The sequence below is a fragment of the Natrix helvetica genome, assembly GCF_964273705.1.
Source record: "Natrix helvetica genome assembly, chromosome: 3".
Taxonomy (NCBI): Eukaryota; Metazoa; Chordata; class Lepidosauria; order Squamata; family Natricidae; genus Natrix; species Natrix helvetica.
In genome coordinates, this window is record NC_138549.1 from 129499747 (window position 1) to 129560694 (window position 60948).

General features: G+C 39.7%; 1 protein-coding gene across 5 annotated transcripts; it reads right to left on the minus strand.

The window, feature by feature from the left end:
• Nucleotides 1-31961: 31961 nt before the first annotated feature.
• KLHDC8A (kelch domain containing 8A) lies at nt 31962-58144 on the minus strand. 5 transcript variants are annotated; one of them, XM_081948690.1, is made up of 8 exons: nt 51150-51343; nt 47844-47885; nt 44875-44930; nt 43931-44346; nt 42410-42574; nt 37673-37888; nt 35144-35245; nt 31962-33666 (listed from the first exon to the last, which is right to left on the minus strand). In XM_081948690.1, the coding sequence occupies exons 4-8, from the start codon at nt 44304-44306 to the stop codon at nt 33473-33475; spliced, it is 1053 nt and encodes a 350-aa protein (XP_081804816.1). In that variant the 5' UTR covers nt 44307-44346; nt 44875-44930; nt 47844-47885; nt 51150-51343; the 3' UTR covers nt 31962-33472. The 5 variants fall into 5 exon arrangements, with proteins under 5 accessions (XP_081804816.1, XP_081804815.1, XP_081804814.1 ...); XM_081948689.1 differs by lacking the exons at nt 47844-47885; nt 51150-51343 and adding an exon at nt 57943-58144; XM_081948688.1 differs by lacking the exon at nt 47844-47885.
• Nucleotides 58145-60948: the final 2804 nt, after the last annotated feature.

Below are 60948 nucleotides of genomic sequence, written 5' to 3' on the forward strand. Positions count from 1 at the left end.
AAAAGTATTTTGTTTTGGCTACAGCACCCCAGCTATCTCCATTCCCCGCTGCTTATCCCTCAGCTCCACTATGTGTCAGCACTGAAGCGGAAAAATAAAAATGGCCTCAGTTCAGCCAACTTCAGGGTTGACAACAATACTACTTGGTTTATCCAAGCTGCATTCCAATCAGTGGAACCACTACATTTAGATCTCCACAGATATTCCAGGTGTAGTTAATGTAGTAGATGTGCTTCAACAACAGTTCCATGTTTTTTTATGTTTAAAATTAGTAAACTAAGTAAATTAGTTAAATTTAGTGTATATTCGTACACAAACACACACATATACACACACTAATTTGATTAATTTACTAAGTACATATACATATACATACAGACACACATATCAGTGGTGGGTTCCGGAACCCATTGCAACCGGTACACATGCATCTTACCATCCAGCGACGCCTCCGCAAACCTCCGCGATGCTCCAGCTGCCCGTGCGCAGAAGCACCAAATGGTTTAAAGACAGGTAAGGAGCTCGAGCGGGCGGGCCCTCCGGAGCCCGGTACCCGGTGCTCTGGGCACGCTCTGGTATGTCCATACTGGGGCGTACCACCTGCAACCCACTACTGACACATATACATACATACATACATACATACATACATACATACATACATACATACGTGTGTGTGTGTGTGTGTGTGTGTGTCTGTGTGAGTAACAGCCAAAAATCTTTAATATACACCCAAACGTTTTCAGGAAGGAAAATCTTAGTGTTCCCGTTTGAAGATATAAACCTTCAAGGTGAAGTATGGAAGAATCTAGTCCCCTGTAAATTATAGGGCAATGAAATTTAGGCAGCAAAACCTTGGGAATCACTAAATGGCAGCTAGAGGAGGAGGTGACAGGGTTTTTGTATCGCTGAGATAGGGTTAGGGTTCACCCAGATTTTTCCACCTAAGATCTGGTATCCTTAGTAATTTGAATACAGAGATACATTGAATACATAGAGACTGAGGGGTTTAAAAATAGTCGTGAGAGGATTGGAAGCTGACATGAAAAACTTAATGTAAAGGCTTCTACAGTAATTTTCCTATTGGACATCTGGTGCCCTCTGCTGTCCATGCTAGATAGAGCTTGCTATTCATTTAACCCATTTTATGCTGCTTCTGTTCAAGATGTTTCAAAACGTGCATCAGGGTTAGAAGGAACTCAAAGGTACAATTAGAAATGTTTTTTTTAAATCTTGTTAGTCTGATTTCTTTATGGTTTTGATTATAAATCCAAGCATCCTATCCAGGATGGCTAAGCCACTAATTCAGGAATGAATTCCAGAAGTGTCTGAGGAGATTCTCAGTTATCCAGATCAAAATTGTCTCAAAGGTGCTTTTTTTTCTTCTTCAGAAGGATACTGACCTGTTTTTCCTTGAGGAAGAAGAAAAAATAAGATAATCACCTATCAGTTGACAGCGCAGCCTTTGCAGTAGTTCCAAGAAGATTCCACAACTAATTGCACCCTGATTCAGGTGACTCCAAGTGCCCTCAACAACTCTCAGAGAATGCTAAGGACCAGATGAATTCCATCCTTCCCCCACCATACTATCAGAACCTATTCTTTCATCCCCCATCAGAACCTATCCTTCCATTCCCCTCCCCCACCCATCCAGTCTCAACTGCCAGATGAACCTATCCTTCCATTCCCACCCCTAATACCATCAGAACCGATGAAGCTTCTTGGATGAGAAGTGAAACATTTTCTTCCTCTTTCTCAAGGAAAAAACAATCCAGTTGCCTTTAGTGGGGGGTGGGGAAGCCCTCTTGAGAATTCCAGAGAGGATATTGTGTGAATTTTTCTTAGAATTTTGTGAATTACATATAACCACTTAAGCACACACACACACACACACACACAGGGACTTAACCACATATATCAAATATGGAAATTGTTGCTATCAGATATGATATAGCTGATGTAGCTACTATTTTAAAAGGAGACCAAAAGTTCACAAAGACTCAAACTATAAATGGCTGCTATTACAATGACATTTTCATCTAAGTTTTGCATGGCAAAATTGTAAATTAAACATATCAGTGTAATAATGATTGAAGAACCTCTGAATGTAGGTCACCTTATATTGCTCTCTATGGGATGCCTCACTAAACTGCATAATTTGTCTATCAAGAGCTTGTATAAAGAAGTGCCGATACAATTGAAATATACATTATTTGACCTGCTTTGCTGCTTTAGTCTTTAAGTTATGTTCATTTAGATGGAAACACTGGTTGCTTGTTTGAATAGTAATAAGGGTAGAACTTCAATTCATCTTCCTCAGCAGGAAGTCTATAATAGCTTTAACAGTTGATTGACATTTTCCTATCGTTGTCTCCCTGGTACCTTGTAAAAACTTACTGATTGCCACTTGTAACAAAACTGTGTGAAAGATGCCATACAAGACCTCTGATAAAGAAATTGACATTTATAAAACAGCCCATTCAAGTCAGTGAGAAACCCAATCCCACACAATAATTTTATTAGTATCAACAAAGAAAATGCATCCAATTTATGAATCCCCCCCCCCCCAGATATTCAGCTCTCTTTAACAACCACATTATTACAAACAAGACTGTAGAATAGAAAAAGTCAGAAAAAGATGGAAAGGCAACTTGCTATTAAGTTCATAAATTGCCAAAGGGAAATATTTGTAAAGGAAGGCAAATATTAGTATAGTATTACTTATGTGAGAGTCATTTTGGTGTAGTGGTTAAAACATTAGGCTAGAAATGGAGCCTGAGTTATAGGCTTGCCTTAGGCACAAAGTCAACTAGGTGACTTTAGATCATTCATTTTGTCTCAGCCCTAGAAAGGAGGCAATGCAAACCACTTCTGAAAAATCTTGCCAAGAAAACTGCAGGGACTTGTCCAGGAAATCTCAGAGAATTGGATATGACCAAACAGAAGGGGAAAAAATAGCTATATATGACTGCCTTAAGATTCAATACAATAATAATACAATACAATACAATACAATACAATAGTAGAGTTGGAAGGGACCTTGGAGGTCTTCTAGTCCAACCCCCTGCCTAGGCAGGAAACCCTATACCGTTTCAGACAAATAGCTATCCAACATCTTCTTAAAGACTTCCAGTGTTGGGGCATTCACAACTTCTGGAGGCAAGCTGTTCCACTGATTAATTGTTAATTAATTCTGAGGGTCGCAATGTCAAAAAGTTTAATTTAAAATCCGATGAAGGATATATACATTAAGAGAGATACCAAATGAAAATACTGTTAAGGAAAAGTCAGAGGGACATAAGATGAATAATGGAGAGGAAAATGCAAAAGGAGCAGTTCTATCACATCATTACATAATTATCACATATTTGGATATGCAGTTTGATTCCTATAAATGACCGTCATGCTATAAATGTGTATAAAAGAAGAGATGGACATGGGTGAAGGACAAAATGTTTGCAATCCACTCAAAATAGAAGGGTTCCTTCAAGAAGATTTTGGAATATGCTACATGTACCTGAATTAAATATCTGAATTATAATTTCAAAGAAGTTCTTAGAGGCAGCTCTCAAAATAAGCAATCACTTGGGATTCTGAACCAATTATTCTCTCTCAGCCCAACCTATCTCACAGAGCTATACAGAGAATATGGGAGGAGGAAGATTTTCATCTTGAGTTATTGAAGAAAAGGTGCAATGTGAATAGAATATGTAATCTGGATAAATAAGAACAAAGGACAACATTGGAACTGTTATAAACACCTCTTCTTTTGAACCTCCGCATGAAACCTCTGCTTCAGTAATTACAACAAAATGTTTAAGTATGTAGATCATGCATGATCTATATAGTCAAACATTTTGTTGTAATCAATGAAGCGGCATTTCAGAGGGTCAAAAGAAGAGGTTATGAGAATGGCATGGTTGGAAGAAATGATAGCTGGATTCAGAACTGGGGGTTGAAACACTAATAATGGGAGATATGGAGATGAAACTGTTGGCAGAAGTAAAAGGGACATGCAAGAGCTCATGAAAATAAAAAGGGAAAGAGAAAATATCAGATTAATGTTAACTATTAAACCAAAAGGAATGTCATGCTGCATGGTTGTTGAACTTACAATTGAAAGTGAAAAAGTGAATGTGATAGTTTTGTTTTCTTGGGCTCAAGAACATACGTTTTCTTGGGCTCATGATTGACAGTGTGCTGAAGAAATAGAGAGGGTATTAATCCTTGGAAAAGATAATGACAAATTTAGACATGGTCATGAAAGATGTGAATATTTCTATAACAACAAACATCAGAATAGTTAAAACAATATTTTGTCATATTAGTATAGTGTATCACACTGAGAGAGAACAAAAGAAAGCTGCCTTCCAATTATGGGACCAAGATAGTTGCCAGGAACACCAATGACTGCAATCTTCCACTGCCATGCTGGCAGTTCCACCCATCCAGTTCTGGGTTAGTGGGGAATTGGGAGGGGGAATAGTAAGGAGTAGAATGTGATGTTGTCAAAATAAAATTCCTTTCTAGAATCCAAGGTCATCCTTTGTCTCTGCACCTCTGCACCTGACCGTAACTGGATGGGTGGAACTGCCAGCATGGCAGTGGAAGATTGGACCATGTGATGGACTTGTGGGTGTGAGGGCAAGATCATGAACTTTCAACTGGGTGGGGAAAACTCAGGAATCTCAGATTCGGGTTTTCCCAGGTGTGACAACATGACTCTCTTAATAAATTGGAACTTTGAGCAATACTTTGCCTTGGACTCTGATTTAATTTTGGGTGTTATTTGGAACTCTGACACAGTCTTGGGTCAAGTAGAGACTTAAAGCTCCCTAATACTATGATCAATGCATACTGTATTTTGGGTACATGATGCAAGTGGGTGTTAGCTTAAAAACAATTATTACACTTGATAAGGATGAAGGGAGTAGCAAGTAAAGACCACAAGTAATGTGGAAGAACAGGATGAAATTTTTTAAAATACTGGAATTTGATCTACAACTACAACTTCTAGAGACAGATCCAGAAGTGAACCATCTCTATAAAATCATGAGAAATTAAACCTAACTATACAATGCCTATCTTTAAAAAAAAACTTAAAATATTAAAAGTACATGATGTTCCATCTTGTGTGTACATGTATGTGTGCATGCGCATCCATTTGCATGTTTGTGCCTTATTTTGTTTATACTATCATTTTTATTTTTTATTATGGATATATATCTCAAGAGTTAAAAGTAGTCTGCCTCCGACCTGAATGTTAACATCTATGTTGCATAGGGAGAAATGCGTTAGAATGGAACAGAATGCTCCACTGCCTGGCTCCTAGTCTGGAGTGCAGCCTTGGAGCCTCTGCAAGAATTTCATTCATTTCTGTTGATGCCAAGTACAGACTTTACCAATTGCAAAGAGCCACAATCAGCTCTTCTAAAACTGAACCACAAGAGGGGTAAAAGGTAATTCAAGTTTGGTTGATGAAAATGATAAGAACAAAGAAAACTAACACCACTTTGGATAATCAGGATACAAGTGGGAGGTCTTATCTGAAAAAGAGGCAGAAAGTGGATAGCAAAATTTTGTTCTTTATAATGTACCGAAGGTAAATGTTTATTCTTTCTCATTTAGGCTCCTTTTTTGCAGATAGGCAACAGATATTGCACAGGCATGGTTTGTTTTAAGGCCACCCACAGAGTTCAAGGGAATCTGAATTCCAAGTCCAACGCTATCTGCTAGACAACATACTTTCTCAGTGCTGGCCTGAGTATGGATTATCAGATTTATAGATGGAAGATCAAAGAACATTTAACTTTGAAGTTTGGCATGGCCCAGGTATTCTGTTTATAGGTCATAGGTCTTATACAGGTCGTAGACGTTCTCTCAAATAAACATAGAAATGTTGTAGGATTTGCAGAAAAAAACTCCCCAATTAACCTACATTGTGAAGGCATTCCAAAAACAGACATTGGTCTCATCATACCATTCAATATGACAATATGACCATATCACTAGAATTGTTTGTTAACTGCTGGAGATTATTTATTGCTGATATGTGATTTCTGCGTCAATCCTCTAAGAGGTTCCCATTGCTTAGATAACTTATCTCTGAAGAATGATTCTACTTTTCCACCGCTCCTATATTTCATATTCTAAACCACCATGCCAAGCAAGAATTGTTAGTACTGTAACACAGCTTTTTAAAAGACACTGGATCCTATCAAGAAGAGAATAAATCTCCACAGTCTAAAAAAACATCAGATTTTATGTGATAAAATTATCTTTATATGATATGTGGTGTAATGATAATATGGGTCCATAAAGCTCGGCAGTGCTAAAACATAATGTGATATAGTGGTGAAGATGCTGACCGAGTTGGGGAAGACCCAGATTCAAAACACTCCTGCCTGTAAGGTTTTTGGGAGATTTTGGGTCAATCATTCCTTTTTACCTCAGCCTATCTTTCAACATTATCATTGTGAGGAAAAGTTGAGATGAAAGTGCTATTCATACCACCTTGAGTTCCTGTAAAGAAGGTGAGATATGAACCTAATCAAAATAATATATCCTTACATTTGCTGCAAAAGTCTAACAGGACTAACCCTCGAGGCGAAGTGGATGAAAATCAACAGATGCAAAATGAGAATTAGTATCATGGATTTTGGTGCCTTAATTGAGTAAATATGTATGTATGTATGTATGTATGTATGTATGTATGTATGTATGTATGTATGTATGTATCAACCCCAGTTCTCTATCTGTGGAAAACAGGACTGTAAAGACTCTTAACCATGCAATCAGCAAGAGTCATTTGGTGAGGCCTATCCTGGGAATGAAATGAGGCTTGTCCAAGTTTTCTGAGAACTGGACACAGGGGTGGGGGGAACCCCTGATAATTCCAGGGCTAAGGCTACAAGGATTTAGAGCAGTGGTTCTCAACCTTCCCAATGCCATGACCCTTTAATACAGTTCCTCATGTTGTGGTGACCCCCAACCATAAAATTGGTGTCTTGGTTCCTAAGATCATCAAAAATACGTGTTTTCCGATGGATTTAGGCGACCCCTGTAAAAGGGTCGTTCGACCCCCAAAGGGGTCCTGACCCACAGGTTGAGAACCACTGATTTAGAGGGAGGGTGGATTTTAATCCATTTTCTATTTTGCAAGTTTTTCAATATTTCTACTGATTTTAAAACAATTTTGTACAAATGTAACATTGGATATGAAATAGTCATTTTTTAAAAAAGTAATGCTCCATTTCAGAGGTTAATTGCAATTCATGTAGACTAATTTGAGGTAGGTGTATATTAGTATGTATTATTTATACCTGGATTTTTAAATGTCATTTAAAATGAACAATGTAATAAAGCACCCATGGAATATATTATTTCTAAGAAATGATCTCTGCATATGATGCATAATAAACAAATAGTCACCAGGTGCTGTCTCAACTTACCACAACTGAGTCCAAAATTTCCTTTGCTAAATACAACAGTTATTGAGTTGCACCCCATTTTATGACTTTTTTGCCACCGTTATTAAGCAAATCAGTTCAGTTGTTAAGTGAGTCATGCAGTTATTCAATGATTCTGGCTTCCCCCATTGACTTTGCTTGTCGGAAGCTAGCTGGGAAGGTTAGGATAATAACATAAGACCAGTGCAAAGGTCATTAAAACATGCTAATTACAAAACTTCCAAATTTTTATCATGCAAGTATGGCGATACTGCAATGGTTGTAAATGTGAAAACTGTCGTAAGTCACTTTTTTCAGCACTTTTGTAGCTCTGGTCACTAAATGAATGGTTGTAAGTTGAGGACTAGCTATATATATGTGCACTTATCACCTACACTTGTGATATATTCTATTATAAATATTTATATTCTCCTCCCCTTCACAAATAAAAAAAAGTTGGAGAGAATCAAGAAAATCTAAAGTTTGGTGTTCATAAAAGAAAAGCATACCTTAAGTAAACACATATTTAATTACATGTGCAATTCCAGAAAATTGATGAATACTGAAAAAACTGCTAAAAGTATGAAACAGTGGATATACACTACTGGTCCTTTTTTAGTCCACACTTTTTATTTCAATTCCTTTTCCATATTTTACCAACATAAGCAGTAGTCTAATCAGATTTTTGAAATGTGTCTTTCTTAGGAGATGAATTCAGCACCCCGATAGAAAGTACAGTATTGGATGGGGATTATTATAATTATGATGCAGCTTTCCTGGTGGATTACAGATTAGGAGAATGGATTACATTCTTCTGATGTGTGCCTTGGCCTTAGATATCAACAGTTGTATTTCTTTGTTGACAAATGTGTATCAGCATCAGACAGTTTTCTTTTTTCCCCTTTCTCTCTCTCTCTCTCTCTCTCTCTCTCTCTCTCTCTCTCTCTCTCTCTCTCTCTCTCTCTCTCTCCCTCCCTCCCTCCCTCCCTCCCTCCCTCCCTCCCTCTCTCTCTCTCTCTCTCTCTCTCTCTCTCTCTCTCTCTCTCTTGGTATGTTTTACTGATAGGTCTCCTGCTGCTGAGCAAATTGGCCAGATTGTTGTGATAAGAAGAAGGGGCATAAGAAGGGGCAGGAGAAAGGATTTGGTTGCCTCTTGTCATTATGAATTGTTCTTTACCAAATATAATGTGGTAATTTCTTTCAGACCTTGACTTGTTTTGGGGAGACTGTTCAAAGACTTTTTGATCACTTAACCAATTTGCTGTTGATTTACTGTTGATTGCTTGCCCTTCACAAAGCTAATGGAAGGAAACATTTTGATACATCTCTTGATCTAGGAACATTCCTGTGGAGGGTTATTTTTTTAGCCTCTGATCTTTTATTTCTTTTCTCTCCTTTTTGATCCTTTCCTTTCATTCTTAAATTTCAAGGGATAATTTATTTGCCATCCATGGTGCTTGCTGAATTCATGTCTAGTAATGACACAAATCTCAGTCTTGCTTACTTCAGATTTTTATTGATAAAACTCATTTTTTTAAAATAGTGCTTTCATAATTTAAGTTTTGCTACATCAAATAAAAATCAGCGAAGTCTTGAAGCACCTTTTCTGGCTAACACATTTTATTAAAAAGGTATATGCTTTCGTGAGCCATAGTTTCAACAGATACATGGAGTGGCATCAGGGAAGACCAATTAAAACCACAAAAAATAGAATCAAAGACTTCATTGGCTGCAACTACAGCTTACAGATCAACCCATTAAAGTGCACCCTTAATAATTTATGGATCAGACTGGGCAGATGACACTTTCTAGGGCATCCAGTGATAGGTCCATACTTGTATACAGGCAACCACTGAACCACCCAACGACCATGAAGCAAGATATAGCAATGATACAAATGTGAAAAACAAACCTGGGTTTCTATTTTGACCCTGTGTTTGTACCCAACAACTTCACACAAAGAATCAAAGGTGTCTTCACATGTTCTTCCTCTAATGAAATATGACAGTACTGTCCCTCTGGATTCCATTTAAGATTCTGCTTAAGATATATGGGCCAATTTTTTGGGGGGCGGAAAGTAATGGACTGAAGTATAACTCAAAACAAGGACAAAATAATATCAGAGCATTTGAATTTCCTAGGACACTATATTGCACTATTTCACAGTAAACATTTTGGAAAAATTAGACTGTTAGAACCACTAACCATTCTCCAGTCACTTTGCCAAGAAAAGCAGTTATATAAATTGAAACTGAAACTGAGTGAGAGATTGTTGAATTCACATCCCTCAAAAGGTTTCAGGCTATCTAAAGAAACACAACAGGCTTTTAGCACATTACATTTGTTAATTGATAAAGTACTTGTAATCTGTCTCACATGTACTGTATCTAGTATCCACATCACCAAACTTCCCTTCCTCCCACTGTAAAACCCACATCAGTCAAGCTACTCTATGCAGCTGATGAAGTGAGCTACATCTCCTGAAAGCTTTTAAAAAGGTTAATCAAAAAAGATGCTACCAGTCTCCTGATTTACTATCATAGACGAATATGGTTCTCTTTCTACAATGCCTGTAGAAGTGAATGTATTTGTTTCTAGAAGGATTTGAGTGCTTTTAAATTTTTTGTACCACTTGCATATGTTCAATAGGTGATACTTCTCCATGGAGAAGATGAGTTAGTGAAAGAAATCACATACTGCTGTTAAAACACAAGGAAGGCTTCCTAGAAAAACAATGTGGATCTTAGTAGATGTGGATCTACTGGATTTATTTATTGCACATTTGAGAATTTAATCTGACACTTAATCCTGAACACATTCTTTCTTGCTTTTATTATGTTCACATACATGAATGCAATTTTTGCATACTTTTACCATTTTTACACATAACTTAATCTTACTCTCATACACATACAATATTCATCTCTGCAGAAGAATTCCCTCCCAGAGGATAAACAGATCTTGAAATGGACTTCATCAACACCAACGGAGGCTATTGTAGAGTCTGATTGTAGAAGAACAAAAAAAAAAAAAAAACTAAGTTTGCCAGAATTGTTGTGGAACTGTCAGCAAAGACAGTGTATGACTGTTTTGTGTTTCTATTCTTAATTGATCTTAGTAAGAAAAGAGGGAAGAAGCAGTGAAAAATATGAATATTTATTCATGAAATATGATCTGTCCCCTTTTCAGCTTCCATGAATGTTGATGAAATTGCATAATAGAAGATCTATTTGGTAACATCCGTGGAGAAAAAAACAAAATCCAAACATTTGGGGAAAGACATACAAGGAGAAGCTTGAAAAAAGATTGTCTAAGTAGCCGTTTTCAGTTTGTTGTGCAGTTGCTATCATAATTTTTAAGTCATCACAGTAATTTCAAAGTTCCTAAGGATCTAGTGAAGCTGAAATGAGATACTTTTGCTAGTAGACATGCCATCATATGAATAACCATCACAGCCATTGTTAAAATACACTCTTCTTAGACCAAAAACATATTGCAGATCTCTCTGCACATTACAAAAGAATTAAAATAAGGTATGCATAAGATTTTCACAATAAATAATGTATTAGTTTATTTTGATTTTGCTAATGAGAAGGAAAGCACCCAAGCTGTTCACTGAGTCTCCAACTTTATAGCAGTTCAATTCATTATATTTCAATAATAGCCCTCAAGCATATATTTCAAGCATAATTCCATCTACCCTGTGATAGCTTCCTTGAAAGGCCAAAGGATCAGGGGTGAAATTCAGCAGGTTTTGACCAGTTCTGGAGAACTAGTAGCAGAAATTTTGAGTATTCCGGAAAAGTGGCAAAAGCCACCTCTGGCTGGCCCCAGAGTGGGGTGCGAATGGAGCTTTTGCAACATCCTTCCCCCAAGAGTGGGGAGTGAATGGGGATTTTGTAGTATCCTTTCCCTGGAGTGGGGTGGGAATGGAGATTTTGCATTCCCCTGCCATGCCCATCAAACCATGCCCATAGAACTGGTAGTAAAAAAAAAATTGAATTTCACCACTGCAAAGGATATACAGCAGGTGTCCCTGTTCAGAGATGGAATGGGAGATTTCCATATGGACCAACGGGAGGGAACAATTGATCAATGAGATGGAAGCATACTTGTGTTGGTTACTATCAAATGATCTAATATTTTTCTTTAAAAAAAAGAAAATACAATACTACTACTAAACAAATGATTTTTTTTGTGTTTCCATCTGCATTCAACACTAGAAACAGAACAGGCTAGTACTCTTATTTATTGATGAGTACATGAGGCTTCTGTCACATCATGTGTATATTCTTCTGTCCTGATTTAGTATTCATGAAGCATCAAGACTTTGCTACCTGACAGGTGCTGCTATTTTTAACTTGGGAGATTAGGTTCTATCCTGTAGTTCTCTAGATAGAAAAGAGTTTGTCACCTTTCAGAGTGATCTGGTAGCGTCACTTGAGCATAGCGCATTTCTGCTGGAAATTAAAGCAGCCTATCTTTTTTCCAACGTCTGCATGAGCCTAATAATGTTGTCACTTAAATTAAGTGAGTGATTTCTGAAAATAATAGCAGTTTCCAGAGCTGTGCAGAAAACTGAAAAATGACATGGTTGCTGTAATTAGCAGCAGACAGGGATTGCATTTGTGTGAGGCCTATATCCTTTCTGCCAAATAATTTTCAAAGTACATGTAATCCTAGCATAAAATTTCATGTACATTTCTTTTCTATATATCTATACGATCTCTAATAAGAGAAACAGTCACAATAAAAAAACATAGAACCAGAATTAATTCAATTTAAACAATTCTCTGTTTAAAACTGCCTTAGTGAACATGGAAAGGTCCAATCCCTGACGGAGACACACCTGGCGGGACCCAGAAGAAAGGCCTTCTCCGTGGTGGCTCCCTCTCTCTGGAACATCATTCCCCCAGAGATTAAAATGATCCCCACTCTAATACTCTTCCAGAAGGCACAGAAGATCTGGTTCTGCCAGCGGGCCTGGGGAACCTAGAGTGGGATGGAGCCCATTAAATGACTCATGTGATCTGCTGTCGACAGGATGGGGGTGGGGTGGGAGGTACGGGGTGATTTTGTTATATTGTACTGTATTGATTTATTTGATTCTTTTTGTTAGTTTTTATGGTTTTAAATGTGGTTTTATATTCTGTAAGCCACCTTGAGTTGCTATGGGCGAATAGGCAGCAATATAAATTCAATAAATAATAAATATTTTTCTCAACACAAGAAATGGGTATGTTACACTGTTGTATATATGTGCTGTATGTATGTATATAGGGATATGTATATCTGTATATTTGTACCTGCAAAAATCCAAGTGTCTCCACCCTTAATAGGATTAAAACAAAAACAATGAACTAAATTAATAGCACAAATTAAAATGAATTGCTTATAAAATAAGCTTGCTATTTAGATAATTAATTGACCTTTCATCTGCATAGGCCAATTTGTCACTCATACAAAAGCCATTCTCACACCGAGAAATACGTTAACACTCTCTTCATACATGCATACATTCATACATATACACATGGCTTCTCTTCCTTTCTTGCAGTAGAACTAATGCATAAGGAAACAAAAATTCAGCAGGATGAAGATGGGGTGAAGGGAAGAGGGAGCTGTTTAAAAGAGAAGGAAGGAAAGAGAGAGAGAGAGGGAGGGAGACTATTGCAGGATGGAGATAAAGGGAAAGACAAGAAAAGAGAGAGGGAGAGCAGGGGAGGGAGAGAGGGAGAGATAGAGAGAGATAGAGGCGGGGGTGGGTGGGTAACAACTGCTTTGGGCATTGCAAAAAAGATTCAGTTCTGTAGGCAAAAAGACTCTCCCAGGGAATGGCTAATATTTCAGCAGCAACAGCACCTCTTTGGACCCTATTGTTCTCAGCAATGGCTTTTAAAAACTAAGGCTCATCTTTCTATTGAGTTAATAATAAAGCTCTGCTTTAAAAATAAAAGCAAATAAGATTAAATTCAATTTGATGGATATCCCTGAAGCAGCTTTTAAAAATGCAAAAGACCGGAAGAACAGATTGTAAGAAAATAATCATCAGAAGATTAATTTTTCAACTACAAGTAAATGCTGGGAAAGAGGTCTTGTGAGTCAGCCCTAGTTTTCCCTCCAGAGGAGAGGAGAGTCATGGCCTCCTTCTTGGGAGTTGACTCCCAGGTTCTCTTCTCTGAATGTGTGGCAGGCAACTTGGGTGATACTTGACAGCACACAGGCAAATGCAAGTGAACAACAACAACAACAAAAGAGAAGCCTCTGTGCTTCATTCAGCAGAAGATCTCATTGTAAATCTAATGAGAAAAGGCACAAGTACAGAAGGCACAGCCTCCTGCAAACAAGGTCCTTTCGGGACAAAGGGGAATATTTTATTCTGCGCAGATAAATGGAAAGAGAAAAGAAAAGCCTCGAATCTGGCTTTACTGTTGGGAGAAGAAGAAAAAAGATAAAGCAATTTTTTGGCTAAGCAGATTTATTATTAATAAGCTCTTTTGACTAATGATGCTTTGTTGCCAAGCCAACATAGCATGGTCACTGCAATGTAATGCGTCAACTATGACACAACTGGGTTGTCATTTTTTTTCTTCGCAGATTCTAGTATCCCGGCATGAGGAAGAAGCGGCGACGGCCGCCTTTTTGCTCTTTTGTTTTGTCTCTATCAGCATGATGGAATTAGAAAGATATCCTGGAATTTGTGGTAAACAATCTTACATGCATCATTCGTTCTCTCTGTGTGTGTCTCTCTCTCCCTCCCCCTCCCCCTTTTTTTGCACACACACACACACAGGCACTGTGGTACTCCATCATAAGAGGCTGCAGTGACATTCTAACTGTGCCTAACCTGGCTTTCTTTCCAGACCCACCATGTCCCTCTGAGAAGTAGTTGCCATCCGATGATGACCTTTACTTGAAGGAATCTTTACTTTTTAAAAGCAGTGAACACAAGATATTTTGTTAGAAGTTGTTTTACTAACAAGACATACAAATATGTGGAAAATCTGCCTTACAAAAGATTTCACTTAATCTGAATAATTACAGCTGCAATGTATATGAACCAACGAATTAACACTTTAAAGTTATTTATTTATCTAGCCCAGCCTTTCATATGCACAGGGGTACTTTAAAAAAACTCCCAGAAGCTTGATATATACTTGATCACACTCCAATACACATTCCATACATCATTAAAAGTTGTAGGAAAAGGTATTTATTTTAACAGCATTCAATCTTCCCACCTTTCAATTAAGTGAAACAAGTAGAATGGATATGTCTCAGCATCTTGGGAAATTCTGCTTAATGACATAAATTATGGGATTTTTAGTCCATTAGAGTTTGGAAACAAATATACTTTGTTTAACTGCGTTATAATTACTTTTTACCTATTTGTCCTGTTAAATATAGTGCTAAAATGGGATAAGTTTTAACTGGGAAAAAACAAACCAATGATAGACAAGATTTATAAATCATATTAAACAACAAACGTAGCCTATTGTATGAAACCATTTATTGTGATTGGAAAATCACTGTAACTCTACACTGTTTGAATCTGGCTATTTCTGGTTCCGTGGTTAATCCATGGATAACATAATATTAGGAATCGGGGATAATGTTAAGTGATCAAATGAATCATTGTATATTCGGTCCATGCCTATTTTCTTTTTTTCTGTCAAATCGCCACATGGAAGTTGCCAATCCATAAACAAATCATAATTTGAAATTGTACACTGCAAAGAATACATTTCTTTCTCAGTATATTTGCATATCACCGTACAAACAAGTTATGATTTAAAGTTCCTTCTGAATCCTCCCATACTTCTACTTAGAGAGCTTCATATCTACAGACAAACTTTTTAAGTTTAGCATACGTTTCTATTTATAATTATGGTAGGAGGATTTAGCCTTCCAATGAACGCAGTACATTTTTATTTTACCCTTTCACAAAAATATAACAACCATTTTGCTGGGTGAGACTAAAGATATATCCACATCATGTTAATTCCTTTGTTGTCAATGAGATCCCATATGGTCGAGAAGATGTGGCTGAGAAGTTTTCAAATAGATCTTGAACAGGGCTGGACAATTAATTTTCCCAAGCGACCACATGAGAAAGGGGGAATAAAGGTGCATGGGCACACACACAAGTAAATTGAAAGAAAAATATAGCTGTCACTTTCAAAATAAAAACAATTATATTGTGTGCATCGCATAAACGTATTTACATTTGATTTCTAATTTCCGATTTCTAATTTCTGATTCCAATTTATCTCAGGTTGGACAAAGTAGCCAAAGGGCTCTCATCAAATGAGGAAGAGATCCCACCTCCTGAAATGTCAAATATACAGCAAGATCAAGATCTAGTTTTATTGATCTTTACAGGAGTTCCCCTTAAAGAGCCAATGGAACATTGAAAATCTTTCTGTATCTTTAATTATGTATATGCCTAGTAGATATTTCCTAGCTATTAATATACTTTTTTTGTAAGAATAAGGGTTCTGTAACAAGCACCTCAATTTTGGTGGAGATAAATATGCCCATATTAGCTTAGACATTGATGAAAGACTTGTCTGTCATTTCAGTGATTACCTGTGACTCTCTACATGGTTATTTATGGCTCCCATTAACCCCTGGATATCTGCCCTGAGGTCCAGCTTTTGTTAAGAAAGTATATTTTTAGCAACCGGAAGACATTCCAAAGAGCGTTTTGCAAAACAAATCTTGGGTGATTCAGACAATGACATTGCAACTTTAGAGGTGGGAAGATGGAAAACGCAATGGGTAATATGATCCATGTAGATTTCAGATCTGATTTGAAATTTTGTGAGATGTAGATTCTAACATTTCCACACAATTCTTAAATTATAATTTGAAGAGTAATTGTAAGTACTGCCTCCCACCCCTAGAAAATATACAGAGAAAATTTGTCCTAGGTCTTCCTGGAGACATGCAGAAATACATGTTTATGTTAAGGCTTTGAGGGCTTCTAAGTCCTTTGAAATGAATGGAGATACTAATATAGCATCTGTTTCTTAGAATAGCCATGACTTTCTCCCATGATCTTGCAATGTACTTTAAGAATTGCAGGCAGGAACAATATTCAAATTTCCATGGTCTCCACAGCAGTTTTTGGGAACTGAATCCAAAACATTACATAAATGTTGGTTCATATATTGCTATAAGTTACAAAAGAGGCTTGTTAAAGTTTTTGAAGAATTTTATGAGAAGAGACAAAGAAAACACAGAAAGAAATTAAGTTCTAATCTAGGACATTATTTGGCTGGATTAAAAGTCAAGATTGTTAGAAGTAAAAGATTAAAATACACATGTCATTTCTCATCACTCTTAAGGGACATCAGGATAGAAATCATGTGGTTTTATGGATTTATTTATTGATGAGAGATTGATATGGGAATAAGAGATCGTTTGTATTTTAAAAGAAGATAAGTTACTAAAATTGTTTATTTTGATGAAGGTGGGAGGTCACTTCTTTGTATATTTTTCTTTTTAATATATTCCTTTTTTCTGCAACCTTTTTTTATTCCTGCTTTTTTCAGTTTGTATTGGTTTTTTACTGTTGCAATTCTTACAATTACTATAAAAAGCAAATTTCCAGGATTTATTTAAAGAAGGAATATTTGATTGATTCCCAGATTATGGAGCAAATTGGAATCATAGGTTCCCAGCACGACTACATCCTTTCACAGTCACCCCTGTGCCTTTCTTCTTGCAGCTTTACAAACTATCTGTATTTTAGCTTAAATAATTTGTTGACATTTGTCTCCCCTTTCCCATGATATTGTCTGTACAGGAGACAGCTTGAGAACTCATTATTTTGGGGTAGTGCAATTGTTTCTACTCAGAGCTTGCCTTCTGATGCTATGGATGGTTCTATGGAGGTAAAATCTCATTGAACCCAAATGAGTACACTAGTTGTTGTCTAGACGTTAATGATTATTACCAATTTGGTAACCTTTAAATCTATAAAAGCTCTCCAGAGTAAATTACTCTAAAGTTGATATATTTCTCTGAATCACATATATGCCAGGGAAGAAACACCAAAAAGAGTAGCAATGTTCTTAATCTCTTCATTTCCCATATTTATTGGGATATATGCCACTCAGAGTCAGTCATGGCTGAAACAGTTTATAAGTCCAGTAAAATACCTCTGCTCACACATATGTTTCCAACTTCTGGCTACTTTTGAAATATGTAGCACACTAATCCAACCAAGATCAAACTGTATTTATCTAAATTATATAGTAACTTCTTGTCTCAGTTACTGATGCCTCTGTCCTGGACATAATAAAATACATAATTTAAACCAAAATACAATTTTATCATACAATGGAAGAATCTATGATTTTTTTTAACCCAAAACATTTTCTCCTGTGCTTCCATTTTATAATAAAGCAATATTACATGCATTTAGACTTACAGTATATACCACTTCACAGTACTTTACAGCCCTCTCTAAGTGGTTTTCACAGTCAGCATAATGCCGCCAACAATCTGGGTCCTCATTTTATCAACCTGAGTCTATCTTGAGCTATTCAGGATCGAACTCCTGGCAGTCGGCAGAATTAGCCGGCAATACTGCATTCTAACCGTTGCGTCACCACCGTTCATCTAATATACCCTTTTTCTCTTCGTTGCTTGTTTAATTCCATCCTCCCCTCCACCCCCTCCCCTTCACCCCCTCCCCTCCACCCCCATACACCCTCTACCTCCCCCCACACACATTTATCCCCAAAGTCTAGTTGGATAAGGAAAGGAGGCACAAACTTGGATGGGACTGGTGTGAATGCCAAGTAAAGGGTTACTTTGCCCATTAACCTGAACAGCCTGGCACCTACTTGATTGCCCTCCATTTTATGGCAAGAGGAACCTTCCTACTGTTTGAGAATCTGAATCCCTACTTTATCCAAACATCTCATTTCCATTTTGTTCCTACCAAATTCTTTTCAAGACTTTATGGGGACAATTGTCTGATCACTTCCAGTAAGTTAAAAGGATGAGAACATAGCTATTTACCCCAAGTGTGGAAACAGAGGGAGTCATCTGCTGTCAGTTTACTTAACTAAAGCCAAGCAGGTGGGATATAAATAAGGGCTGATTGTGTTGTCAGCTGCAGAGTAAACGTCTTGTGCCTTTCATCCATGTGAGGTGTCAGGTCAAGATCAGAGAGAAACACCATTTCACAGCTGTTGCTGCAGCACCACATCAAGGGGCTTCTTGGTGACAAAAGCAAATAGAGTGGAATGCTTCCCCTTCTCCTACATGCTGTGAACTATGATTTTCAAGGGTGGGAATCTGCAATATTTATTTCTACCTCTACCAGCTTTTTCAGGGTCACAATCAATTTACTTCAATGACCGAGCTGGAAGACGTACAATAAGGTTAATTCATGAATTCATGGATAAATCATGGATTTAACTCTTCAGTAAATCACTTTTTTAAAAAAAAAATAGCTAGGGAGCCTTGGTTTTCCAAGCATGTTTCAGATATTCCAAAACTGTGGTTTAAAGAAGTACTAAACTGAAATGCCCTTTATTCCAAGCTACCAGAATCACTGAGGACATGGCTGGAAGCCTTTGCAAAGCACCAGTTTAAGGAAAACTGGCCTACTGTATTTTTATACCTTCTCTTTAGAGTACAGATAGTTTCCTGATCTAGGCAGTTGAAAATGAATATTTCCACTAAATGGCTCTTTAATTATTAGCCGATAGAACAATAACAAGTAAAGGTAAATTAAGCAGAAGTTGAGCATGGCAGGAAGAGCTAGTGAAAGTTAGAACAGAGCAAACCAGTTTTTAATATTCAGTTTCAAAATTCCAGCTGCTGCTGCATCCTTTGTCAACATGAAAGCAAGCTCTTCTCCTGTCTTTATTTATGATACTTTATGCTATATCATAAAATGCCACTCAGAGTCACTTTCCATGAGATGGATAGCCATATAAATTTGCTAATTAAATAAAATAGTGAAATGTAAACTTTAGGCATATAAACCTAAAGTCCTAGTGGACAACCATTTAAATATGAGCCAGCAGTGTGCAGCAGCTGCCAAAAAAGCTAACACAGTTCTAGGCTGCATAAATAGAGGGATAGAATCAAAATCACGTGAAGTGTTAATACCACTTTATAATGCCTTGGTAAGGCCACATTTGGAATACTGCATTCAGTTTTGGTCACCACGATGTAGAAAGGATGTGGAGACTCTAGAAAGAGTGCAGAGAAGAGCAACAAAGATGATTAGGGGACTGGAGACTAAAACATATGAAGAACCTTTGCAGGAACTGGGTTTGTCTAGTTTAATGAAAAGAAGGACTAGGGGAGACATGATAGCACTGTTCCAATATCTCAGGGGTTGCCACAAAGAAGAGGGAGTCAATCTATTCTCCAAGGCACCTGAGGGTAGAACAAGAAGCAATGGGTGGAAACTAATCAAGGAGAGAAGCAACTTAGAACTGAGGAGAAACTTCCTGACAGTTAGAACAATTAATCAGTGGAACAGTTTGCCTCCAGAAGTTGTGAATGCCCCAACACTGGAAGTCTTTAAGAAGATGTTGGATAGCCATCTGTCTGAAACGGTATAGGGTTTCCTGCCTAGGCAGGGGGTTGGACTAGAAGACCTCCAAGGTCCCTTCCAACACTACTATTGTATTGTATTGTATTAAACATCAAATTCAGGGGAGGGGGAAAATGCCCCTTAAAATGCCAGGGTCTTAGACCTATGCAAATCCCCCCCATATGTATCATGTCATGTATAATGCGGAACATTGTCCTAAGTGACAATACAACTGGTCTCATGTGAATTATAAGATAGCAGGAAGTCCCAGCTTTTGTTATAAATATAAAAGGGATATTTTTTATTGTTAAAATATTGCTGTGGAATACAAAATTTGCTAACTTTTCTTTCCTGAACTATAAATTAAAAAAGCAAAGTCTCATTTCAGTCACAATTTCAGATGATTTCACAAGCCCATGTAGATTTCTAGGCATTGATATGCAAATGGTTGACCATTAATTTCTTCTGAGTTGCTTACTTCAATTCCCAGTCTAATCTAAAGCCAAGAGAGGTCAACCTTCTTCAAATATTAAATACTAGGTCTGACCTTCATTTTTTTTTAAGATCAGCTATGGTTGGATAGATGCTGCCATCTGCTGCTCCAGATATGGAAATGCCCTGAGATAAATTTCAACTGTTGTTAGCAAGAAAATCCACAAGATGTCCTAAGAGTTTCACAAGAATGCAACCTCAGAGCCACTTTGTTCTTTGGGTTTCTCCTATTTTTTAGCTACCAATATGAACATCAATGACTATATACATTTATTATACATGATTCAAGGCCTGTGAAACTCTGTTTATGCAACAATGTTATAATAGAGATAAGGCACCACAACAGAATGGAAAACTTCCATAAATTGAATTGCAGCCTGACATCCTGACCAGTCGCCATGCTGGCTGGCATTGCTGGAGATTTAATTCAGCAAAATCCCACCACTATATTAAAATAACAGATTGGCCAAAGTACCATTTGATCTGCCAGGAAGCATTTTTTATTTCATCCAGGCAACACTAGTTATTATTCTATTGATGTTCATCCATCGTGTTCAAAGAGGATCTTACCATCTAACAGGTTATGGGCTGCCCACGATGTGTCTGCAGGGGGCTGGTAAGGTCTATATCAGTGATGGCTAACCTTTTCTGTTGTTGGGTGCCAAAAATGCAAGGGAGCAAACACAATAGCGCACATGTGTGCTGACATTCATAATCAATGCAAAGCACGTCCCCACATGTGCATGTGTGCACAACTCGTCCCCACATGCTCCCCCACATGCACGCTGCATTACTCGCCTCCAAGCTGAGCTTCATATTTCCTCGGTGGGGGAGAGGGAGGGCATTTTCTCCCTCCCCAGGCTCTGGAGGCTTTCTGGAGGGCAAAAATGGCCTCCCCCGACCCTCCGGAAGGCTGAAAATCAGCTGGCTGGCATGCACATGTGCATTGGAGGTGATAGCTCATGTGCCAGCAGATATGGCTTCATGTACCACAAGTGGCACGCCTGCCATAGGTTCGCCATCATGGGCCTATACGAGCATGAAATGTTCTGCCACATATTGGGCAGACGTGTGGGCATATTCTATTATACTTCATGGCAAGACCGAACCAACAAATTCCAATGTCTAATTTTTATGTTACTAGCAGAATACTGCTTTAATAAGCTTCTTAGCTCTAATTTACCTTGAGGAAAGAAGATGTAGCAGTCTATGTGCCAACAGCTCTTATGTGCCTATAGGCAATTTGACTAATATATAGTTCATTATTTTAAATAATAATTTATTTTCTTATTGTAATGACAAAATGTATCTGAATTCTTCTAAAAACGCATATCATTAGCACATTAGAAAGAGATGTTTCAGACTGACCCAATTAGAAGACATACAGTAGCTAATACTCTGTTCTCCTATTTTCCCCTAAATAACAAACCCATGACATCGGTGGAAGTGAGAGAGAGTGATTGGCCCAAAGTCACCCAGCTGGCTTTCATGCCTAAAAAGGGGCTTAGAACTTACACCTTCCATTTCTAGCCCTTATAGTAGAGTTGTATCTAATACATAACATTAGGGCAAAGGAGTTTTTGCATGCCATGTTAGGGATCTGTACAGTAAATGATTGTGTATAGAAATACCACACTTTTTTTGTTGCTTAACGTATTACTTTTGCTTGAAATAGTGAAAGGTCTGCTTAGCAGGACTCCAGTGCTATTTAGGATACTTGATAGTCATTGTGCTTTTGGCTCACAATTAATCAAATTCTATATTGTTTCATCTCATTCTGAATTTCATTGATGCTATTCACAACTGATCCATTGGTTTTCCAATCATCTTTGCAACACATCCTGTTGTCATCTAAGAATTATTTCATTTATTATATCCTCTCCTCCCTAAATCTGTTCTCACAGTTATCCACCTTGCAATTAGATCACTGAATATATCAATGTTGGACTATCAGAAGAAAACTTCAGAAAGAATGTTTATGTCAGAGCCTTTGATTTTTTGTTTAGAAAGGGTTAGTATGTGCTGTATTCTATGAAATTATATACATTTGATTAACATGACTTCAAATATATTGTATGGACCTATCTTCTAAAAAGATGCATGTTAAGATAGGAAAATATGATTGGTCTTATAGAAGTCTTTTTAAGACCTCTGGGATCAGATATGGGCTTGTATTGAAGCTTTCTAAAATCTTTCACATATATATGAAAATAATTTTTAAAATTGTTGTTTTTCCTAGTTTCCCCAGTTCAAGTTTTGTTTTAATCTGTTGTTTCCTAAATATGTGAAGATTTTTATTTCATTTCTTCTTTATGGTCAATACATACATGTTGTGGCCCAGCAGGATCCGGTTGAACTGCTGATGACTCGGATAGTGAGGAACCATATGAGTCTGCCTTGGACGATGCGGAGGACCCTGTGCAGGGCTCAGACTCAGAGCAGGGACCAGAGAGGCTGGTTGGCCACCAGGAGGCGCCTGAGGCATGGAGCAGTGGGGAGGATCAAAGGCAGTTTGTCCCTGATGCTAGATTGAGAAGGGCTGAGAAACGGAAGCAGCAACTCCGTAGGCAGACTCACAGAAGATGATTAAGCACAGGTGTTTGTGGATTGGCCCCTCCCAAGAGAGATTATATGTGAGGCGTTGGGAGGGGACATTTGCAGGAAATAACCATTCGAATTAGTAGTTAAGAAAATCTATCTGTGTATTCTAGCCGTGTCTGTTCGTTTGGACTATCTGCGTTGCTTCATTTGAATTATCTGGGTTGCTGCAGAGCTACTCTATTGAACGTGAGTTGTCTGGGCCCTCAGCCAAAGGATTCGTTATCTCAGTAATTAAACAGTGGCAAACAGCCAAGCCTGTGTTCTGGTTTATTCACAGGCATGCGGGGGGAGGGGGGCGTCAGAACACATACACATTGATTCAATTGTGCCTTTAATAAACATTTTATGTTGATTCAGCTATGTCTCAAAGACAAAAGCTAATTGAGCCACTGAGAAGTTCCACCACTGACAAGCTATGGTAACTGGTAGATTTCCCAACATCTGTATGCCTGCCACAAAAAACACATAACATCTGCAGTGCTTCTAGATAGCTTCTGGAATACAAGTACTAAGCACATTACAACAGTATTCTGCTCTTGTCTGTGTAATGGATTTTGTAAAGAGAAAAAAAGAAGGACAACAATTGGAAAATATGGGAATGCTATAAATGGAAGTCACTGTCAATTAAAACTTGGAAAATGATTGCAGAGTAATTCCTAGCCTGTATGTGTTGTCAGATGGACTTTGTCTGCTGATGTGTTCGTGTGCCAAGCAGCCTTTAATATTTTTTTAAACTAAGGATATCCATCTTTTTAACTCCCTCACTCTGATGTGTGGGTTGCAAAGGATACACAGCAGGAAAGAGACTTTTCAGAGGCTTCCCTGCTAGTATTTGCGTCATCTGCTGATGCTGCCAGCTCTTTATGGGCAGAAGATTATCACAGATGGTTCCACCCACTTGCCAGAGGAAAGTCTGCTTTTGTGTACTGCATCCTGAGCTCTTGTTACAGTTCTTGCCAGTTTGAAAGACGAATAAAACCAACCTCAGCAAGCAGTAAGCTTTCACTATATTAAAGCTGCCATCCAATTTCTTGTGTCTTCTTTCATTCCCAATATATTTTGCTAGATCCAGGCTGAGATTGCAATTCTGTCAGGCCAAGAGGCTTCTAGACATGCAATTGCATAAGATCAACTACTATTGCATAAGAAAATTAGAAGAGGTATTCTGATAGCAGAATTACAATTAGAAGACGTGGATTTTTAACAAACCTTGCTGAAAACTGTGCTTACTCTTGTACAGCAGCACTTTGACAATTATCTCTGGGCTTTGATTCTAAAGCAGGATTAGGATAGGCAATCATCAAGGATGTTGGATTCGGGCAACGAGAGAACAGACTCTGGACACGTAGTGACTTAGCAGCTCTTTATTAGTAGTAGTAGTGATCCAGCTTGCTCTGTGGCCGGAGGGTCCCCCTTTTATAGGGATCGGGTACGCCTCTCGACCAATCAGAACGATACCTGTTTCCCGCCGTAGCGGCGGACCAGAGAGGAGACTTGCTGCGATATATGTTAATATCTAACACCCCTCCCCTCTTAGACGGAGCATTCCGGTTAGTTACATAGTCCTTTAGATAAGTTGGTGTTTGCCTCACACGGGTGGAACGCCGCAGTTCTGGTTGATCTGGAGTGGTTGCAGGATCGGTTGCTTTTTCTGCTTCGCGTTCGGGGGTCTGCAGGCTTTCGTTGCTTTGGCGTTGTTCTGTTTCGCCTTCGACCTCTTGTTCTATTCTGGGCTCGCAGGTGTCGTGATTCTCTGTGTTGGGGCTCTCGGACGGCTGACTTTGTGTTGGCAGATAGTTTTCGTTCTCGGCTCGTAGGTCTGAGTGTGCCAGGCGACCCCGTAGTTGATCGATGTGCCTTTTCCAATTCCGTCCATCTTCAAGCTCTAGCAAATATGATCGTGGACCCGTGATGCCAATGACCCTTGCCGGCATCCACAATGTTCCCCCTCCATAGTTGTGGGCATATACTGAATCCCCTATGCTAAAATTCCGAATTTTGCTTGTAGAGTCTGGGGGCGATGTGGCAGAGTAATTTGGGTGAAGACGGTCCAGGTGAGACCGTAGACGGCGGCCCATGAGTAGTTCAGCGGGGCTCCTACCCGTCGTTGCGCTGGGGGTAATATGCTGAATTAGGAGGTAATGGTCAATGCGTGTTTGCCAATCACCTGGACCCATCCTAGCGAGGGCCTCTTTTGCGGATCGCACCATTCTCTCCGCCTGTCCGTTTGATGCCGGATGGAATGGCGCAACGAGGGCATGCTGAATTCCCTGACCTGCTAAGTACGTTTCAAGTTGCATGGCCGTGAACTGGGGCCCATTATCGGAGACCAGGAGGTCGGGCAGGCCATGAGTGGCGAAAAGTCGCCGTAGAACCTTAATGACTGCCTCTGCCGTGGTTGAAGTCATTAGGACTACTTCTAGCCATTTGGAGTATGCATCCACAACTATAAGGAAAGTCTGACCTTGGACTGGCCCTGCGAAATCGATGTGTATTCGCGACCAGGGTGCTTTAGGCTTCTCCCATTCCGTGGCGGGTGCTTCCGGGGGTGCTGGTCTCGATTCCTGGCATGGATCACAAGTGGCCACCCATTCCTCTATCTCTTTGTCCATATTTGGCCACCAAACGTAACTTCTTGCTAACGCCTTCATTTTAACTATCCCCGGATGTCCCACATGTAACGCTTCTAATACATTTCTACGTAACACATAAGGAATAACAACTCGATCCCCCCACAATAAACAACCTTGCAACACTGAAAGTTCATCCCGTTTTGCCCAAAAGAGTTTGAATTCCGGGCCCACGTTTCCTTTCGGCCACCCCCTCCAAACCCAGGTTTGAACTTGCTTTATTATATTGTCCCTAGCAGAGAATCTGGCAACGTCGCAGGAAGAAACCGGTCCTGAGTCCAAACAGTCAATTAACAGCACCGTACCTCGGGAGTGGGGTCTGGCAAGAGATCCGGGAGTGGGCAACGGCTGAGTGCATCTGCATGTCCTAGAGTGGAGCCCGGTCGATGAATTAGCTTGTATGAGTACGCGGCCAGGAAAACAGTCCACCTGGTCATGCGTGGAGAAAGGGAGACTGGTGTGGGGCGGTTTCCCGCCAAAAGTCCCAACAGCGGTTTATGATCTGTAATCAGTTCGAAATCGCGGCCGTAGAGGTATTCGTGGAAACGTTTTACTCCAGCTACAGCAGCTAACGCTTCCCTGTCCATCTGGCTGTAATTCCTCTCGGCCGATGAAAGAGTCCTGGAGTAGAAAGCGATGGGTGCTTCGTTCCCGTTTGGCATCCGGTGGCTAAGGACTGCGCCGACTCCGAATGGGGATGCGTCGCAGGTCAATACCAGCGGTAGCGTCTGGCTGTATTGCACTAGCAGCGAGTCGGTGGTGAGCAGGCGCTTGACTGCGGCAAAAGCTGCTGCTTTGGATCGTCCCCATCTCCATGTTGCGTTCCTTTGGAGTAGTCGATGTAATGGCTCAGCAACGGTCGCCTTCTGTCTCAGAAAAACGCTGTAGAAGTTAAGTAGTCCGAGGAAGGCCTGCAACTCGGTCTGATTTCATGGTGTGGGGGCGTCCTGGATCGCCTTAACTTTCTTTGAAGTGGGGTGTATTCCCTGACCATCGATTCTATATCCCAGGAATTCTACACTAGGCACGTTAATTTGGCATTTCTCTTTTTTGAGGTGGAGACCCTTTTCTCTGATTCTGGCCAAAACATTTCTGACTCTTTTTAATAGTTGCTCCTCGTTTGCAGTGGACACCAAGATGTCGTCGAAATAGGGGACGACTCCCGGTATCCCTTGCAAAAGCCGTTCCATGACGCTCTGGAACAGACCTGGAGCAATACTCACACCGAATTGTAGCCGGTTGCATTTGAATGCTCCTCTGTGCGTCACTATAGTTTGGGCCTCCGCTGTGGTGCTATCCACGGGCAACTGCTGGTAAGCTTGTGCCATGTCTAATTTAGCAAATATCTTTCCTGGCCCCAACGAGTGCAATAAGTGTTGTACCACAGGCACAGGATATGCGCTTTGTTGTAGCGCGACATTAATTGTGCATTTATAGTCCGCGCAGATGCGGACTGACCCGTCTGGTTTGACTGGGGTCACAATGGGAGTTTCCCAGTGCGCGTGATCCACCGGCTCAAGGATTCCTTGCTCTACTAACTTATCGATCTCTTTATCTATTTTTGGGCGGAGTGCAAAAGGCACTCGTCTCGGTTTAAGTCGGATTGGCGCCACTTTGGGGTCTAAATTGAATGAGATTGGTTTACCCACATACTTACCAAGACCGGGGCTGAACACATACTCGAACTCCTTAAAAATCTGTTCAGCGCTGCTGTTCTCCACGGCGTTGATCCCGGTGACTTCTAACCCCAAGGCTTCAAACCAATCTAGTCCTAGAAGGTTCTGTAACGGAGCGCTGGCGATGGTCACGGGCAGCTGGGCTACGATGTCCTTGAAGCAAATTTGGAACGTGCCTTGGCCCACGATGGGGACTCGGTTCCCCTGGTAGTCTCGTAGCAGGATGTCTGGTGCGCGTAGTTGGCTCTTTTTGAGGCTAGGGATAGCCTTTTTCATGGAGGCCCATGAAATGATCATCAGGGACAATCCTGTGTCAACTTCCAGCTCGCACAGAGAGCCCTCCAAGAGGACTGTGACTTTCAGCTTTTTAGGCCGCTTGGTGCGGACCTGACTTATTGTGGTGAGATAGGTTCGCAATTCCTCTCTCTGGGTCAACTCTATCTCGGCATCGGTATCCTGACAATACTCTCGTTGAGCGTCTTGGTAGAACGCTCTCTCAGCTCTTTGTGTGTAATCTCTCTGGGAATACGCCCTTTCAGCTCTTTGGGAATTGTCTCTCTGGGTAAACACTTGTGGATTTCTCTCTGGGCGCCCTTTTTGATTTCGCCAAGCCCCTGGGTTGGGCTTCTGTTGGCGGTACTTTGGAGGCTGCCGTGAGGAGGCAGGGACTTCGCTCCGGCACACTCGTGTGATGTGCCCAAGTTTGTTGCAGTGTGAACAAACAACGTTCCTGAACCGACAGGTAGACCGGGGGTGATTCCCTCTGCAGCTTGCGCAGGGCGGCAAACGGAATCCGGGTCTCCCCCCAGGCCTCATGTGACTGCTCCGCATCAGGTGACTTTCCTCGAACACGGGATCCGCGTAGTCTGGATCTGTGTCCTCGTAGTGGACTCTGGTGTGTCTGGGTGCTGGCTGGCTTACGTTGAACCCGCGTTGTATTGTTTCCGACGATCTTTCTGCTGACTCAGATGCCCTTGCTTCGTTTAGTGCTATTTGGAGGGTTAAATTTGGATTTGCCAATAGTCTTTTTTGTAGCAAAATGTCCTTTAACCCACAAACAAGTCTTGCCAGGATTTGCTCATCCAGATCCCTGAACTCGCAATGAGTCGCTGCTTTACGTAGCGCTGCAACATATTGGTTGATTGATTCTCCCGGCTTCTGGTTCCGCGTGTTGAATTCCTGGCGGCAAACGTGGCAGGAAGGTTTTGGCGCGTAATGAGTCTGTAGAGTCTGTTGCAACGCTGTCCATGATACCGCTTGTATCGGAGTAGGCTCGGAGAGGTCTCTGGCCGTGTTGAAAACTTCTCGCCCACAGTAGCTGAGGAAGATATTCTTTTTTCGGGAATCGGTTATCCCCGTGTATTCGTTCGCTTCGAGGAAACACTCGAAACGAATCATGTATGCCTCCTATTGGTCGTTCATCGGGTCGAACGGAGCGGGAGGATTGTGCATCGCCATCTTCTCTGCGTTGAATTTGCCGCGCTGCGATGGCCTGAGATGGCTGCCGGAATTTCTGCCAAATTCCTGGGCTGGATCGAATCCTGGGATTCTGAAGTAGCTTTCTTTGTCCTATCTGTCTCTCGATCCCACCTTCGTCGCCAATGTTGGATTCGGGCAACGAGAGAACAGACTCCGGACACGTAGTGACTTAGCAGCTCTTTATTAGTAGTAGTAGTGATCCAGCTTGCTCTGTGGCCGGGTATGCCTCTCGACCAATCAGAACGATACCTGTTTCCCGCCGTAGCGGCGGACCAGAGAGGAGACTTGCTGCAATATATGTTAATATCTAACAAAGGACTTTCAAATTAAAGCAGTCTGAGAAGCTGAAAGAAGGTAGAAGAAGGTAGTGGCAAGTCACTTCAATACTGTTGCAAATTAAAACACGTAGATATTTCCCTTAAATGAGCCTGACTAAAGGCACTCTTTTTCATGTTTGCTTCCAGTGCTTTGGATATTTCTGGTGCTCTTTTTATACTCTGTCCACAAACCTGATAAAGTAAGCAAATCCCATTTATTCCAATTAACCCCAATTACATTTAACCTTATATTTAATTATGCACATAAAATCAAGACAGTTTTGCTGGAACAGAGTTGGACGGTGATGTGTTTTCTTTTAATCTAGTTTTGTTTCTGTCAAAGAACATCATTGTAACAGGGGGGCGGGGGCAAACGTCCAAATTTTTAAATAATTATGAAGTGCTCTCATGTCCTGCTAATTTGCAAACTTTATGTGATATGCCTGGAAACTTTCTTGGGTCAAAAAGCTGCAGAGACTGCTTATACTAACCAGACATAATTCAAGCCTCCTGGATGATGACATGATGCCACTGAATTGCTTTGTATACATTGCTGCTTTTTTAAGCCTCTCAAAGCAGCTAGCTGATAATTGTCAGAGTGGTTAATTAAGTTACCTGATGGAAATAGTGCTTTCCAAGGTTTCTGCTTTGATTGTTACCATAACAGAGAGTGGGGCATACATTCAAAACAAGAAATAACTCTTGGAAATCCTGCTTTCAGTCCAGTGTATTCAAAACTGGATGCTTACTTTTAACAACCTGCATTGCTTCAAACCCAAGTATTTGAAGGATCATCCCAAGTGAGTGGTGAGTGAGTCAGTCTGTCTGGGCACAAAGATAATCTCTTCTGAATAATCCCTAGTTTCTGGAAATGAGATAAATGGCAGGGAAACGCTATGGCTTTTTGTCTATTGTGTCCCTCAGTTGGAATGTTCTTCCAAGACAAATTCACCAGGTATCCCAATGTTTATGTTTTGATGCCATTCAAGGATCCTTTCTTTTTTCAGTATCTTACTCTGTTCACAAGTACTGATGTCATGCAAGAATTTTTGCTTGCTGTTTTCATTCCTGTGTGCTTTTTATTTTGTTGTCATCTGTTTTTACTGTCTGGCTGATTTAGTTACCTGATGGAAACTCGGCTGTCCAGAGCACCACTAGGGAAAGAGCTGTGTTAATACGTAGGATTACGTAGGATTCAAATCCTATGAAATTTAAAAAGTAAAAAAAAATGTGGCTGAAAGTTGATATTTCCTGACTTCGTGTTTGCTTATCTGAGGATGGGACATCCTTCCAGGATAACATGCACATCCATTAAAAAGATAAAATCTCTCTTGAGTCATACTAGTCCCTAGTGACTGTATTGACTCATCCAAAGCTTCTCTTAGGCTGTGGGGGTAACAATATGACTTCTTTGCAGGTCACATGATGGGAGCAGTGACTGAAACCAATTTTGCAGAGAAAAATAGGTTTTCCCATCATGAATATAAGCCGCCGGCTGTTTCTTCAGAGCAGGAATGCACAGACTCATTCTCAATTCTTAAAAGTAGTGTTTTCTGACTTGTGTCATTTTGTTCAACTGCACCCTTGGATTTCAATGTGCTTAAACTGCCCACTCCACACAACTACCGTGCACTAAGGTAGGAACACCCCTTCTTTTCAGTGTCATTTTGTTCTGGGTTGCTGACCCTCCTGCCCCCTCCTACAAGGACCAGAATGGTGAACTTCTGTTTCTTTTCTTCATTTCATTTTCTTGCTAGTTCACAGTCAGAATGGGGAAATGTGACCTTCCCCCCCCCTTGTTTAACCAGATGAACTTGACAAGAGTTCTGCCAGTTTTCCTTTGCAGCCAAGTGAAGCAGGAACAGTGGTGGGATTCAACATTTTTTACTACCGGTTCTGTGGGCGTGGCTTGATGGGCATGGCATGGCTTGGTGGGCGTGGCAGGGGAAAGATACTGCAAAATCTCCATTCCAGGTGTGGGTTCTGGATGCTGCTACTGTCAGTTCGTTCAGGGACGCACTGCCCGTGTGCACTTGATGCATGCTATGTGCACAGGCATAGTACTAAAAATGCTTCTGCGCGCAGAAGCAAAAAGCAAGATGGTGATGCCTATGGCAACGCCGAGAGAATGGTTCGGGGGTGTGGCAGGCTGAGTTACTACCTACTCAGCCGAACCGATCCAAACCGGTAGGAACCCATCTCTGCTCCATTCCCTCCCCACTCCAGGGGAAGGTTACTGCAAAATCCCCATTTCCTCCTGATCAGCTGGGACTCGGGAGGCAGAGAAAAGGTGAGGGAGGGCCCAGTCAGAGGTGGTATTTACCGGATCTCCGAACTCTTCAAAATTTTCGCTATCGGTTCTCCAGAACTGGTCAGAACCTGCTGAACACCACCTCTGAGCAGGAATGATAAAAATGTAATGCTTTCTTTTTAAGTAGTGGCTGTACCAGACAGGAAAGTGAAGGGGAGTCAATGCGGGTGGGGGGGCTCACAGAAAACTATACAATCTCAAATTCTGTTGCCCACATTAAGGAAAGCAATTTGCAGTATGTTCCTGGGATGGAAGGGGAGGGATAAAGAAAATAGGAATCCACCAATCAGGGCCAGTGGTAACTACAATCCAGGTAAGACACCTGGCCATCATTATAACCAAAGAGGACGAAAGGTTGAAATTTGGAAATGGATTTCTTAAGCCTGCTTCATTTACAGATAGTATGTACAGAACAGCTAAGTAGCTTAAGGCTGCAGTGCAGAAAAAAAAAAAACTTAGTGAATGTGTATGATTGCTCTATAGCAGCTAAATCAACACTAAGAATAGTATTCTTGTAAACGTTAGGCTCTATTTTTTTTTTCTGTATAAGAACAGAACACTAACTGCCCAGAGGAATTATTCAAGTTACAATATGAACATAGACTTTAATTGTGTTGTTTGTTAATAACTAACCAGAACGAATCAATAATCAAACTGACAATTTCACCCTGTAGATTAAATAAGATAAACAATATATGAAACAGATTTTTTTAAAAAGGCAGGCAAGTCTGCACCCAAGTGTTACTGTTGCCATGGGACATGTGAAAGTGGCTATGAGTCAAGTCCATAACTTCCCTGCTACTCAGACATCAATTATATTAAATTCAACCACACTTTGTGTGCTTTGGATCAGGAGTCTTCAATCTTGGCAACTTTAAGACTTGTGGACTTCAATTCCCAGAATTCCTCAGCCAGCGTCCTTGTGTGCATGCACACACAAAGAGGAAGGAAGGAAGGAAGGAAGGAAGGAAGGAAGGAAGGAAGGAAGGAAGGAAGGAAGGAAGGAAGGAAGGAAGGAAGGAAGGAAAGCTCATGGAAGGGAGAAATATTTTGGTTCCTGGGACAGAGGCATTCTTCTCCTGAAATTGAATTTTCACCTATAATATTTTGTTTTCAGAGCCTTGGATAAAACAATCTGCTATTGTAATGACAGAATATACTGCTAATATGTTTTTTGCTCTCACACCAATTGAGGTGGCTTCACTATCATAAGCTGCATGATTGGAAGACATTCATGAAAGATGCTTTGAATGCCTGTATGTCCAATATCACAGTAGGGAATTTTGAAGACTACAAACTCTTCAAATTTTTCCCCACAGAAAAAAAAACATTAAATTCATTATCATAATGGCAGTATTTAAGAGCTCAGAACTGCTGGGGCACACTGCACTCTAGCCCTGTGAGATTCCCTTCTTTGTTTCCATTGTGACTCTTCAAAAAGTACTTGGAAAAGCCCAGCACAAAATCTTAACGATTTTGTTCAACTGCTGTTACTAGTACATGATATTTCAGAGGAAAGCAAAATCTTCTTGCAGTCCTAGATGATATGCTTCCTCATCCTTGGATGAAACTTCTTGTTAGGCTATGAACCTTGATTGCTCCATTACAAAACTGGCCTGATTTTCAGCCATTCAGAGTTGACAGTGGAATTGCCCTATAATCTCATACATCAGTGGTGCTCCATAATGCTTCAGGAAATGATATCATCCTAGGAAGGAGCTTCTGCCAGCTGACAGAGCCACAAAATTGTGCAGCTACATGGAGCGAGAATTTGTTCTCTCCAAAAGACATCGTGAAAGGAATTAGAGGAAAGCAAGGCAGTGCAAGAGATGGTGAAGGAAAAGTGTCAACTCTTCACATACTGAAGATACTGGCCCAGCTTCAAAGGCTGCAGAGCTATTTCTTGGTCTATAGATCACGGTGAATGGTGAGCATCCAATGACATTTCAGCTAGGAATCAGAGACACATAATGCTTCTACTGCGTCACTCAAACCCTGATTCACTCCACCTACTGCTAGAAGGCAGTTTTTTACCACGATGGTGGAGCAAGCACAGCGTGGAGTAGGCATAGGTGGTAAACTTTCCCATTTGTTCTTTCCAGGATGAAAGGCCTCAGCAGATTCCAGAACAGTTGGCTGGTTTCCTGGTTAGAGAAAAATATGATTACAGATGGATTAAAAACGCACAGAATTCCAAAGCTATTCAATAAACATTCTACTGATCACTGATTTTTAAAAAGAAGGATATACATGTATATGTGTTTATGTATGCATATTTGGGGAAAATATATTCTTTGGGATATATGTTTGGAAACTTTAAGATATGTGGAATTCAGCTCCCAGAATTCCTCAGCCAACCTGGTTGAGCCTATCTCGGGAACTGCGTGAGCTGAAGTCCACACATCTTCAAGTTCCCAAACTTGAAAAACTGTTGTAGGAACTGTACTTTTTGGAGAAATTACTGCTGTTCCTTAACTAATAGTCTTTGAGAAACCACAGAAAACAAGTTAAACCAGCTGGATTTCTAATGCTGTTATTCTCCTAGACAGAAAACACAATTAATTATATGCCAGGTTCAGAGAACAATTTCAGAAAAAGGTGATTTCCTCCCTCTGCTTTGATATATGTAAATACAGGCACACAAACACACACTCTTCTTATCCCTGAATATAGATTTGGTTGTCTTGTTCACTTTAGAGAAGACATTGATTTGATTTGCCCTTGTATCATATTCACAGCTGCACAAATAATTGTGAATTTAAACACTTCAGATATTTTGGCTATCATAGCTGCGCATAGTATAAGCTTATAAAGTTTTGTGTGTATTTATTTTTTCTTCATTTTAACTATTTCTAGTTTTTCTATTTTAAATCTTGCATATCTCTCTTCCCAGACCCCCAACTTCACACACAAAAAAAACATGTAATTTTTCAGTTCATTTTGTAAGGATAAATATTATAGCTATAATGGATTTTAGTTCAGCATTACTGAGTCAAGTTTTATTCCTGATAATTGTAGAAGTAAATATATGCTTGACACCTAGACTTTTGTAATAATACAAAGCTCTTCTAGGGAAATTCCATCCAGCCATCTTTCTTTTTTTTCTCTATTTCCCTCAACCTTATCTAGAATAACCATTAAATTCTAGTTCAGTGTTTCTCAAACTTGGCGACTTTAAGTCCTGTGGACTTCAACTCCCAGAATCCCCCAGCCAGCATAGCTGGCTGGGGAATTCTGGGAGTTGAAGTCCACAGGACTTAAATTCGCCAAGTTTGAGAAACACTGTTCTAGTTCATCATCTGCTGGCTTGGACATATTTATCTGAAGTTTGTGACTTTCTACTCACTTGAGCCCTCTAAATTGCACTCTCTAAATTGCACTCTCCATGATGGCAAAGCTTTATGCATTCCCAGACTAACTGCTTCTCTATTGGCTCCAAAGGCATAGAATAGGCAGGGGATCACCAATGAGAGCAGGACTAATTGGAGAAGTTTTGAAGTAGACTCATGGACAGGCCCATTTCCTATTCACAATATAAAGAAAACTGGAAGTAACTGTTTCAGGAAAATATAGTTCAAACTGGAATTCACTTTGAAGGGATGGGGGGGGGGAAATCCTCACCTAGTCCTCCTGCAACAACAATTCTTCCTTTTAAATAGCCAGAAACGAAATCTGCCCGTCGTTTTTTCAGAAAAAATGAGCGATCGATCTTCATCCAGCCCCCTGAAAATTAACCCGATTCATTATTAAATGATCTTGACTTTTTTCATAGCCAATAACATGTTAGAGATCTATAACTCAATAGTTTTTTCCCCTCACTGATATATTCTGTGGGCTCATATTTCCCTCCCCCTTATACTTCTTTTACTCTTTGGTACAGACATGATCACCAAGTCTTTCAGTTGTATTCCCGCCCTTTGCCATTGTAACTTCTGCAGAATGCAATGGTGTACAGATATGGACATTGTTTTCTGGGAAAATTATTATGGTAATACAGTTAGTGCAGCAATGTTGGGACCCTGTTTAGTTAACCCCACGGAATATATACTATAACCGGAGAAATTCTATTCCATTGAGGCAGGCCTGAGGAAAGATACCAGTTTGCTGAGGAATGGAGAGAACCAACATACAACTTATCCTGGGTTTCTCTTTTTTTTTTTTACTAATAATTTTAATAAATGGTTTAGAAAGAACAATAAAACATAATGCAAACTAAAAAAGAAAAAAGTGCAAGAAGGCAAAAAGTAAAAAGAACCCCCTTTAAAAAAGCAGCTTCCTACCCTCATCTTATAACCATCTTTTAGCAATAAAAAAAGGTAAAGGAGTCACTGTGGGTTATATTCCACTAGTCATTGCTGACTATTGGGGGGGGGGCACAGTGCTCATCTCTGTTTCAAGGCCATTGAACCAGCATTGTCCGAAGACATTTCTGCAATCATGTGGTCAGCATGACATCATAGAGCACTTTTACTTTCCCACCAAAATGGTACCTACTATATGTATCTACCCACATTTGCATGCTTTTGAACTGCTAGGTTGGCAGGAGCTAGGGCAAGGACAGGAACCTCTCGTGTGATACTTGGGTCTCAAACCTATTCTGCCAGCCTTCCAGCCAACAAGCCCAACGTCTTAACCATTGAGCCACCAGGCTGCCCCTTTTTCTTAATAATAGGCAACTCAAATAAGTAACATTTCCTTATCCAATTACCAGTAAAATTCCACACAGAGCTCTAAAATATTAACATTCATTAACATATAAAAGTTAACATTCCACATCCAACTCTTCCTGGGTTTCGGCAAATTTGGAGCCCATGGCATTAGAAAAACATGAAAATCTGAAGTTCAAGAGAGTCTCATAAAAAACTGCTGCCCTCCATTAACTCTATAATATGTGGGGCCATTTCTCTGGTGTGTAGTTACTGTTCACAGTAGATGATAAATTGCTTCACTTCTCAGCAGACTCATCTCCTCCATTAAGTTAAAACTGACCTCTGGACTTGTGAATTTCACATAAAGATTTTACATCTGAACTTTAAAGCTTAATATAAATTTAGGAACAATTGGCAGTACAATTGGAACAATGAGTTTTCTGGCACCTGGAGAAATTATTTTTGCTACAAATAAGATTCTTGAAATCCTTGAAGCGGCAGTCAGCAAGCTGAATAAAAATGTTTTGCTATTAAACTATTATATTCGTTCTCATATTAACTAATGAAGGCCTTATAATGCAAACACTTGGTTTGAAAATATAATTTACATGATGGGCTTCTCAAATACGTATTTAGGGATAAGTATACAATTTGATACAACTTGGGTTGTGAAATCAAAAGCTGCAATTCATAATGCTTACTATTATATTACATACCTTAATTCCCTTATTACATCAGAGATGCATAACATTTTGGGGACTTGGGCTGCTTTTTACTTTTTTGTGTTTTGCTAGAGACAAGTAGGTGGAATCGGAATGGAAGCACATTTTATTCTAATTAAAATTAATATTAAAGGTAAATACATTTTGTATATTTATTCTTCATGTATTTAGCAATTTTCCTTCCTGCCAGTTCGAAGTAACAGTTTAATAATGCCAATTTGGCAGTAATTTCTTTAGGATCAATAGGACTAGATCCCAAACTTTGTAGAGGTTAAATGCAAACCAGGGAACATAGATTGTACACCCCATTATAAGGCTTGGGTAAGCAACCTTCAGTTCGTTAGGTTCGTACAGCCACTTTTTATACTTTCAGAATCTTCCCAAAATGTATTGCTGATGGCAACAGCAATAGCACTTAAACTTATATACTGCTTCACAGTGCTTTATGGCCCTAAGCAGTTTACAGGGTCAGCATTTTGTCCCCAACAATTTGGGTCCTATTTTAGCCACCTCGGAAGGAGGGAAGGCTGAGTCAACCTTGAGCCTGGCGAGATTTGAACTGCCAAATTGCAGTCAGCCGGCAGTCAGCAGAGGTAGCTGTAGTACTACACTCTAACCACTGCACCACCGTGGCTCCTAATATCCATAGTAAACCACAGAGAAACAGAGGAATCATCTTACTAGTTATAAAAAGTGTGCCATAAAAAGCTTTACCACCCTCACCCCCAATCAATGCCTAGCCATATTGGAATTTGGAGGACAATCACAGAAGAACTCACCTTGCTCGATGTCAAAGACATCTACATTTTTCATGAACTTGGGCTGACGGTACAATCTGCCCTGCCGCAATCCCCCAAGGCTAAAGATGTTGTTCTCTGTGCAAACAAAGGTGGAGAAAGCCCTTTTGCTGGGAATGTTGGGGAATTTGGTCCAAGATCTGGTCTCAATGTCAAATACTTCAAAGGCATTCACAGCATACTTGGACTGCCTTCCACCTTCAGTAAAGAAAAGCAGATACTGTAGTGAAAGATCAGCTTGGCTTCATCCCAATACTATTTTTTTCATCATTTTGAAAGCAGCAGGGAATGGGAACCAAAGTAAAGAGATGCTATCAGAAGTGAAAGGAAAAGGATTCTCTGGGCTACTGAAAAACCAACTCATTTTTATGTCCTTTTAATCCTCACCCTATTAAGAAATAACAAGACCCGACTTACCTATGAAATATTTAGAAGAAGAATGACCCCTCATTAAGCAATTTTCTCTGGATAGTCACTCAGCTGAACAGATTTTTCTGCTACTCTTCAACATTTTAGTTAGAAAGCTAACTTATCACATGGCACAGCTGATCATTATGATTACTCTTAGAACTCTTATTCTTTAAGTTCGTAAATCAGACAAACCGCTGCCTGTATATTTGGAATAAAGTATGTGATGTTGCAGGATAATAAATTTATTCCGTAGATGTCCTATCAATTATGCTTCAAAATGATTGCATATTTCCTTCAAGGTTACAGTTAGGATCGTTAAGCATGTCATAGAGCTTAACGGTGGCACAGTGGTTACAGTGCACTACTGCAGATTACTTCAGCTGACTGCTGGCTGCACTTTGGTAGTTCAATTCTCACTAGGCTGACTCAGCCTTCCATCTTTCCCAGGTGGGTAAAATGAGGACTCAGATTGTTGAGGGCAATATGCTAACTCTGTAAACCGCTTAGAGGGGACAGTAAAAGCACTATGAAGCGATATATAAGTCTAAGTGCTATTGCTAGTAGCTTCTACCAATGTGTTCATTTTAGGCAATATTACATTCTTATTAGCAACATTTTAATCTTTGAAAGATATCAATTTCATTTTCCGATCTGTTGCTCAGGGTGGTGGTGCTAGCAGTGATGCTATTCCTTTATGTTTACTGTTGACCTTAACCAAAATGATTATCCAGACATGATGGGTAATCACTCCCTCAACACAGAACTGGAGCCAAAAGGGAGCAATAAAAATTAAGCAATGAGAGGGAGCTGTCAGCACATCTGGGAGATCTTGAGATTTGTAGAAAATATATCTGCTTTAAAATCATCAAAGAAGGATTAAGCATGCTTACCAGCTGCAGGAAGAATGAACAAAAGAGAGCCAGAAGTGCTCTTTACTGTGAGTTCTGTTTATGTAACTACTTTAGTAAAAAAAAAAATACTCACTATTATTTTTTATAGTTATAAAAAATAACTCCTCTCCTATCGCTCTTGCTCTCCCCTTGCAGGAAGCTTGATAACTATTGTCTACTCATTTTCAAACTGGACAACTTTAAGAGGTGTGGACCAACTCCCAGATTTGCCCAGCCAGCACTTAGCTACTCATGCCTAGTACTCAGTACAGGGCAGTGGTTTCAAATTTTTTTAGAACCTATTCTGTAGGTGTGGTCTGTTTTGTGGGAGTGGCTTGGTGATCATGTGACTGGGTGGGAGTGGCTTGGTGATCATGTGACAGGTGGGAGTGGCTTGGCGGTCATGTGACAGGTGGGAGTGGCTTGGCAGTCATGTGACCAGGTGGGAGTGGCTTGGCAGTCATGTGACTGGGTGGGAGTGGCCAAGTTGATATTACTGAATTCTTTGCCCCAAAGAATGACCTACAAAAAGAAGATACAAAGGAAATTTATTATTTTGTGCACTTACTATTTAAATAAGAATAAAATAAGTACACAAAACAATAAGACAGCTACTTACAGAGGAAATATGGCTGTCCTTGCCGGTCTTCAACATTACTGACTACCTTACACACATACTTCCAGCCCCTCTGCCTCTTCCCTCTTCCTGGATTCACTCAGTCTTTTTTAAAAGAGTGAAAGAGTGTGTGCGTGTGCACAGGCTGTGAGTTTTAAAAACATCTTGCGTGTGCACAGGCTGTGAGTTTTAAAAACATCTGAGTGAATCCAGGAAGAGGGAAGAGGCAGAGGGGATGGAAGTGTGTGCATGTGCACAGGCTGTGAGTTTTAAAGACGTCTGAGTGAATCCAGGAAGAGGGAAGAGGCAGAGGGGATGGAAGTGTGTGCATGTGCACAGGCTGTGAGTTTTAAAGACGCCTGAGTGAATCCAGGAAGAGGGAAGAGGCAGAGGGGATGGAAGTGTGTGCATGTGCACAGGCTGTGAGTTTTAAAGACGCCTGAGTGAATCCAGGAAGAAGGAAGAGGCAGAGGGGCTGGAAGAGTGTATGTTGTGCATAGGCTGTGAGTTTTAAAAACATCTGAGTGAATCCAGGAAGTGGGAAGAGGCAGAGGGGCTGGAAGCATGTGTTCCTATAGAATCTTCCATCCCCTCTGCCTCTTCCCTCTTCCTGGATTCACTCAAGACATTTTTTAAAACCCACAGCCTGTGCACATACACACACTCTTCTAGTAGCCACTCTGCCTCTTCCCCAACATCTCCCCCACCCCCAGCCCAGCCACTCACCAGTTCTTTCTTCTTCTGGTTCTTCTGAGAACTTTTCGGCAGCATGGTGCGGATGGGTGGACGAGTGAAAGAGCGAACGAGGGGAGGGAGCGTTCAGGTACGAGGCCTCCTGACCAATGGGTACGGGAAGGCACACTAAATTTCACCATCCATATGGCCGTACCAGTCCGTACCGGTTGAAAACCACCCCTAGTACAGGGTGTTAGCCCTTGTGTAGATGTGAACAGAATTTACTCTCATTCTAAGACCTTGCTGAAGTGTATAAGAAGTTGACAAAAGTTGCTTCTATTAATTAAGAAGACAACTTACTTACTCATCAAAATAGCTAGATCAAAATAGAAACGCCTTTTATTATTTCACTCGGCTCAGATCTTATTACCCTTTGATTTAATCTTTGCAGACAGCAGGTATGTTGGGTGTAGGGGAGATACTGCAGTCTCCGAATGCTTTTTATCAACTATATTATCAATGTTCAAATTCAATTTTGTGTGTACCAACTTTCTGTATTGATAACATGATTGACCCTCGAGGCAATAGATATAATGAGAATGAAGTGGGAACTCTCATTTCCTTGCCTAAAGTGCTTTGATATCTTCTTAACTGCTATTCTCAGGTTTCCACCACTTTCTTCTTTTTCAGTTTTGCCTTCTTTCTATACTATCTCTCACCTGTATTGTTCATCTGATTTGCTATCACTCTATAAAGGACTAGAGCATTCTACAGTATTTTAGCTGAACACAGACTAAAGTAACTCAGAGTTTCCTATCACCATGTTATTTCCTAAATGAATATTATATTTCAAGCACTAGACTCAGGAATTCTTTCTTGGAAAGGTTTTTCTCTTTATATATTCTTTCCACTCTATCCAGCAAGCAAAATGTCTGACCTTCAAGCAAGGGATTTCTTGATGGAAACAGCAATCTGGAAATACCCTGCCAGGAGAGTGTTGCTAATTGGTAATGAAGAGAGGAGAGGGACTTAGATAATGTGCAAGCTCCTGACTAATTTGTGACCCCAGGGAGGTAAGTCAGAGGCAGCAAACTGACTTTAGCTAATGAATGAGGGGCAGTTATGATGAAATTGCCCGGAGGACCACTGTGGACCACAGATGGTTTGAAGTATACAATCTGAACATGTGGCAGCAAACAAAATTAGCTGGACACTGTGTGAAAAAAAATGTTAAGTCTTTCCAGGTTCTCTTGAGGTTGGTAGAATTGAAGAACATAGTAATCTTGATCTTACATAAGATAAAGGTAAAGGTTCACACATATGTGCTAGTCGTTCCTGACTCAAGGGGGTGGTACTCATCCCTGTTTCAAAGCTAAAGTGCCAGCGCTGTCTAAAGACGTCTCTGTGGTCATGTGGCCGGCATTACTAAACGCCAAAGGTGCACGGAACACTGTTACCTTCCCACCAAAGGTGGTTCCTATTTTTCTACTTGCATTTTTACATGCTTTCGAACTGCTAGGTCGGCAGAAGCTGGGACAAGTAATGGGAGCTCACTATGTCTTCGTGGCACTAGGGATTCAAACTGCCGACCTTTCTGATCTTACATAAAGTAGTTTTTAAAAAGAAGTAAAATGGTCTTATTTTTGCAGAAACAAGACTAATAATTGGTTCTATATTTTTATCTTTCTGGGAACATAACAAATATTAGATTTTTTTTGCCACAGATGTCACCAACAATGACTGAAACTGGTGGATACCCTATTCGCAAAAGTTTCTTATTTTATTTGTGACTGATGGTTTTGAAATGTCACTTCAGTATTTTTTCTTCCAAGAGCCCATTTGTGGGTTCCTTAATCTCACAATATTGCATAGGGAAAGTGACGTTCATGTAAATACTATTTCCTTCCACTATGAGGGAGAGATGCAGCCATGGACTTGTGGTTTCAGTAGAAAACCTGACAGTTACTGCGCAGACATTTTTACTCAAAGGACATTTTCAGCACTGTATATTTTAAGCAGCTGTCTGAGGAATAAGAAACATGTTTTTGAACTATGTACGTGGAGACAAATTAAAGTAAGGGCTACAGTTAGCTGCAAAATGGGAAGATGCTTGAGGTGTACTCTTACCCAGAACATAGATCTTGGTGCCCCGCAGAAAGGAGGTGGCAGCATATCTGGGTGTAGGCATGGTTGCCAAGGACACCCAAATGTCTTTAAGCATATCATAATGTTGCATATAATTGTGAGGACGTAGATCTGCTCCCATTCCACCAGCTGCATAGATTCGGTAGTCTGGAATAGGAAGAGAAAACGAAACAAAATATGAAATTGGTGTTAGGATTTCAGCAGGCCAGGAAGAGTTTACCCCATTGTATATGTGGAGATTTAAGGACAAAGTTATTAGGCAGAAATATACCTGAGCTATAATCCATCTTACATTTTAAATGTAAAATCTGAATAATCCCTGAATGGAAACACATTAATTGTTATCATATTCCAGAGATCGAAGAGTACTGTTTTAAAGGTAAAACTTCCACCAAGTTCTGCTATAAATTTATTTATGGCTTTAGTCCACCTAATGAGAGATATTCACATGCAGAACAGCAATGATAAATGCATGTTCATTTCACTTGGCTAAATTTCAACAAATACTTCTTCTCTAAGCGATGTCTCCTGCAGTCAAGCACTCATTTAAGCAGGTAAATGCTTGTTTGGGTAAAAGGAAGCTTCTGGCTTTCTATTTCATAACAGCAATTTGATACTTTTCATTGTAAATAGTCATCTAAAATGATACAATCATTCAAAAGCAGGTTGTAATGTGAGGGTAAAAATACTGAAGGGAAAAAAGATTGACGCTCGACTGCACACATTCACCTTCCTATATAAATTCCTACTGAATGATCTTGGCACTCGTGCTTTGCAAAAACCTTCAGCCTGTCACATGCTCTAGAAAGCACCGATTTATCTGTCCTTTGAGAGCTATAAAAACTTCACCAAACCAAACAGAATAAACAATGTCTTCCATATTTGGCAGGAATACAGAATGTGCCTGACTGTATGTGGGTTTAAAAAGAAAAAGAAGAAAAGGTCAGGCCATACGCCAATTACAAGACAGACTTCACAGCGAGTTCTAGGCCAGATGGTTGAAAACCACATAAACTCAACCAGAGCAATTCATTGATGGTTATTCCAACAATTCAGGTGAAAGGATCAAAATCAGATAATACTGACTGTATAAAAGAAGTTGATAGCTTCTTGCTGATGAGACTAGGCATCTGCATATGAAAAAAGCATTCATCCCACCAATTACAAACATAAATATATCCAAGGCAGGGGTGAAATTCAGCAGGTTCTGACAGATTCTGGAGAACCGGTAGCAGAAATTTTGAGTAGTTCAGAGAACCAGCAAATACCACCTCTGGCTGGCCCCAGATTGGAGTGGGAATGGGGATTTTGCAATATCCTTCCCCCATGAGTGGGGTGGGAATGGGGATTTTGCAGTATCCTTGCCCTGCCACACCCACCAAGCCACGCCCACAGAACCGGTAGTAAAAAAATTTGAATTTCACCACTGATCCAAGGACAGGGTACTGCCTTCAATGTTAAAGTTGTTTCTACTACACACTTTATTTTATTTAAATTTCTTGCCTTTTACTGACACAGAAATGCCCATTGAGGCTTCTCTCAAAGAGTTTCTTTTCTTCCACTTGCCCTCATCTATGTTGTACATCTCCACAATCTTCAAAGGCATCTGATGGGCTCCCATGCCTCCAATCACCATTATCCTCTTGCCCAGTGTAGCTACTGCTACCCCAGCCCTGGCTGTAGGCATTGGGGGCAGAGAGTTCCATTGGTTTGCTTCTGGGGAATACACTTCAAAGCTGTCCATTGGCACACCATTGTCATCACAGCCCCCGATGGCAAACACCTGTCCACCAGCCTCTACCAGGGAAGAATAGACTCTTGGACTTGGCAAAGGTGCTAGGGTTTTCCACTGAAAATCCTTGATGCTTGGCACTTCCATCTCAGGGACAGGGAAACATCTGCTTAGTAATCCATATATACTGCAACAAAACATAAGAAAGTTTCAGCAAACAAGATGTTCAAACATAGGGATGCAGATTTCAAGTGACTTCAGAATTCCATGGATGCATCTCTCTGTCCTACAGCTAACTTTTGTATGAGTTTTCTACTATCTCTAGCCTTCCCCATCCCCCCTCTACTCAATCATATCCAATTCTTGGAGACTGCCTAGAAAACTCTGGACAGCTTTCTTGGCAAGTTGTTTTCAGAAGTGGTTTGCTATTGTCTCTTTCCTAGAGCTGAGACAAGTGACTGATTCAAGGTCACATCATTGGCTTTGTACCTAAGGCAGAGCTAGAACTGATGGGTCTCCCAATTTCTAGTCTGATGCTTTAACCACTACACCAAACTGGTTCTATAGCCTAGGGTCGATCAAATATTAATGTTAGACAGCAGCTACTATAAACTTTGGCTTGGGTATTATGCTGATTGTGGGATCCATTAGGAAGGCTTAAAATCAAGAGGAGGTTGTCCCCTTTGTTCTTTAGATACACAAATAACTCTCATACCTTTTATTGGGTCCTCTCAGTTAATCTTCCATTTCTTTGTCTGCTGGGTGTTGATCCTAAATAATAAGATAAATTACATTCATTCTTTTTGTTCTTGCATCCCCAAAATTCAATGCAGATCAGAGCCTCTATCCAGCTTTGAAGATTTTCCTCCAGTCAACTTTGGCTTCATTCTTGGGCCCATCCGTCAAAGCCCCCATTTCTTGTCTTCCTGGTTCATTCACACCTACTTCATCTCCCATAAATTGCTGCTGTCTCATGCAACACATCCCTGAGCTGTGAGCACCAGGAAACAGTGCACTAATTAGGGCACAGTCAAAAATTGCAAACTCCTATGACAAGCAAAGGGATTATTTTCCCTGCCTTGCTCTGAACAGCTGACAAGTATGTAAATGAGGTTAGGGAGAAATGGACCAGCTGCTTATGCTTACAGCGAGCAGCAGCTGCTCCAATGTCCCCATGTGAGCATAAGCAGGCTCAGGCTGAATGCTTTCTTCCCAGACAAGATTTTTTTTCTTTAGGATGGAAGAAATTAAGTGGCTTTAAAGATGTAAGCAAATACATGTGTGTAACTGTGGTTCCCACCAAGTTGACATGCAACTGTTCTTGCAGGTAAGATAAAGGAAAAGCTCCATACATGTAATCCAGAAAAACAAGTAAAACTGTAGAACAGAAATGTAAATAGATCATGGAAAAACAAGGGTGGCAGTGAGTTATTTTTAAAAAGACAGCCCTGTTTGTCTATGACAATAATATCTAATCCCCAGCCTCTTAGATAGCACATTTATTGTTCCATACACTCAGGAACCAGAGCTCATTTCATTAAATGGATTGGTTTATACCAGAATAAGCATTGGCCCAGATTATATATTGTTGTGTATCCAAATATCACACAATGGTTGATAAAAAAGCACCAGATTTTTCATGGTTTCAAAAATGAGAAGATAAAATGGCATGTGCTTGACAGTTTTTGTTGATGCTAACAACTGAATTAGTCTACTGCTCCTGTTTTTTTTTTTTCCAATTTTGCAAAGGGAATGTTATATCACTGTAAAACTAAGTGCAGGATGAATAGAATAATTCATTTTAATTTCCAGTGTTTTAACTAAATTACTTTCTGATAAAAGATTGCTTTCCTATTAAGCCACACCCACCAAGACACCAATTTTTCAAGAATTTCCATTATATGATCTCAACATGTGCTGTTGTGTCAACTAATGAGCCTTTTGGCCCCAAATACTCATTTGACCTTGTTTTAGGGTGAATTGTTTATTTTAAATGGATCTAACAACTTGGGCAGAAACCTGGCCTTAAGCAGTAGTATTCTGTTTATAGAGTATGTATAAGATTGGGAGAAAAAACAATTACATTCTTGATTTGTTTATTTGCTTTTTAAATTCAGTTACTGTACAATGAAAGCTCAGTTTTAGGAACTCCTATTTAGCATGTTTCGGATGCAATGGATAAAATGTCAGTGGAAATTACATCCCCAAATAACACACCAAGCCTGTTGTTTCCAAATCAGTTCAAACAATTGATGGCCCTTTCTGCCAATCAGATAAATAATGTGAAATACAAAATTATACAAATTATATAAATTGATACAAATATCAGTGTTTGAATGGACATTTGCTTTAATAGATACCCCTTTTTTTTACTCAAATGATTCCTTAAACTGAAGTTGTACCACACTGCTAACTACAATACCATAGTCACACATGGAGAAGAGAGCCTTCTTACAAGTAGAATAGATGGCATTACTACATATTAACTTCCTCCGATAAGAAATTTCATTTTGACTGCTTTTGGGGACCGTGACAATTTTAATATGTTAAAATCTATAATTAAACATTTAACTAAAATCTATAGATAAATTAATTAGGCTTTGTTGCTATCATCCTGCTATTTGGCTTGGCTTATTCGATTTCTGAATTTGTATTCTACCTCTTCTTCCTGAAAAAAAACTCAAGAACACTCATAAATATAGATTTATGAGCAAGGGGGGCGTTCCATCAGGTCCGCCTGATGCGCCAATTGCGCCCCTTATTGGACCGGGATGCCCTACGCACAGTCACCCATGCGCTAGTGACGTCTCGCCTGGATTACTGCAATGCTCTCTACATGGGGCTTCCCTTGAGATGCACTCGGAGACTACAGCTGGTCCAGAACGCGGCCGCGCGGGTGATTATGGGGAGGACTAGATACTCCCCTGTAACACCTCTCCTGCGCGAGCTGCACTGGCTGCCTGTGGTCTACCGAGTGCGTTTCAAGGTTTTGATTATGATCTTTAAAGCGCTCCATGGCACAGGGCCTAGTTATATGCAGGATCGCATCCTGGCCCACACATCCCTACGACCAATTCGCGCACACAGAGAGGGACTTCTCCGGGTGCCGTCCGCCAAACAGTGTCGGGGGGCGACACCCAGGAGCAGAGCCTTCTCTGTGATGGGCCCAGCCCTGTGGAATGACCTCCCCCGCGACATCAGGATTACTTCCGACCTCCGCTCCTTCCGTGTACAGCTGAAGACCCACCTCTTTCAATTATCCGGCCTGGCTCAATTGCAATCGTAATCTTCCCATTCCTCCAAACTGTTTTTAAACTGTCCGTAAATATTAATTTTTTGGGTTTTTACAATTGGGGTATTTTAAAGCTGATCTTAACTGTCTATTGATGCAATTTGTTTCCTCCTCCGTGTATGTATACGTGTATGTATAGGTGTTGTATATGTATGTACGTTTGGTGTTGTTGTTTATGCTCCATTGTACGCCGCCCCGAGTCCTACTTGGAAAGGGAGCGGCTAATAAATCCAAATTTATTATATTATTATTTATTAGATGTATAACATTGCATATATTATCACTTTCAATTGACAATTCCTAAAATGTAATTCATAAAAAAGCACATTTTCCTCACTGCTGCCCCTTCCAAATATATCTCTTATACCAAAATATAATGGGAATATTATTACTTTTTTCTTGCCAGAAGAACCTCTTCCTTATCTGTTGTTACCCTGAAAAAGCAAACACAACCCCAGTTCTAAGCCATGCAGTATTTTCGGGACTCAGAACACATCCTTAACTGATAGCAGTGGCAAACTGATGAAAACACCGTAAATGGCATAAAAATGTAACATATTGAATGTAACATGTTTTTAAGATAGATTTTTCCAAGGCTTGTTCCAAAGATACTTTGTGGTTGATCCTAGATGCTTATATATTATTGGAAAGTAAGAATTATACTAGAATATACATACAATATTTTGATAAATTAGCATGCCTGATTTCATGGAAACCTACCTATATTTGTACCCATAGACAAATTTGGAGAATGGCTCATTTTACAGCAGTTATGTGCATCAGACATAAGTTACTAATTAATAAGTAAAGTTGCATTAACATTGAAGAACTTGTTAGCCATGTTGGCAGGAATTGTTAAGGTTATTGTTTACAACATATGGAAGATCATCTCTTCTTCTTCCTGTCTCCAAAAAAGATAATGTGGTAAACTAGAATGAAAGTGAGTAGATTAATAGCATACTTTATAGATATAGACTTCTATTTTCACTTTGTCATTACGGGGTACTGAGTGTAGATTAATGAGAGAAAAGAATGAATTTCAACAACTGTAGAATCAGGCTGCAGAATAACAAACTTGACAAAAGTGAAGGGGATCTGAATACTTTCTGAGTATACTGTATATAAAAGCACTTAACAGAATGACAGAGTTGGAAGGGACAAGGTCTTCTAGTCCATTTCCCTACTCAAGCAAGAAACCATATACCATTTTTTTCAGAGAAGTGGTTCTCCAATCACTTCTTAAAACCTCCAGTGTAGGGGCACGATAATATTTGGACACATCCACATCATTTCTGGCAACATTACTGAAGTAATTTATGACAATTACTATAACAATAGCACTCAAATAATCAAGGGAAGAGGGAAGAAATAATCAGGCAGGGGGTTGGACTAGAAGATCTCCAAGGTCCCTTCCAACTCTACTATTGTATTGTATTGTAAATTCTCCAGGGTTCCTCATCCAAATATTAGCTAGATCCAAATTACTTAGTTTTAAATACTAGAGTATATGAAACCTGCTCTTCTAACTATGCATCTTCTGCAAAGTATCCTCCCAATGCCCAAGAAAATCCAGGTTTTTGTTAACATTCTTAATCAAGCAACTAGAAGCACCAGAATATATTTATCCCAATGATTAAGTCAGAGAGTAACATAGAACAGATGAAATGCCTATATTAAAGGGTTAACTATGTGTACATACATACATACATACATACATACATACATGCATGCATGCATGCATACGAATTCATACATACATATGAATTTGATGGACAATGCTTTAAACTTTGAAATATTAGCAGGAGGGGTTTCCCTTGCAGTATACTTCATTTGCCTGTAATGCAATAATTGGGATTTTCAACCCAAACTGGGGGGGAGGGATGGTTATGGAAGAAGGCCAGTTTAGTTACCAAATTAATTTATTCTTAATGAAAAAAATCAAATAACAAAGTGTTAAAATAAAAGAACATCCAACGTATTTGTCTGTTATTAGATCAAAGGTTTGAACAAGCCAAGTTTGTCTGGCTTTAATGGGTATAGTTTGGCCGGGTTAGTATTTAGATGGGGGACAGAGCTATAGGGTAGGTCAAAATTCATTCCAAAAATGGTCCCATGTTATGGTGGATGTATTGTGTCAATCAATATATTAATACATCCATGAAATCACTTGAAATCAAACTCAAAGGAGTTTCCTTTTTAAGTTATAAGAGGAAAACAAAATAATGGCAGTGAAAATAAGAGGGAAAATCAAATTTAAAACAGTGTATCATTTTGAAGTGTAAAAACCAAACCCAGTGATCGTTCACAGTGCATTTATAAGGAACCTTTCACTGCTGAATTAATTAACACCTACAGTGGTATTAAAAATAAGCCTCTAAGTTGAAGCCTCAAATAATAGAATTCAACACTTGCTAAGATACAACTCATCTTTTCTCCACTCCAACTTCCTTTTTTTTAAAAAGGGCTGAAGCAGAATGTCATAGGAAGATTGACATTTTCTCCTGCTTGCCCCTTAAGTATTGGTTCTGATGTTAATTTTGTGACCATTTATTCTTTTGCATAGGGATTTACCTATCCGCACTATATACTATTATCTCACCTTAGTATAACTCCTTTGTCATGTAAACATACAGGGAAGTAACTATAGAACAAGGTATTTAAGTACATACTCTGCATGCAAAAGATCATAAAATATATTTATAGTTTTAAAATACTAGGTATAAAGATAGCTCTTGCCAGTTAGAACTCAAAATTCTCAGTATGGCAGTTCGGGTCAATCTATCTTGTATCTGAATCCACAAGAAGCCAGGCACAGGTTCATAAGATTTGCTGTCAGGTGCCATTTCCAACTAAGGTCTGTTTCCATGGCTAGGAATCATTTATTCCTAATTTGCCGTTTGATATTCTTTCAATACTGAATATGATCTGATTATTTAATTCTTCCTATAGCTTATTTGAATATCTTAGAGAGACAATTCCTTCTGCGAGAAATATTGGTATTTTTTTTTTTATTTCATGACCACCAATAACATTCCTAGTCTGGTGTTTTCTGCCTCTCTCTCACACATCTCTTGAAAACACTGCAGTAACACTTTCTGGAAGGATTGTACTTTGCTTGAAATTGCCCTTAGAGAAAATTCACTCTGGGTAGCATTTTTTTTTTAAAAAAAGATAGTGCATCCCAACTGCATATCCAATGTATATCTCTCTTGGCGTGTAAACTCAGCTTCGCATACTTAAATGCAATTTCCTCAGTTGTAGCATGCATAGCTATATTCCCAAATGTTTAAAACACAGAATGACTTTTGACAACTCAAGGATACAGCTTGCCAAACGGATACATATTTGTCTTCTTAGTAACTACTGAGGAATATTAGATGAATCACTGATAACCTCTATGCTTAAATTAATCTAAGATCTCATTAAAGTTGTGCACCAAAAAAAGATGCTCCACAGGCAAAGAGAAAAAAAGAGGTGGGTGGGTGCAAAAATAACAGCATAGAGTCTGTGTTTGTTGCTTCAAAAAGCCGTTTCCCCCTATATAATTTTGAAGAGCTAGCTGTTATGTACTCTTGTGAAACGAGACCTTTTGCAAAAAAAAAGAAAAAAAAGAAAGCAGGTTGAACTCCAAAATCTCTCTGTCATTCTCTCATTTGCCCCCTTAATCCCTCCAACTGCATTTATGGATGGTTACTCACATCTGTGCTCTGTTTTCCCTGGAGGCTGCAGTCCTTTATAAGTGGGAAGTAAATCCAAAAGGGATGCAGATTATATGTTGGTAGAAGAAAAGGTGCAGAAAAGATTTCCCCAGCTGAATAAATCCAGCCCTTTGGTTTTGCTCTGGAATACAGTCAAATGCAAAAGTATTCCCAATGACTGAGATGACCTGTATTTTCTCAGTTCCTGGGCTAGAATCAACCAAAGAAGAGGGGGGGGGGGAGAGAGGGAGTAAAGGAGCAAGCGAGAAGAAAAAAACCCACTGAATTACAAGAGCCAGAATAAGCCTTTTATGGCTCCCAAGCGTGCACAGGAAGTTTTCCAGCAGCCTCTTGCGTGGCAAATTGCAGGGAGGAGGGGTACTCCATTTGGAATGCAAGTCAGGGTTGGGTGAAAATGGAAGAAATGCTGATGAAAAAAATCACGAAGAGCTTTCAAACCATAAGAAGTTCTGCTCAGGCTTAGAATAAATATGTACGAATCCAGTTATAAAAATAACAGTAGCTTAGACCAATTACTTGTGTACAATTCCGTTAGTTCCCAAGATTAAAATGTATTCTACTGGAGGGTATTCCGCAATTGTTTTACCAACTGTACATTCAAATTACACAGAAACTATGATTTGATATGTCACAGGTATTCCAGGACCAGGGACGTGCGGTCAGCAGAGGCAAGGGAGGCAGAGCCTCACCTCTCTTCATGAAATAATAGTATATAATATTATATACTATATATATATATATATATATATATATATATATATATATATATATATATATATATATATATATATATATATATATATATATATGATATTATATACATCCAGCCGGCCGCGCCCGGGAGCTGCGGAGGCAGAAATGTTGTCGGCGCTCCCGGATGACGAAGCCACGAGAGCGACTGGGGAACGAGAACCTTCCTGCATCTGCTGGACTTGCGCAAAGTCCAGCAGAGGCAGGAAGGTTCTCGTCGTTCCCCAGTCGCTTTCGAGGACTGCTGAGCGCGAGCCGGCGGAGCACGCTCAGGAAGGCGGGGAATGGGATCACGTGTGCTGGAGGCTGAGGCAGCCTGAGCCTCCAGCACACGTGGTCCCATTCCCCGCCTTCCTGATGACGTTACCAGCCTCACCAGCAGTAAACCTCACCGCACGTCACTGTCCAGGACTCAAAGCACGCTTTAGTGGAACATAGCATCTAAGTCATGAGATCTAAGACACTGTCATATCTCCGTGCAAATAATCTTCCATTTCGCTCCATAGTTCTTTATCTAGTGATGTTAATCAGTGCCTGCCAAGAAATGACCAAAATGCCCTTTTCAATCACTTTTCATGGCCACCGGAAATGCTAAGCTCACCTGAGGCTCCCTTAGTACTATAATTCTTCATCTCTTCAATTCCCCTCCACATTGTGCTAAGCAGTGCAAAAGCAGCAGACGGGATCCAAAGACCATGTATCAAGGTGGGAAGTTTTCTCTCAAACTCACTAGATCAGAGGTGGTAATCAGCAGGTTCTGACCAGTTCTGGAGAACCGGTAGCAGAAATTTTGAGTAGTTTGGAGAACCGGTAAAAACCACTTCTGTCTGGCCCCGTTTCCATCTATTCTCTGCTTCCCGAGTCCCAGCTGATCGGGAGGGAATGGGGATTTTGCAGTAACCTTCCCCTGGAATGGGGAGGGAATTGAGATTTTGCAGGATCCTTCTCCTGCCACACCCACCAAGCCATGCCCACTAAACCACACCCACCAAGTCACGCCCACCAAGTCACGCTCACTAAACCACATCCACAGAACTGGTAGCAAAAAAAATTGAATCCCACCACTGTACTAGATCTAATGCATTGCCTGATCTACCTTTCAAATCTCTTTTCTCAGTTCATGATGTTTTGATCCCTGGAAATCAGAGCTGAGTTGCTGCCAGTTCTAACCGGCTTGGTAGAAGAGGTTCGTCAAATCTACCGTACCGGTTAGAAGAGGTTCCACCGGTGGACCCGGAAGTAAGTTCTGGAACGCCTGCCCCGGCCCTGTCGCTCGCTCGTGCTGCCTGTTCCGTCGCAGCTTACTGGCTCCCCTGCCCGTCCGCACTAAACTAGCCCAGCCAGACACTCACTGATTGGCTGGAGTCCAGCCAATCAGTGAACTGGCTGGAGTTGACCCGCCCACCTCTAACACCCGTTTAAAAGCACGGTGCCAACAGCCAACATTCCTCTTTTGAAAAGAGTCTTTCTCTTTTGAAAAGAGTCTTTCTTGTTCCCGAGCAGCTGTTTCATCGCGCTTGCTGATCGGGTCCTCCCTTCACTTCGCCTTCCAGCAGCTTGCTGTTTCCCTCAGGTAAGCAATTAAGTGCAAGGGAGGGTAGCAGCGGGAGGGTAGCGTATGAAAGGTGTGAGCTGGCATACGCTGCATGGCCGAAAGGGGCGCGGTGGCGGGAAGCTAGCATATGCCAGCCCACAGCTGAAAGGGGGTGGGTGGCAGTGGTGGTGGCGCGAGCTGGCGTACACCGTGTGGCCGAAAGAGAGTTTCCTGCTACCCCCGCCCCTCCCCCAGTCCCCAGCCTTGCCTGGCTGGCTACGCCTGCCAGGCAGTGGGCCTAGCTGACCTGGTTGTCCCTTGTCCCTTCAGTCCAGCTTACCTGCTGCCTTGTTGCCTGCCTGCTCCCTGCTGCATCCATCGCATTTATTTTAATTTATTGTTGATAGAATCCTTTTTAAAAATTGTCTTAGACTATTTAAACAAAAGATTCTATCAACAATAAATTAAAATAAATCCTTTTTAAAAATTCTATACTCAATACTTTTAAATGTATTGTGCATAGAATTTTTAATCGTTTTATTTAAAAGTATTGAGTATATAATTTTTTTTAATGGTTTATTTTAATTTATTGTGTGTGGAATAATTTTAACTGGTTTTATTTTAAATTATTGTGTGTGGAATACTTTAAAATGGTTTATTTTAAATTATTGTGTGTGGAATACTTTAAAATTGTTTTATTTTAAATTATTGTTGGTAGAATCTTGTTTTAAATTGTCTTAGACTATTTTAAAAAATAGTCTATCAACAATAAATTAAAATAAACCATTTAAAAATATTGTATCCACAATACATTTAAAAGTATTGTGTATAGAATATTTTTAAATGGTTTTATTTTAATTTATTGTGTATAGAATATTTTTAAATGGCTTTTAAGGATTTGTTTTATTATTTATAGAATATCTTTTAAAAATATATATTTTTAGGGAATTTGTATTTATTTATTGTTTATAGAATATGTTTATTACAAGAAATGTTATTCCTTTTTGCAAATGTTTTATTTGTGATGCAATATGTTGCTTTTAAGTGTGCAGGTTGGTGCATGGTTTATGTGTCTCAAAGTGGCTGCTTTTCTATGGGCAGGTTGGTGCAAGGCAGCTTTGCCAGACTTTGTGCGTTTCTGTGTGATAACTGGTTGTTTAGGTAATTGTGACGTGGTTGCAGGTTCTGTGAGCTTCCTGGCACTGTTCTTTATAATTTCCCACAATGCCTTGATGGTTTTTATTCCAGTGGCTTTGTCTTTCCTGTCCTTAGGGTTAGGGGAAAAAAACTGGTTTCGTCTGCAGTCTTTTGGGGGGAAATTGTTATTTTTTGGTGTTTTCCTGGCACTGTCATAGTTTGTGTGTGTGGGTGTGTAATGTCCCGCAGTTATCTACACATTAATAATGATCAAGTACTAATAATATTTCCTTATACATTTTAGGACCTTTCCTTACATAATTGATGTCTTCTTTCATACTTTTAGATTTCTAATTTCTGTTTCTGTTAGTTAGCAATTGATGAAACAAATATCACGTGAAAAAGTATTCGAAGCCTTCTTGATTTTAATTGTCAATCTATTCATTCCTGCACGTTCTAATATTTATTCATTTTCATATCTTTGTTTTTCCACTGTTGTGCAAACACAATACCAACAGCTGTTAACATGTGTAAAATTAAATATGTATTGAATTCCCTTTGAAATGCCCAACCAAATATTACTGGTTTTAAATCCATATCTTGCTTTACCATTGCTTCTAACCATGACACCACTAACTCTTGAAGAGCTACTTGGTCTGTCCTAAGTACTGAACCTAATTCATATAGGTAACCAAGTTAAAAGAGCTATATTTGATGCTGTGACATTAATAATCATTATTTTCTCTATCATACTGTAAATAATCTTATAAAAATGAAACGTATGGGGGAACTATTCAAAATATATTCCTGAAGACAGTAAGCAGTCTCATGTAGTGATCAGCACATATGCATTGATAAAAGGTAGAATTGTCTTTTGTGCTACCCTATATATTCATCCTAGAGCCATTTTTAAAAAATGAAACTTGAATATTAAATCTACATAAGAGATTAATAGTTGCATGAATGGAGCTTCTGGTAATTACCAGACATTAGTGTTCTAGTGCAAATGGTGTTTTTTAGCCAATTGATACCTGGAATTGTTAGATTACATCCTATACAGGCAGTTCTCATTTAATGATCATTCATTTAGCATCCGTTCAAAATTACGATAACACTGAAAAAACAGATTTACAACCAATCAAAGATGTGGCTGTCACAGTGTCGGTCCACCCTGGAGCCAATGGTGGGATTCAGCCAGTTCGCACCACTTTGGGAGAACCGGTTGTTAACTTTCTGAGTAGTTTGGTGAACTGGTTGTTGGAAGAAATCATTAGGACAGAGAACCGGTTGTTAAATTATTTGAATCCCGCCACTGCCTGGAGCTATCTTTAAAGAATGTCTTCAGGGCTGCCACAGCGAGCTGTGGGAATGGGAGGGGTGAGGGGGAGATAGTGTCTCTAATAAATTTATACTTTGAGGAACATAACTGCCTCAGAGTTTTAATTCTGTTGGGGGTGTTACTTGGAACCCTGACAGTGTCCCTGTAATCACGTTTATGATTTTTGTTGCCTAGCATTTATAATGGTCACAGCACATAGCAATCACCATTTGTGACCTTCCCGGCAGGCTTCTGACAAGCAAAGCCAGTGGGAAAGATAGCAGGAGGTTGAATGGGACATATGTGTTATATTGCACATAATTACCTGTGGTTATTCATTAAATGACTGTAACCAGATCTGCTGGAACTGCTGTTGTAAATCAGCATAGTCATAATTTTTTACTTTGCAAGTCTATCGGTTAGCAATGGATTTGCCAGTCCTAATTAGGGGCATTAAGTGATGATTACCTGTATACATGTTCTGCATTTTATATGCTGTGTGCAATCCATTCACTGCTATTAGTAGAATCTATTTCTAAATAAGCTTAACACATGCACCAAATTATGCGTTTAAATGAGACCTGGACATTTGTGGCCATTCAGGTGTTGCTAAATTGCAATTCTCAGAATTATAATTAGCCGCAGCATCTAGGATAGGAATGGGACAACTTGCTGTGGCAAAGTCATTACAGCCAACTCACCACAGCCAACTCGCAGCAGGCGAACTCGCCATGGCCAACTTGTTGTAAGACAACTCATTACGGGACAATTTAACGATTTTATTTAATTATTTAAAATAAATAAAAATGATTTTTAATTTTTGCTATTCACATTTCATTCTGTCCATCCTCTTTTTCCATCCTTTCTTTAATGATTCTATTCCGTCATTTCTTTGATATTAGTGTAACTCTTGTCCCGCAGTAAGTTGTCCTGCAGCAAGTTGGCCATGGTGAGTTGACTGTGGCAGGTTGGTCATGGCAAGCAGGTGTGTGGCGAATTGCCATTCTGAGCAGAAATAGCATTTTGAGTTCTTCTCCAAATATATGGGTAGAGAAAATAGAACATTTCTTCAAGTTACTCCAGCTGACTCTCCTTCATTGGTGACACATGTACTGCTACTCAAAAGTCAATGGGGAAAGTTTCATTCTGGATCGCATCCTACCCCATACATCCCTGCGACCAATTCGCTCTCACAGGGAGGGACTCCTCCGGGTGCCGTCCACTAAGCAATGCCAGCGGGAGGCGCCCAGGAGTAGGGCCTTCTCTGTGATGGGCCCAACCCTCTGGAATGACCTCCCCCCCGATATTAGAACCACCACGGATCTCCGCTCCTTCCGCAAGAAACTCAAGACCCACCTGTTCCAATTAGCTGGCCTGGCCCATTTATAGTCCTATTCCTTATCCTCCTGGCAGTTATTTTTAATTTTGGGGTATATTTTGGGGTAGATTTTAATGTTGTTTCTAATTTTATTATTATTGTACAGTTTGTATATCGCCTCCTCTATGTATATATATGTATATGATGTTTTAACTCTGACTGTACACCGCCCCGAGTCCCTTCGGGGAGAGGGAGCGGTTTATAAATCTAAATAAAGTAAAGTAAAGTAAAGATTTAGGTTAAACATGGGAAGCCTGGGAGGCTACATATTACTGAGGAGATGATTGTACAAGGGAAGAACAGGAACAATGAGATATATACCTGTCACACTGTAGGTATATAATGCAAACACCGTACACGACATTCTAGCCACAAGAAATTCAATTACTGTACTTGCTTCTCCTCTGCAATACTTTTTAAAAGCTATTTTCAAAAATCAAATTGAATGTGAATTAGTTGAAAAACACAGGACGCTTCTTTTGTTTTCCATTAATCTGAAGAATCAGTGGTTCTCAAACTATAAATATAGTAAATCCTCAATTGAATAGCCAGGGGATGGAATGCCCATTAATTCCAAATGTCCATTCAATTGCAAATTGGATTTTTTTAAAGTTGCAAAACCTACTCATACATGGGGGAGGGGGAAAACCCTTACCTTTAGCTATCTGTTGTGGAAGTACTGGTTTCATTGATGATGATGATGATGATATTGGACAACCTATTAACTTGAAGAAAGCATCCGTCTTTAGCTAAGTCTTCACTTTAAAATGAAGCATATGCATGGCCACATTTTAGGGGAAGCAGCAAATGTTGTTCTGATTGCCTCACCAAACCGCAGAATTGGTTTTTTGTTTGTAGTAAAATCTGCTATTGCCTGAAATTCAGATGTTATCCATTGGTTCCAGATTCTGTGGAATCAAGGTCTGTAAAATCAAGAGTTTACCAAATGAGAAATTGGTTCTTATGTGTCAGAGAATATTATTACAATAGTTGAGTAAATCTTTTATTTTTTAAAGAGAAAAGCAATAATTTTTAATGATCAAATACTTGGTTGGTGCTTTTCATGAAGCAGTTTGATAGATACAGATTACCTAAACCTGCTTCCCTGAGAAAAACAATGTTATGACAGCTGAACCTGATTAATTGACAAAGAACACCTAGGAGCCCCCTGGTGTTATGATTTTTAATAAGCAGATATGCATTTGCAACATTCTTACCTTCACCTTTATGTGTAAAAAAGGGGATGGCACAATGCATGTCTCTCTTTCCCCAGTATGTTCAATATACTGTCCTTTTCCACAATGCTAGACTGCAGGTAGGAACTGTAAAGTACTTGTAAGAAGAATCCAAATAAAAATGTTTGCCCAGTAAGTGATTGATTTTGTGAGACTTATTTAAATTGTTCACAAAACAGTTAGGTGATGAAAGTTAATGGGAAAATGATTAATTATATTTTACAAAATATATTCAGAGTATTATGTGCAATTCACTTTTTCAATACTTGTTCATAAGGTATTGGGCATGAGTGTGACTGGCCTTCCTGGCAATTTTAACATTGTTGTTTGAGAGGCCAGGAAGATGCTCTCTCAGATTTTAATTTTCCCTGCTGTAGCTGTTCAGTCAGCAACAGTGTGATCATCAATCTGGGCACTCAGAGTAGGGCAGGGGTGTCCAAACTTGGGAACTTTAAGACTTGTGGACTTCAACTCCCAGAATTCCCCAGCCAGCCATGCTGGCTGGGGAATTCTGGGAGTTGAAGTCCACAAGTCTTAAAGTTCCCAAGTTTGGACACCCCTGGAGTAGGGCATAAAAGAGGCATTTGAGGACCAAATGTAACTTATGGGCTATAGATCATCTATTTATGAAATTTGTCATTGGATACTTTAGATTCGTAACTGGAGTTTTAGCGAAGTTGATTTCTCTTTTATATTGGGGGTTGTGGGGGTTTTTTTTTTTGCTTAGACAAAGTGTTAACTTCTACTCTAAAGTCTAAATGGCTTATGACAAGATACCTGTCTAGTTGCCTAGCTTATCTTTTTATAAGTACATTGAGTAATTTTATCATATTATATATATATATATATATATATATATATATATATATATATATATATATATATATATATATATATATATATATATATATATATATTGCACTACTAGAAAAGAACAGCTTACTTTAAATTCTCTAAAGTTGCATTTCAAAAAGCACAATATGCCAGACATTGCAGACCGAACTAAGGTTTCAACCGTATAAAGCTGAGAAGAAAAGGTTTGCTTTGATTTTGATATCAAGAATTCCATGTTTGAAATCGGAACATTTATGTGCAAAAAACATAACTGGTTTGTTCATTTCCTAAGTGACAGATATAAAACATGACTGCATAAAAAGTGCCACACTAGCTCAAAGGAAATTTCTGCTTAGTCAAGGTAAAGGAATTACCTTGAGGGACGTATAAACATTAACTCAGGGAGGCAAGTAGTTGGTAGGGTGTTAGTGAAACTCCTTGTAGATAGGATTTTGGGTCTAAGATTGGAACTATAGTAGCAGTTTTGAACAGGTGAAGAAAATGCGCAAATAAAACAGAGGCCCCCAATCCCTGGGCCGCAGCCTATTACTAGGCCATGGCCTATTTGGAATTGGGCCATGCAAGTGGCATGCCAGAGTGTGTACCCATGTGTGCATGCAGCTCAACTTGGTGTGAGCAGCAGGCCCTTGCATGCCTGTGCGCCAGTCCACCACTCATGTAAGTTGAGCTGTGTGTATGCATGCTGGCCTGTCACTTGTGCAAGGGCTTTCATGTGGAAACGTGCACCAGACCACCACTCATGAGGTCCAGTTTCCCTCCCCCACAGCTGGGTTGCCAAGCCCCAAAGGTTGGGGACCACTGGTTTAAAATACCCCCATATCATAGCATGAAACACATGACACTTTGACTACAAGTAAGTTTTAAGATTTGCATGGTTACTCTAGCTTACCGCAAGACTTTTGCATATTAACTTCCCATCAGATTTTAGGCTAATGCTGAATTTAGGATGTGGTCAAAGGCATAAATGATTCTGTGGCAGAGGTGTGCCAGAGGTGGGTTATCGGTCAGGACCGGTTTGACCAAGTAGGTAGTAACTTGGCCAGCCACACCCCCGAACTGGTTATATCTTGTTTTTTAACCTACTGTTCATGTGCATATAGCGTGCATCAAGCGTGCCCCCACCCTGAGAAAATTGGCAGTGGAAGAAGCTGAAACCCACCCCATCTGTGCAGTTATGTCAATAATGAAAATGATTTTTTTTAATTGAGGAGAAAATGTAACTATCCCCTCCCCCCTTAACTATATAGCTTATTTAGAGTTTCTGGCAATGTTTAAAACAGCACTCTGGTTTTGATAGCTAAGCAAAACATTAAAAATGTATAGACAGTACGGCATATAAAGGCAATTCCCCCCCCATATCTATAGTGTTTGGGAACTAATATGTTAAAATACTAATTAAAGCCCCATTTGCAAATGCAAAATTATGGAATAGAAAATACCATAAAATATATATGTTCTTAGGCTGCTGTTCTGCAAAGTCTTATTCAGATGTATTGGTGCAAACAATTGTATTGCCCACAATATAGAGAATTTAAGAGTACTTTAGCCTGTCACATTGACACTATAATTGA

Excerpts from the sequence above, each read along its gene's own strand:
- KLHDC8A (XM_081948689.1), bottom strand. The coding sequence starts at position 44,306 with ATGGAAGTGCCAAGCATCAAGGATTTTCAGTGGAAAACCCTAGCACCT. Across the intron at positions 35,246-37,672 it reads TGTCTTTGACATCGAGCAAG|GGGGCTGGATGAAGATCGAT; the intron begins GTGAGTTCTTCT and ends GTTAATTTTCAG. Across the intron at positions 33,667-35,143 it reads TGTTGTTGCAGGAGGACTAG|GAAACCAGCCAACTGTTCTG; the intron begins GTGAGGATTTCC and ends TTCTCTAACCAG.